We start from the raw sequence: 72,089 nt of genomic DNA on the forward strand, positions 1-72,089 counted from the left end.
GGCAGGCGCAGCCTAGCCGGCCAGAAGACTTGGGCCTTGTGAAACTGTATTTGTTCATATCCTTTGAGCAAGAAATGAAGGAGAGGGCTTGATGAGCCTACCCCGGGGTTACCCCTCCCCCTCGACAGTAGTCCCCGAAGCTGGAGAGGCTTGCCGTCTGCGGACGGTCGGCCTCACTGGCTTGATATTTTGTCTTTGCATTTCTGCTCCCATCCGCGTGAGGGGACGACGGCTCAGAAACCGGCTGGCTTCGAAGTGATGCATCGGCTTCGTCGTAGGTCGCTCAGAAGGCGCCACGTGCTAGGCCTGCCTGACGTAATGATGGTGATTATTGGTGACGGGACCGGGCTTGGGCCCGGGGTCCCGCCACGACGCCCCCTCGGCCTTTGTGCGAGAGATCCTCTGCGGATTTACTATGCGACGGTTGGGCTTAGGGAAGCGCTACCGTCCATAGTACACGGGGTTAGTGGGGGTTCCACCTGCACCGGATTCCCGCCCCACGATGCTTCGTGGGGTTTAAATGGGATGCGGGGGTTCCGAGGAGGCCATTCGTCGCCCATTCTCGCCCCGCATCGACGCTCTCTTCCTCCCTGAGCCCAGAGAGAAAAAGCCCGTCCTCTTCGTCTACATCGCCTTCGTCGCCGTTGAGCCACCAGCCCTTTCGAGCTCTAGCCGCCCGCAGCCATGGCCGACGGCTCCACCTCGAAAAAGTCCTCGTCGCAGGGAGCCTGGGTGGGCAGCGAGATCTGGGAAGGCCACATCGAGGTGCTCCACCATCACCGGCTGCTGCCCCCGGCCTCCCAGGTGCTGGTGCGAATCCCAGGCACAGAGACCGCTCCCAAACCTGCCGTGGGAGAGGTCGTTATCTTCAACGAGCACTTCTACCGGGGCTTCGGGCTCCCGGCGAGCGCCTTCTTCTCCGAGTGGCTCCACTTCTTCGGCCTGCAACAGCATCACCTGGCGCTGAATGACATATTGCAGCTGTCGGCCTTCGTGGTCTTGTGCGAGGGTTTCCTCAGGATCGAGCCCCGCGTCGATCTCTGGCGCAGCCTGTTCTTCTTCAAGTAGAAGTCCATCGCGATGGGGAAGGCCGAGGTAGAGAAGCTCGCTGGACCGCGCCCGATGATGCCGTGCGGAGCCGCACTGGTGCATCATCGCTCGAAGTCCGGCTTCCCCCAGTTGCCGTTGCAGGAGTCCATCAAGCAGTGGCAGAGGGGATTCTTCTACGTGAAGAACGCCGACCCTGCCCAGGACGCCCTCAACATGCCCCCGTTAAACATCGATCCGCTGAGAAGTTGAACTGGTCGGCGAAGACCCCCAAGCCGATTCCGGAGGTGGCGCAGATCGACGCCTACCTCGAGATTCTGGAGAAGGGCGGCCTCCTGGGCCGCGACTTGCTCACCACCATGGTGACCCGCAGGATCCTGCTGCTGTAGAGGCGGCCACATCTGGTCTGCTAGATGAGCGGCTAGCATGACCCCTGCAGGACGTCCACCAAGAGGTTGACCCCCGCCGTGGTAGTGCGAATGGTGAACCTTATTTCCACCACCCGCATGGATGATGGCGGAAGCTGGTCGTGGGGGATGACCCCCTTCAACAGGTCCCATCCGCCTCCGGTGGTAAGTGTTCTCTTTGTTCTTTGTCGTTTGTCTTGCGACTGGCCGTCTCGCTGAGCCGGCTGTCGAATCCTTTTTCGTAGATGTTCCAGAGGCTGCAGGCATCCCTCCGTCCGCCCGCTCCTGACATGGCCACGTCCGACGCATCGGAGATCGAGGACGAGGGAGTGATCGAGTCCCGCTCGGACTCCTCCGCGGGCTCGGAGAATGCATTGGAGTCGGAAGATACGGAGCCGTCGGGTGAGTATCCGCGGCCCTCCGTCGCAGATTGGACGGATGATGATGAGATTTCCTCATTCCCCTCTCATGCAACCTTCGAGGAAGACTCCGACGGAGTGGAGGAGGTCACCAGCCCGCCGTTAACGCACGGTCGACGTCAAAGGACCGGGGCGACCGCCGCTGACGAGGCGGCTGGGAGGAAGGGCAAGGGTGCCACAGCATCCAGGCCGGCTCCTAAGCGTCCGACGCCGGGTCCTCCAGCCGAAGCACGGGCAGGCGGTGCCAAGAAGCGTCGTGGTGCCGGTAGAAGGCAGGTGCCCATGGTCGCAGGGTAAGATTTCCTCCCCCTTTTCTTCATTTGTTTAGTAGGAAGCTTTGTTCCTTAAGAATGTCGCTCGATAGGGAGGCGGAGGATGTGGAGGAAGACACTGCCTCCGTAGCCGAGCGGGCCGGCTAGGCAGCAGCCGATGCTACCCAGCGGGAGCTTGAGGAGCAATCCAAGCTCCGGTGGGACGCGGCCGCGGGGGAGACGGCCGAGGGCCAGTCTCGCCCTAGCCGGGCCGAGAAGCCGGCGGAGAAGCGTACAAAGGCTAGACATGACCCCTCCGTGCATGCTCGCATGGAGGAGCCAGCTAGCGAGGCGGCTCTGAGGCACGCCCCGAGGGCTTAGAGGGCCCAGCCCTCCGAGTCGGACGCTTCTACACCGATGGACTTGAGACGATCCCCGACTCCCCCAGGGCTGAGGCGGCGCCCGACGCGCAGGAACTGATCCTGGACGTGCCAGACGCGGCCCCTGATGCGCCAAGGGTGACCATGGATGCGCCGGATGCGGCCCAGCCACCTCCCGTTGAGGAGGCAGCGCCGGCCGAGATATCGGCGGAGCCGGCCGCCGCGCCGGCTCCTGGAGCCGGCGCCATCATCGTTTCCCACCACGGTCCAGCTGCGCCGGGAGCTAGTGGCCGGGTCGAGATCCAGCCCATGAAGTCGTGGCGGGCGGCCAATTCGGCGCGGGCTCGACTGCTCGTCGGCACTGCGCAGCCGGTCCATGGTGGAGCAGTCGGCCCGCATGGTGGCCGGCGACTTGGAGCGCCCGGAGGCCCGCACAAGGGTAAGTGCTTCATCTTGGTCTTGAATTTTTTTCTCTTTCTTCTTTTTGCGTTAGCGGGGGCGCCACAGAGTACCCACTGGGTGTAGCTCCCAAGAATCAGGCCGGCCGAGCATCGGCCGGGCCGAATCTATTTTGTGCCTCCCTTCTTGTTCTGCTTCTTTAGTGGGGGCGTGCTAGCGCACCCACTGGGTGTAGCCCCCGAGAATCGGGCTGGTTATGACTTAACCAGGCCGAATCTTACTTTGGCTTCTTCTTTCCTTCTGCATGATATTTATGATGCCCAGGTGCAGGCTTACAACGAGCTATGGGCTCAGCACCAGGCGGCCGATGACCAGGTTGCCAGGCTCCAAGCTCGGCTGGGCGAAATCGTCGTGGAGCGGGACAGCCTGCGAGACGTAGGCGACCGGCTCCAGGAGCAACTGGCTCTTCTCCAGACGGAGAAGAAGGAGCTCGAGGCGGCCAGCCGGGTCGAGCTGGAGCAGCTGCATGGCACGCTGCAGGAGAAGGAAGCCTCCCATTCTGCCGACATGGAACGTCTCGCGTCGGCTCATCTCGAGGAGATGAGGCTCAAGGACGCCGCCTTGAGGGAGAAGGAGGAGGCCCTTGTCCAGAAGCAGACGCAGCTGGCCAAAGCCCTGGAATCTGCGGCGACCCTCCAGGAGGAAGTTGCCCGCCTTCCTCATGCGAGCAAGGTGCGGGAGCTCGAGGTCCTGGAGAGCGCACATGAGACCGATGGCGCCTTCCATCGTGAGTCTTTATTTTTTGTTTTGTCTTGAGCTTTCTTGGCCGTCTCCTCTTCTTACTCGTTTCTGCACTCCTTTTCCTGTCTCCCTACGACCCAGGGCACAGCCGACACGGTCGTCGATGTGAGCCGTGAGGAGCGCCGCACGACCAGGCAGGAGGTAGATGCTACCTCCGGCTGGAGCATGGAGGAGATCGGAGTGGGCCTTAGGGCCAGCCTGCACACCCTGGGCGAGTGTGTGGCTCGGCTCCAGGTCACAGGCTCATCGATGGTGGCGGCCCTGTGTCCGGATGGCGTGGAGCCGGCGTCGATGAGCCGGCTCGCCCGCTGGCTAGCAGCTGGCGAGGATCGCCTTGACGCCTGGCGCGCCTCGGTCGCGTGCGTTGGAGCCTACATGGCCCTGCGCTTGGCCAAGTCCTGAAACCAGGACTTGGGCAAGCTTGTCACTCAGCACGATGGCTCGGAGGCGGAGCTGCAGGCTATGGAGGAGGCGCTGCGCGTGAGGGCCAGTGGCATCGCTGAGTACGCCGATTGGGACGAGCTCGTTTTGGAGCAGGGTGAAGGCGGTGATGTGATCCCTGAAGATCTACACGTCTTTCAGCCCTATGACCCCGATGGCAGCTCCGACGAGACGGCCCACGGTGTGGATACTGCTGCCGCCTCCAGCGGTGCGGCGTACACTGACTCCAGTGCGGATGGAGCCGGGAGCCTTCGCGAAGGAGACGGCGCAACCGCCTCGGGAGCAGCCGGGGATGGTGAAGCCACCACTTTAGGAGCAGCAGCCGGGGCGACTGATGAGGCCGCAGCCCCGTAGCCGGTGTCCTATTTTTGTTGTCTGCAATTTTCTTGTTAGTCCAACAGTTCCACCTACTGGGGGTTGTAATGAACCTCGGTCGTGGGCCAATGCATTTTGAATGTATGTATTCAGCATTATATTTGCATTGCCATGTCCGGCGTACACTGTCTGTTCTTCTACAACATAAGGAAGGCGTCCGGGCGGCTAGCGAGCCCCCGAGCTTTTTAGAGCCAGCAAGGGGGGTCGCACAGTGAGCACTCTAGATATGAATTCTAAAAAGAAGCATGAGGCATGCTCTTTCTATTTCATTCATTGAGGATCCCTGAAGAGGGAGAAAGGTACATATGTGCATCCTCTTTCCATGTTTGATACTTGCTTTCTAGAAGTAGAACGGGCGAAGCAACGCCGCATTCCATGGAGGTTCCGTCTCCTGGCCGGAGTCGTCCCTCTTGCGCTTCCTTGGCTTTTGGGCATCGATCAAATAGTAAGCGCTGTTGTGCAACGCCCTACTGATGATGAAGGGTTGCTCCCATGGGGATGAGAGCTTGTGCTAGCCGGCAGTGCGCTGGATTCTTCTGAGGACCAAGTCTTCCTCTCTGAAAGAGAGAGGCTTGATCTTTTTGCTGTGGTAGTATCTCAGCTTCTGTTGATAGATGGCCGTCTGGCTCAAGGCCAGGTGCCTTGCTTCTTCGAGGAGATCCACACCATCTTCTCTTGCCTCCTTCGCCTCCGTTTCCGTGTATACGGTGACCCGAGGCAAGTCGAACTCGATATCCGTAGGAATAATAGCCTCGGACCCGTATACGAGGAAGAACGGAGTGAAGCCAGTCGACCGGTTGGGGATGGTGTGGAGGCTCCATAGTACAGCCGGCAGTTCTTCGATCCAGCAGTCGGCCGACCTGACAAGTGGTGCCACCAGTCTTGGCTTGATGCCGGCCAGGATCAGGCTGTTGGTCCTCTCCGCTTGGCCATTCAATTGGGGATGTGCCACTGATACCAAGTCGAGCCGGATGCCTACTTTGGAGCAGTAGAGCACCAGAGCGCCTTTGGCGAAGTTGGTGCCGTTGTCGGTGATGATGCTGTGGGGGACGACATATCGAATACAGATGTCCGTGATGAACTTGACAGCCATGGGGCCATCAAGCTTCTAGATAGGTCTGGCCTCGATCCACTTGGTGAATTTGTCGACGACTACCAAGAAATGGGTCATGCCACCACGAGCCGTCTTGAAGGGCCCTATCATGTCCAGTCCCCACACGGCGAACGCCCATGAGAGGGGGATGGTTTTGAGGGCCAAAGGCGGCATGTGGCTCTTTGCGCTGAAGAATTGGCACCCTTCGCATTTGTGGACCAGATCCACGACCTCCTCAAGGGTCGTGGGCCAGTAGAATCCGTGGCGGAACGCCTTGGCCACCAGGGTTCTAGAGGCGGCATGATGCCCGCACTCCCCCTGGTGAATGTCTCTGAGGATCTCATGTCCCTCTTCTGATTCGACGCAGCGTTGGAACACTCCAGTCACGCTGCGCCATACCAGCTCACGATTGATGATGGCGTAGACTGCAGACCTGCGCTGGATCTGCCTCGCCTCCGCCTCGTCTTGAGGAAGCTCGGCGTGAAGGAGGAAGGCCAGGATAGGTTGAGCCCATGATGGAGCCGACACAAGGGCTGGCTCCGCCTCGACCTGACTGTTAGGGGCTTCTGCAGCCCCCACGCTTGGTGGAGCAGTGGTCGTGGACTCGAGACGAGGTGTCTCTGGTGCTGCTGTGGCAGCTGGCTCGCCGTCTACCTCCATGACGTCCACCCACTGGGTGTCGAGACGACAGGATTCGAGGCAGGGCAGAGCCGTTGTTGTTGTTGTAGCCGATGCCGCTATTGGAGTTGGCATGGCCAACGTAGTCGGCACAGGAGTTGTAGCCGGCACAGCTGGTGGAGCCGACGGCGCTTGGACCATTGATTCAACCGGTGCCGCAATTGGAGTCGGCATGGCTAGCGCAGCCGGCACATGAGCTATAGCCGGCGTAGCTGGTGGAGCCGACGGCGCTTGCACCGTAGATTTAGCCGGCACGAAGATCGACACCGACTCTGGAGACGACCTGATAGACGGCTTATGGAGTTGCTCGAGGGAGACGCCGGCTGGGATAGCCTGTATCATGGAGCCAATTTTGGCCAGTGTATCAGCCGCCTCATTGTCTGCTCTGGGAACATGGTGGAACTCGCAGCCCTTGAAGGGGTCACTGAGCTGCTAGATGAGGAAGCGGTAGCTTGCCATGTTGGCGTCCCTGGCGTCCCATTCGCCAGAAACTTGCTGCACCATGAAGTCTGAGTCGCCAAAGCATATGAGCTACCGGATGCCAATCTCCTTGGCGAGCTGGAGGCCGTGAGCCAGTGCTTCGTACTCGGCGGCGTTGTTGGAGGCGGCGAAGTGGATCTGGAGAGCATACTTGAGTTGGTCTCCTTTCGGAGACGTCAAGACAATGTCGGCTCCCAGACCGGTCCGCATCTTTGAGCCGTCGAAGTGCATCCGCCAATGCGTAGAGTCTGGAGGTGGTGGCTCAAACTGGATTTCACCCCAGTCGACTAAGAAGTCGGCCACCACCTGAGATTTGATGGCAGTGCGAGGCTCGTAGCGAATATCATGGTCCGCCATGGCGATGGACCACTTGGTAATCCCGCCCGTTGCATCACGGTTGCCCATGATCTCTGAAAGTGGAGCAGTGCTCACCATAGTGATGGCATGCTCTTGGAAGTATCTCTTCAACTTCTTTGCAGCAAGGTAAACACCATAACACATTTTTTGGTAATGGGGATAGTTCTCCTTGGAGGCGGACAAGAGCTCGCTAAGGTAGTAGAAAGGGCGCTGCACTAACAGTACCTTGCCCTCCTCCTTGCGTTGAACTACTAGCACTACACTAACCATGCGAGTGGTCGCGACAATGTATATGAGTATGGGTTCCCTTTCAGACGGCGCTGCCAAGATTGGCAGGCTCGAGATGACCCGCTTGAGGTCGCGGAAGGCTTCGTCCGCCTGGTTGTTCCACTCGAATTTCGTCCTCTTTTTCATGGGCTGGTAGAGTGGAAGGGCCTTCTCGCCAAGCCGGCTGACGACCCGGCTAAGGGACGCCAGGCAGCCGGCGAACTTCTGGACGTCTAGGATTCGAGCCGGCCGCACCATCCACTCGATGGTGCCGATCTTCTTGGGGTTCGCCTCGATGCCATGAGAGGACACGAAGAACCCCAAGAGCTTGCCGCATGGAACCCCGAAGACGCACTTCTCCGGGTTGAGTCGGATCTTGTATTCGCGCAGGTTGGCAAACGTCTCCCGCGGGTCGTCGAGGAGGCTGAAGTGCTGCTTCGCCTTGACGACGATGTCATCGACATAGACATGGATGTTTCTTCCGATCTGTGGTAGTAGGCACTGCTGCATGCAGCGTTGGAACATCGCACCAGCGTTCTTCAGACCGAACGTCATGGTGGTGTAGCAGTAGGCCCCAAAGGGCGTGATGAGGAGGTCTTCAGGCGATCAGTTGGATTCAGCTTGATTTGATGGTAGTCTGAATAAGCATCCAGAAACGACAGCAGCTCGCAGCCTGCAGTGGAGTCGATCACTTGATCTATCCGAGGCAACGCAAAAGGGTCTTTCAGACAGGCCTTATTCAGGCTAGTGTAGTCGATACATATTCGCCAAGTGTTATTCTTTTTCAACACCAGGACTGGATTAGCTAACCAGTCCGGGTGGAAAACCTCCATGATGAAGCCGACTGCAAGGAGCCAGGTGATCTCTTCTCCAATTGTGCACCGCTTCCCCTCGGCAAAGCAGCGCAAAGCTTGTTTCACCGGCTTTGCATCCGGTCGCACGTGAAGTTTGTTCTCGGCGTACTTCCTCGGAACACCCGACATGTCTTTGGGAGACCATGCGAAGATGTCCCGATTCTCACGGAGGAAGTCGACGAGCTCGCCTTCCTCTTTGGGTCGGAGGCCAGCCCCGATGGTGACGCATTGCTTGGGGTTGGCAGGTTCGAGTGGGACCTGCTTGGTCTCTTTGGCCGGCTTGAAAGAACCCTCGCCGGCCGACTGGGACGGAGGAGAAGGAATCGCCGGCTGCTCGGTAGCCTGGGCCACGAGTTGGTTGATCTCCCGCTTCTCCTCAGCGATCACCAGGCCTTCAGCGAGGCCGCTCCTATCTTGGGCGCACTCGAGCGACTTCTTGTAGTCGCGAGCAATAGTGATGATGCCCTTTGGACCCGACATCTTCATCTTTAGGTAGGCATAGTGCGGAATAGCCATGAAGTTGGCCAGAGCCGGTCCGTCCAGCAGCGCGTGATACGGGCTGCTAAAGTCCACTACCTCGAACCATATGGACTCTCAGAGGATGTGAGCCTTGTCGCAGAAGAGGACGTCCAGCTGGATTTTGCCAATAGGCGAGCAGGACTGCCCAGGCACGATGCCATGGAAGACAATGCTGGTTGGGAGGACGTCCGTCTCCTTGAGCCCGAGCTTGAGGAGAGTTTCGAGGTAGAGGATGTTGATGCTGCTGCCGCCGTCGACCAGCACCCGGGAGAACCGGCAGGTGAGCCTCTTGGAGGCGAAGGTGGGGTCGAGGACAAGCGCGTATGAGCCCGGGCTGGGCATCACCGCAGGGTGGTCCACCCGGCTCCATGTGATTGGCCGGTCAGACCAATGCATGTACTGGGGAACCGAGAGAACCGTGGCATTCACCTCATACCATCTCTGGCGCAGGTTGTGCTTGTCGTCGCCTTCACTAGTGAAGACGACGAATGCTCCGTCTTGATGATGGTAGTCGTCATGGAGGCGGCCATTGTCGTGGAGGCGGCCATTGTCGCGAGGCGACGGCGGTGGAGCCGGAGCAGGACTAGGAGCCGGTGCATGAGGCGCGGCCTGCGCACCTGGGGGAGCCGGCAGGCCATCTCCTTGCGACAGCTGGCGTGCGAAGCTGCACTATCGAAGGGTGTGGTTAGACGGCTGCGCCCCAGAATGTATCTTGCAGGGGCGTCAAGCAGTTGCTCGAAGGACTGATTGGGTAGCCAGTTAGCGTTGTTCCTGTTGGAACGCTTCCGCGGAGGGCCGGCTTGAGGAGCCGACGTCTCGCCCTCCATGCTGGCTACCAACTTGCTGTTGGAACGCGAATCCATCTGATCCGCCTTGCGCTTGTTGTTGTTGTGGCCGCCTCGACCGTCTCCAGCCGGCTTGGGAGTAGCCGGCGTGGGGACAGCCTTGTCCGAGGCGGTCATCTTGACGCGCATCGCCGAGTCGGCCGTGGCGTACTTGTATGCCTTGGCCATGAGCACCGCCAGAGAGGTGGGCTCGGAGCACATGATCTTGTGCTTGAGGAGGGTGCCGTCTCGGCAACCGTCGATGAAGTACTGGATGGCTTGTACCTCATGCACCCCCTCACAGGAGTTGCGGAGCTCCGTCCATCGGGTGACGTAGTCGCGAAGGGGTTCGTCGGGCCTCTGGACGCACATGGCCAGCTCGCGGGGCCGGCCAGGGCGCTTGTAGGCGCGAGTGAAGTTGTGGACGAACGCCTCCTCGAAGTCCATCCAGGAGTTGACGCTACCGGCCGGAAGGCTCTTAAGCCAAGTCCGAGCCAACCGGCCAACATGAGTGGCACGTAGCGGACCACTACGCGCTTGTTGCCCCTGGCAATGCCGATGGCTGTGGTGTAGTCGATCAGCCAGTCCTCTGGCTTGGCAGTGCCATTGTACTTGGGCCTGTCCCGAGGCAAAGTGAAGCCTCGGGGGAATGGCTCCCCTCGGATCCGGGGGCCGAAGCAGGCCGGACCGATGGGACCGTCCTCCTCCAGGAGGGATGACTGGGCCAGGACGATCAGCCGCCTGCGAGCGTCCTGGTCACCCTGGGGAGTCCGAGCGCCGATCCGAGCAGGGAGAGGAGAGGCACCTCGCGAACCGGAGACATGGGTCCTGCCTGGGTGACGAACCTCACGCGCCGAATCGCTCTCGTCGCCTCCGAGATGCTTGCTCGAAGTGTGCTCGCTTTGGCGCTGGGAGCGACGGTCTTGACTTCCCTCGCCCCTCCGGCTGGAGGTGCACTGCGAGGAAGATCCCTCTGCATGGTGTTGACCGCTAGGGTTGCGGCGAGCTCCTGGATTGGGTCCCGGAGACTCTGACTGGGCCTGACCGGGGTCAATCCGACTTTGCTGCTTGTTGGCGGCATCAATGAGATCCTTGACCCGCTTCTCTTGGAAGGCGCGCTCCTCGCCCTCCAAGCTCGTCATCTCTTCCATGACCGCCTGCGCCGCCCGCAAGTTTGCCGCAGGGGTCTCGTATGTGGGCTGGTTGCCGCCTATAATCTCACGGATGAACCGGCCACAACCGCGGACCGATCCCAGCCGGCTAGGAGCCTCGGAAATCGGAGTGAGGCCCTATGCAGGGGTCTCGTAGTACTCACACTTCGTGGCCTCCATCCGACGCTTTGCCGAGGCGACGGCAATGCCCTCCTCCAAGATATGCTTGTGAGCCTCCTCCAGTGAGGCTCGGGCGTCGTTAGGATTCGCGGAGGCAGCGATGGGTGTCTTCAGGCCGACGATAGCGTCCTGAAGGGTATCAGCGGTGGTGGTAGTGGGCTCACCAGCGTCTGCTCACGCCTTACCGTGAGTCGCGCTGGTGCCAGTGCCGATAACCATCACCTCCACGATGTTGGAGACGACGTCGACATGGTATGGGGTGAAGAACCCCACCGACGACGGAGGGCCGTCGAAGACGAGTACATTGCTGGGGTACACATCGTGTGCAGGCGTCTCAGCGATAGGGAGCCTGCTAAAGTTGGCGCATAGTTCCTCCACGTCGAAATCCTCGCCGAAGTAGCGAAGGAAAGAGAGAAAAAGCTACGTCTCTTTGATCAGTTATCCTTTCCAAAATAAATACTAGCTAGGGTTTCCAATTTTGCTCCCAATGTATCCATAAATGAGACATTTGTTCAAGGAGGAACCCTTTCGGGAATGTAATTACCAAAAAATGGTCTATTTCCAAATTCTCTTAAGGGGATCAATGTGATAGATAGGGTACTCGCAAACACTCCACCTAGCCAATGTAATGCCTCTAGAACCTCTAGAACAAACCTACCATCAACAGGCGACAATCCGATAGGCAACAGAGAGAAAGTGGAAGAATAGCTACTTTTCTTACTTATGTTTCTGATCAATAGAAAAGAGTTGCAGTCCTCAAGTTCAAGGCCTTAGAGTTATAAGGGAATTACGTGGAACCTCTCTTTTCAATAAGCATTGTACCACTAACTATGCGCGTGACTATGGTTTATCAACTCTTACCTTTTGGTACGAGAACGGATGGTCGGAGGTTTAAGGATACACATGTAGTGCCAGACTTCTCTGATTTCACTGGTAGAGGGTCTGATTTTAGCTTATTAACGTACAAAGACTATGTTAAGATTAGTATAAAGAAGGGGTTTTTCTACAAGCTTCACGAGAGAAAGCCTGTCTTCTCGGACATCCTGTAATCAATTTGGATCAGGCAAAAAAATCATAGATAATGAAAGAAGAGTCAGCCCTTAGGGCACGAGTGGTTCCCCTATATGCAGGTCGCTACTTAATTTGACAAACTTTGTTTCAAGTGTTGTTGTGTCAAATCGGGATTGTGTGAAGTGTACTCAAGATCGAGGTTTTTCTTTAAAGCGGATTTCTCCCTTCAAAATATCATCCATCTAATTTGTTAAAGTATGGAATTTTCACCCAGAACTGCGGAACTCACGAGTCTATTAGAAAGTAGAATGACCAACTTTTACACGAATTTTCAGGTGGATGAGATCGGTCGAGTGGTCTCAGTTGGAGATGGGATTGCACGTGTTTATGGATTGAACAAGATTCAAGCAGGAGAAATGGTGGAATTTGCGAGCGGTGTGAAAGGAATCGCCTTAAATCTTGAGAATGAGAATGTAGGTATTATTGTCTTTGGTAGTGATACCGCTATTAAAGAAGGAGATCTTGTCAAGCGCACTGGATCTATTGTGGATGTTCCTGCGGGAAAGGCCATGTTAGGCCATGTGGTCGACGCCTTGGGAGTACCTATTGATGGAAAAGGGGCTCTAAGCGATCACGAACGAAGACGTGTCGAAGTGAAAGCCCCAGGGATTATTGAACGTAAATCTGTGCACGAACCCATGCGGTCAGAACAGGAATTGACACTCAAGAGCACGCGTTTTATGTTTGCATTCCTATTTGAGAGTGCCCCTCCCTCCTATTTGGTTGGAAGTTTCCTGCTCAAGTTGAGAAAGCAAGGGCTGAACGGACTGCTGCTCACTCTTGCGCTTCAACGGCAGTATTGGCTCCATCTTTCGCCCACCCAGGGGTTAGGGGTAAGGGTTATCTTTTGAAAGAATCTCTTGTATCAGCAGATACGAGAATCGGTCGTGCATATTATCATATATAAATGTGAATCGAGATGCATCTGGCTGAGAGTTTGGCTTTCTTTTGGCAAAAGCTGGATTGTTTTCAGCAAACTAGCAATCTGTGGAGATGGCTGATCTGTCCCACCTTGATTGATAGCGATATAGCCACTCTCATTTCAATGCGGCACATTGAAACCATCATTCCAATCTTCTATCATCCGTGCTAAATACCATGAAATTAAGTAGCTAAGGTCTAGTGGATCTATTTAAACAAGGATATGGTGATCCTTCTCTGTCGACTTTTCCACTATCAACCCACAAAACCCAACTCTGCCTTACGTAAAGGAAATTAGTACGATTCACTTCTGGATTTGAAATCACTGCTTATACCAGGTATTGGGCATACAAGAACATTCTATAGTATTAGTAAGAGGAGGAAGGGTCAAGTACCTTTGAACTCGGTGTGAGATATTGCATTATTCGAGCTGGATGCAGTCGCAGTAAAGAATCATCAACAAGGGCATTCTAGTGTGTTGTAGATTCTTATCAAAGACTTGTATCATTTGATGATGCCATGTGAATTAAGCAACAGGAGAAGGACCCAACGAAAGTTTCATAAAGGGATTAGAGCAGACTATCATGAGATAAAATATCTTCTTTCTAAAGAGATTCGATTCGGAACTCTTATATGTGCAAGGTCAATATGGAAATTTTTCAGAGGTTTTCCCTTGAAGGGAAAGCATTAAAGGAATCCCCTCACTATGCTGGAAACGGGGGAGTGTGGTTTTGCCAATCTGTGGGCGGATCTCTTTCTGATTTGAGGAGAAGTCCTGGTGGGTTTGGCTTCTTTCTATTCTTCAGCACCAGGAGGGAGAGGTTAACATGACTCGTGATACTATGCAAGAACCTGTGGGCGGTTTGCTAGTAGATAGCCAAGATGAGACAGTAGATGCATCTCAACCAATGGAGTGGCCGCCTATAAGGATCGATCCGCCGGTTATAGGGTCACAGGGACTGCGTTCCATGGTACCAAAAGCACGTTCTAGGTGATATTCTCGGCTCTATTATATATACCTCTCTTCCTTTGCATGCAGGAGTGCATCCCTCTCGGTCTCAGGGCTTGCTCAATCAACCAGAAAAGAAGGATGAGGAAAGTTGTTTTATTGACCATTGGTTTAAAAAATGCGTAGATGGTTTGCTATGATGAGGTCCCGGACCAGATACAAAGCTGCATAAAGTAGCTACTTCTTACTAGCCCGACTCGGCTCTGCGAGAAAACAGCTGCAGTCCTTGGTTTCCTAAACGGCGGCTACCGCCCAGAGATCATTAATAGAACTGTTATTGTTTTAATCCCAAAGGTGAGATCCCCGCAGGAAATATCTCAGTTCCGTACAGTACTAGATGAGGTAATTTCACAAACACAGAGTGCTTTTGTTGTATCCGACCGTTTAATAACGGATAACATTCTGTGGCTTATTAATGCATTCACACAATCAAAAATAAGAGGTCAGGGCCGGGGCTTTGCGCAGTAAAGCTGGATATGCATATAAACGTAGACACATTAGGAGAATTGGAACAGGAGAGCAAATTAACATATGGAACGACCCTTGGGTTCCAGGAAGTCCCAATAGTAAAATCACTACGGAAAGGGGAGGTACACTTCTCACAAAGGTAAATGAGTTGATTGACCCTGCTTCGGGTACTTGGGACTAGCAGCTAATCACGTCAATTTTCAATCCAATTGATGCAAGAAGGATCCTGTTAATACCTATGAACTATGATACCTTTGAGCACTTTATTGCTTGGCACTACTCCAATGAATGAACTTCCATTCGGACTATGCCGGGACCCCACTGGAGTGAGCACTATTAGAAACCTGCATATTTCTCGGGTCCTGTACACCCGTTAAAGGGAAATCAACATTTCTTGCCACTGTTTTTTCCTGAACCACAACCACGGAAGAAGGTTGAAGTAGTTATAGTGATTGCCTGCGGAGAGGGGAAGAGATGAATAAAATGCAACTATAAAAAGCTTTCCTCCTTGGCAGGCTCCCACCAGAGAGAGATCCAATTTAAGTTTTTCTAGAGCAAGCTGGAAGCGTAGACCCATACTTTGTACTCTCATTCTTTCGTTTTAGCTAGCCATAATGGTATTTTCTTTGAATGAACTGCCCTAGCAAAGTAAGTCTTTAACAATAGATAGGCATAAGCATTATTATTATTATATAATATAAGGAGTTCTTCGGTAACGATTAAGTACTTGATAACTTGATCAGAGTTTGCACTACTAGAGCTGCAGGCTTTACTATCCTTTCTGACATGTCTCTCCTGATATGAAGCATATGCATTGATTCTAAGCAATAGGATTTCTTCTAATCTTCTCGTTGCAAGAAATAGGCTTGATTCTCCTTGCTTGCTATAGGTTCTCTTTAACAACTACTTGATTCTTGCTTCAAAGCACTACTTGCTTAACAACTATACAATGTACTTGGTTATGATCTTATTTTAGGCATTGACTGGTTGTCAACTTTTGGTCAAATGACAGTTGACTTGGAGTAAAGGAATGCTGAAACTCAAGCATAAAGGCAAGCAAGTGATCTTACAAGTGCAAGATGTCACAATTGAACGGAAGGTGTGCCAGGGAACAGTTGACTTGCACAAGGAAAAGAAGAAAGGAAGCCAAGTCATCATAGCTCATCTTTTCACTTCACAAGGTGCTCCGCGTTGTTTGTTTCGAAAAGAGAGGGGCGATAGGTTTCTGGTTGCAAGGAGGAGTTTAAGCAAAGCAAGAGATGGGTGCTTAGAAACAAGGGCTGCTGGACAAAGTATTCACAGTTAAGCTCATAGGAAAGTGATGAGTACAAAACATGGAAAGGTCAGTATAGCTTGAACTACGTAGTAAGGTTTAGTACAAAGCATGATTAAGTCACGGTAACTAAGTACCGGTAACGTTTAATAGATAGAAGTAAGTAACAAGTACCGGTTTAGCACATATGGGTCACATAGCCATACCGATAGGATAATAGGCTTTTACGCAAGGTCAAGTATAGGCTAGAGAGAAAGACCGGTATATGCTTATGTCGAGAAGAAATGCATTGTTTGATTTCTGAAGCAAGTAAAGGCGCGCAGCAAAAGGCATGCATGTTTCATTTGTAGGTGCTGCCGGTCCAGGGCTCTTCGGCTGAGCTTACTAAATAAAAGAAAGCACAGCCTGGTTTATGGGAATCGTAAATAGACGAAGTGGTGTTTTTTCCTTTCCTTAAGGATCTATGCTTTTCATGGCTCTCTTTCTAACATGGATGACAGGTTTCAAACAAATAGTGGATCAGTTTCTTCATAGCCTTTTCTAAGTGCTTTTCGTTGCCTTCTTCTTATCTTTATGTACCCAGAAAAAAGAGAAGAATCTTCACCATTACCATCACCAGTATCACCTCCAATGGTTGGCGTCCCTCTAATTGTCATTTAGTAGTAGATAGGTTTGTTGAGGACATAATCTCCCGGCCTTATTCATGCATGATAAAGGTAGCCTTTCATAGTACAAAGCCTTTGTGTGCTTTTGTATTGAACTCTTTTCTACAACGTTGAAGGATTGCCTTACGGGATTAGCAATGGCTTAATAAAAGGATTCAAAAAGGGATTCTCTTAGGTCCCATACTAGATGACCACCCGGAATTGGATGTACTCGTACTAGAACATTTGGTGATTACCCACCGGGACTTCCTACTAAGTATTTGACACTTCCATCAAGAAGAAAACTATAAAGTACTCAATCAATGTGAATAGCAGGAATGGTACTTGCAAAAAAAACATATAGGACCAGAGAAATGGGAACGAGGCTGACCTATCCAGGTAGTGAAGTCTACCTATGCTAAAGAGCAAGTTCAATATTTGGTTCGAGTAGCCAGCCCATTTTCAGGAGTGGCTTATTATAGTATTCTGCAAAATCATACGAACAAAGAAAGCCTATTTTAGGTATCCACCATATCAAGGGAAAGGGAGATCAGGCTTGGCCTTCGCTTTGCTTATTCATCTTTCTTTCTTTGCTTTTGAATGACTTGATGGTTCTGGATAATAACAAGAAGAGTCAAGGTAGCAAAAGTTGCTATACTCTAGTAGCTGGCGGGGCTAGTGCTAGTGGTGAAGGAAATCAAATGGCAGAGAAGACACGGATTCAGACTTCTTTTTTTAAATAGCCCTTGGTGTTCGTAGATCGGTTTTGCCAGTTAGGGTTTGTGTGGTGGGTTTCGATGATCTCGGGTAGCTCCTCACTTGGATGAGGAGTGGGGAAAGAAGATTGCGGGAGAGATCGGTGAAGAAGTGGAACTAAAGGATACTATAACCAAAGCTTAAAATGGGGGGGGGGGATGAGGCTGATGTTGAGCCAGGTGATGAAGCAACTTCACCGTAGCAAGAAGCCTAGTGAGCGGCTGACATGGCGGAAGGTCATTCTATCTTTCCATGTGCCAACAAAGCATGCATACTTGATTGCCTCTTTTGGGCTCGTGAGAGACATTCATATTACTGCGTTCTGTGATCGTAGATTGTCAGGATTCATCATTGTATATCCGAGATCTGAAAGTGTGGCAAATGGATTTGAAGGCATGGAAAGAGGCCGGCCTCGTGCAAGACTTCTTTATTCTCCCGATTTCCCTCCTCCAGGTGGATTGACACGAAAGTCCAGTGATAACGTTGAAGTACTTTAAAGAGTCCCTTTCAGCCCCCAATTTATCATAGGAAGAAGAAGAGTAATCTAGTTTAGGGGTAAGTGCCCTTTTGTTGCCAATATCTATTGTCCTGTTGGGTCGATAGAGCTCGGAAAACTCCTCTTTTAGTGATGGATTCTAGTAGCCCTATGCCTAGATTGCACAAGAACTACTCCGTTTCTATATTGGAAAACACTGTGTTTGAGCTTTTGAAAAGAAATGAAGTTGTTACCTGATCCAAGCAGATAAGATGCTCACAGCCTGTCTTGAGCACCACGGAGATATTTCTTGATCCACATGAGAGTCAGCTCCCTACACCTACACCGGATTATGTCAATGAGAGCTTGCCAATAGAAATACTTCTGACTTAGAGGCACCGGAGTTGACCAACTCAAATTGCATTGACAGCGAACCCTTGGTAGATGATTCAGAGCAAGATCAGATTCTTGATGATTTTTCCCTTTGTTTGATCGAGCGATGCCGAATCTTTATAGCGCATTTCCACCTATCCATGCTTTATGACTTGTCGCCATGAAGCACATGCCTGCGAAACCTTCTTATTCTACAGAATAAATAATAAAGTACTTAGAATGAATGGACTAAAGATCCACTTTTCAAAAGGGACGGCTCCGCCTACATGTGAAGATCTTTCAAGCGAAAATAACGGGTAGCCATGAGAAATCTCGATCGGCAACTCTGATACCATGATATCATTGGTCGAAGAATTCCTTGCCTCGCGGGACACGTAAAGAGACCTACCCACCACCCTTGTCCGTGCGAACCTGACAAGAGATGCTGATGCCAGCTACACCGCGCTTTCTTTTTGATAGACCTACGTTCATCGAACGGTTCCACAGATGGTTTGGTTTTTTCCTGTGTATCGCCCTCGTGATAATGGTATACGCGGCCAAGGGTTAATAGGAACAGAGACAGCAGATAACGCATTCGGTCAAGATGGAGGAAGGGCATCCCTTTCGTCTTTGCCTCCCGACCTCTGGTCACATCAGCTTAGCAATTTTTATGGCTTGCTTCCATTCTTACAAAAATGATGTTGAATCGCGTAGTTGCCTTCTTGTAATTATGATTCTCGCCATCCTTCAACTCTGGATCCGCCATCCTTCAAAACAACAACTACCAAAACACGAACTCAATGGCTTAGAACCGTAAACCATATACCTTCTCGGTAAAACACATCTCAAACAGATTATTATCGAAATGAATGGATTTTATCGCCTTAAGTAAGAGAAAAGGTTTGTGCTTTCGCCAGAAATTGACTACCTACCCATTGATTGGATTTCTTCTTCTCCCAGATCCAATAGAAGTTTCCAATGAGTCATTGCCAACTGCTTTAGCAGGAATGATCGAAAGCAGCAGGGGTTTAGTGATCAAGCTCTCACTTTAAAGTCCCTGCCAGCAATACCAATCCCATGCTCTTCGATGGTTCTTACGCTCTGAAAAGAATCCTTCTAAGCTTTCCTCCTAAAAAGAACCTACGTTCCATTATAGACACAGAATCTATCGTTGACCTACCCAAAGTCTTCTTTTGGTTCCTAGAACCATGCAGGAAAATCACTTGAGCAGTGACAGGTCAACATCAATGGTTTTGAGATGCAAAAAATCAGTCAAACAACACTGGCAGATCGGCAATCCGATCGGGACCTTCGCACTTGACCATCGTAAAGGGATCGTTGTTGCTTGGTCGATCGATCCGTCCTTCCACCCCAAAGATGGTAATCCAGATCAGAGTTCTTTGGATGGCATGTAATGGATTTCATTATGAAAAGGGTCATTTATTTTATGTTGTAAACTTCATATCCAGAGAAATGGATCACTGGCTGAGGGACATATAGATTACTTCAGATCTCCACCTTCCTATGCTATGTATGCCAACCTTGATCTAATAAGTGGTCTTAATTAATATGCAAGATAGGATAATATTATACAAATGGTTGGTTTTGTTCAATACTTAGGTAGGGCTGACTATGCCACCTCAGCAGCTGGGACTGGAATTGCTTACAATGCATCTGGCCACTGACTGAATTTGAAGTAGGGCCAGTGTATAAAGACCGGCTTATCTCTCTTAAGACTCAGTCCACTTTCTACTAGAATCAGATTTTCGAGTTTGCAAGCAGGTGTGCTAGCTGTAACAAAAACTTACGGCTTAGGTGGATCTCTTTAGTCAGTCTATAACTCAGGCTTTTCTTTATAGAACTCCCACACAAGTAAGTAGCTAGCTAGCTGGTATTGCCAAAGCCAAAAACACTGCTGCATTCGAAAAGGCGAACAACGCGGACCCGACTTCTTCCTTTTATGCTGAAACTAGCCGCCGGGGGAAAAGAGCCCAGAAGGGTAAAAAAACAACTAGAAGCCATTGGGCTATTACTGCCACAGCGAGATATTGCGTGAAAGAGTTATCCCAAAAGAAGGTTCTTCTGAAACGAGTGCTCAAGCCAAGAAGCAAATGTATACTTGATTTTCTTCTTTTCATGCAAGCTAGTTTCTAAGTTTCCAGAATCTGGCAATACTACAGCTTGGGATGACCACCAAGATGATGCTTCCTCGAAGACCACGCTCGGGATGTTAAGCAAGGGTTGGTATTCGGGTCACAATTCCACCCTTTTCGCTCATTATCATGAGAAACGAATATATATCTACTAGCTTGCTTGCCTTATCACAAGCTATTGAGAATGGATCTAAGGGCATCCCTACCTACAATCCTTCCTTGGTGCCCCATTCCTATCTTCTTTTCCAGATCCTTTTTCTGTGCCAGGAACCAGATTTGAACTGGTGACACGAGGATTTTCAATCCTCTGCTCTACCAACTGAGCTATCCTGACTATTTATTGTGCATCATCCTAGTAGAGTACTTGTATCTATGTCAATTAAAGGGACTAAAAAATAAAAAAGTATTCTCAAATTGGACTTAGTAAATATCAGGATAATGATATGGATTGTGAATGACTTAATAATAAAGATTACTTGCCTATACTATAATATGTTCATTTGTATGAATGGGATAAGATCCCAAGAAGTCAGTTCGGATCTGTTTGTGAAAGAGTAGAATAAGAAAGATAGTGAATCTTGTTTGAACCATTAATGAAAAAATAGAGGTTGGTACAATAGTGAGGAAGTAAAATGGGCTTTTTATTGGGGATAGAGGGACTTGACTTGAACCCTCACGACTTAGAAAGTCGACGGATTTTCCTCTTACTAGAAATTTCATTGTGGTTGGTAACGTTGGTGAATTAACAGAAACGGAAAGAGAGGGATTCGAACCCTCGGTAAACAAAAGCCTACATAGCAGTTCCAATGCTACGCCCTGAACCACTCGGCCATCTCTCCTACATAATCTTATTATTGACCAGAAACTGAGTGAATAGCGAGTTTTCGTATCACTAAAGTACAGGTACAACCGATCACAGGTTCCATAGGGAGTTTGACTTCCTTTCCAATTTCATATTTCTCAACAACAACTTCTCTCATCCCCACGGATCTATTCAAAATTCTGCAATCGTCCCATGTTTCTATTTCGATTGTATGGCGTGGCGTATACACGTTATGCAAACAGAACGTATGGTTACTTTACTCTATTTTCTCATGGCTTGTTAAACCTTTCTTTTTTCTTTTTGGATCATAACCAAATAAAAACTTCTCGAGTTATCAGAATCCATAGTCAAATTCAGTCCTTGGTTATTCAAGTTAGATGAAATAGTAATAGTTTGGCTCACATTGGTATACTACGAAATCCAATCTGATTCAAATATTGAATATCTCTCCTTGTCGGGAAAATTTGAGCAGAAAAAATATCTATTATCGATTTTTTAGAATCGAATTATTCTGTTTTTTTGCTATTTCGTACTGTATAATTCCTTTGTTTATGGGATCATTTTCCCCGAGGGTTTCCAATCAATGGGGGCGTAGTATAGGTAGTTAGAGAGTGTTGGCTCCCCTAGCGTGAATTCTTTTTACCCATTCTTTGAGAGTGATAGGTTTGATTTTTCCGTACCGTAAAAGAAGAGCTCAGAAGAAAGACCTAATTATATAAAAACACGACCATTCAAGATAAAGATTAGAGGATCCGTAATAGGACTCTCATAGACTTGCCGGGAAATAGAAAATTTGGAATCGGCTTTTCTTTTGCGCTAAAAAAAACTTGAGGCCTTTTCTCTTATTATATGGCGTATCCATACTTTAATAACCTAGTGCCTGATCGATTGAAAGCAATATTTACTGTCAGATAGAGAGATGCTGATAGGAAAAAGGATGGTATTTACTTACTCTCAAGAATATATAGAAAGGGAAAAGCTTAATAGCCACTATTGATCCCCTGAACAGAGCACATGATTCGGGATCAGGTGCGATGTGAAGAGGTAGCCTAGCCTTTTATGAGAGTCAATTGGGAAGTGGAAAGGCAAAACCATTAGTTTAAGTTCCCGGCTTTAGTCCTGTGTGAAGTTCAGTCAACCATTTGAGTCAATTTTGAGTAAATAGTAAGACTTCGGATCGCACCATTCATAATGTTGCATCTCAATACTTGGCATCTTTTTCCCACTGCTGGCTCATAAATTCGCCTTGGTTTCACTGGAATTCATTTATTTCGTTCATTAATTCGTTCTAATAGCTACGCAGAGGTCTTTCCTTACGACTCCCGTGCTTAATACGAAAAGCGGTTCTTGTGTGAAAAGTGCCAACTGACTATCTCCTTATTTTCTGATTGTTCTTCCGATAGGAATATTCCCTTGATCAGCTAACCTGGCCCAAGCATAACAATAGTGCATTTCCCCTTGATGGTACGATTTACGTATCTTCTACCTCTGCTACTTCTGTTCAGGAAGGTTAGTTTAGGCACTCCATCCCTGAGGGCTGCATCAGCTTATCTTTCTAGAAATCCCAGATATAAGCTAGATCGGTATAAATAGGGCATTAAGCAGCAATAACAGAGATAGCATCCATGAGTTTTTTAATCGATCCTTTAGCATCCCTGACTCGGACAAGGTGTTTCCTTCCTTCGCAATACCCGGCCAGGGCAATGTAGCTATCCCAATAAGATATGAAAGCTGGGCCACACCTGAGCAAGGAACTAATATATAGAAGTAACAGTAAATGTGCAAGATTTGGACCACTGCCATTTCCTTAAACCATCAATCAACAAATTGAAATAGAGATATCGGTATCTTCCAATCTGCCACAAGGATCTAGTCGCCAGTATCTTTGCCTTCTTCCCAACTTATCCCAGCATTCCTTGTAAGCGTTGCTATCACTATTTCTCCCTCCGGTGGCCTTGAGGCGTCTCGATCAATCGGTATATCCGCCATAGGACACACCTCCTTCTCTCAACCATCCGAACAAGAAGATTTTAGCACTAACCCTCCTCCAGCTTTTTTTCCGACCGAAGTACCGCTTTTCTTTGCACTACTTTCGAACCGTATCAGGAACAAGAGCTTATGCGTTGCTTTCTTTTCAAGTACCCGCCCCTAGGGGTCATTACTTGATGAAGAGTGCTTCCCCTTTGAGCACCTTATCTTGGCCATCAATATAATTAATCCATCCTGCCTGTCTAGATATTGCTGTTAATACACAGGTTGATTGTATGACTATGGCATAGTGAGTTCTGGCTCCTAGCTGACATACTGAATACAACATCGAAGCGGGTCTATCTTATTCCGATGTAACGATTCCATTGAATATTGTGATAGCATCCTTGATTTCAGCTAGCTATTCTCAGTGATATGCTTGCTCGTCTTGGATTTCATTCCATGATAAGTATGTATTGGAAGTTGGAATGCCTAAAGTATTGGTGCATTAGGGTCCTCTTAAGCCTTGTTTCCTTCTTGATCTTACCTTTCCGTTCCTATCACTCGCTCTAGCCTCTCCTGGCCAGAGCTCCCTCTATCAACAACACCCTCACGCAATTGATTCCCTAGAAAAGTATGTCTCATATAAGGTATCCTGATCATAGTAATTGTATCATATCTCCTTCTCGTATTGATCTTACCATCCCTCGAGTCCAAGTCTCGGGATGGCGCTTATTAAGGTCCTGTTTCCCCTTGACAGGATCTTCCAGTTCTGGTGTCCCTGAAGAGCATTTCCTAGTATGTATTTACTAACCTTAAAAGATAGAAGCCGTATTTAGATAGATATCCTATAAATCTATTTATTTTCATTAGCTTGTAAATTCCTTGTGTGAAATAACTCAGAAATTCATTGTGCTAAACTTGTATCTATGCAGTACTGTTTAATGTGGAAGAAGTGTTTTTGTTACTAACAACATCGAAACCATGATACCAGTGCATAAGCATGAAAAAATCACTTTGTGATCAGATTGATCAAGGTTGTAGTCATTCGAATTTACTACTTCGTTAAATGATGGCTGTTTAAAGGTGTCTACCATAGTTTGTTTGGACAATGTCCTTAGTAATCAGGTATGTGACCTTCTTATAACCCATGACATCGGCATGATAGGTGTTAAATACATCCAGTGATGGTGGAGCTAAATCAACAGGTTTTATATATGGATCCCAAGGTATATACTTATACCAGACAGTACAAAATAACCCTGCATATACTAGAAAAGCAAAATAACCGTACACATACGACTTAGAATTCTCATCAGAAAATGGTATTACTACTTCAACCAACTTGTTTATGATTTCACGTTTGAAAAGGGATTTAAAACCAAGACCGCTATGTGAGAATCGCTGAATAACGTCAAAAGTATCCCTTAAGTAAATATTATCGATAAAAAACAAACCTAGCGAATCATTTATTTCTTTAAACTTATCAAATATATACATACATTTATATTGTCGCCAGCCTACCTGAGCGTGGAACAAATATTTTATATATACATATTCCATAACTAGAGTTCCATAATTGTGAAACGTGGTATATGGTCGTACGCTAACTCCTATTGGAAAGTCGTGTGGCTCTCTAACAAACATGGAAAACAAACCTATCCTCGGCATCCAACTGTTATAAAAGAATGGAAGCACAATTGTTGTTGGACCTATAAACCCTATTATTTTTGCAATAAAACCATTTAGACCTCTTTGATCTAAATTGGTAAATGTTTTTCTATTTTTCACAAATCTATCAATAGGTGAATTAAAGTAGGAAGTCCAACCAGTGTTGGAACTATCTCCGCCGTTTGAACTACCACCACCCCATATAAAATGGTGGATTATACCATGATCGTCGTGCTTAGGTGCACTAGTTTTCACATTTGGATTTGTTCCATCATTAGTGGAACTAGAACCATCATCAGGGTTAGGGGAAGTAGAAGTAGATGCATCATTACTGCCACTAGATGCATCATTGTTGATAGGTTCTTTAGCTCCTTCCTCATCCATTATATCTTTTTTCTTGGATTTCTTATTATTGTGGAGTTTTTTATCATCATATTTTTCCCCGTCTCTATTGTATAATGAATTAAGAAGATACTTAATGGACTGAAAGAATTTATTCATGATAACAGTATTTTCTATTACTCTCTTATTGGTGGATTTCCTCCTCTTAATTTCGAAATTTACCCAGCCTTTTGAGTACTAGGATCTCCCCCTTATCCTAGCAGATCGGTACCCAGACCATATCCTTGGGCAGCTCGGATGTATCTATCTTTTCGTTCAGATCACATCACCTCGAGCGCGGAATCTTATTAGTGGATCAGAAGACTATGGTGACCCGTAGATCTTCAGATGTTGATTTGCAGAGCACGGTCGGAATGCGGGGATTGCATTCTTCGAAAAGTATGATATCTTCTTTCCCTAGGGAGAAAGCAGAAACCAGAAACGAGTGGAGGTTCGATCTCTCACCCAAAGCAATTGGGGCTGGTGGAATCTTCCCCTATAGACTCCGAAAAATCATCGTGTACCTTTCCCCTATAGACTCCGAAAAAGCAGCGTGTACCTTTCCCTAAACTTCTCCCGTGCCTGCTATTCTCGTGTTCCGTGATTAGAAAAGACATGTTTCTTGTTTTCTTTGAGGTAATAAGCGAGCAGTATCCCGCTTTGCCTATCTTGATGTGGAATCTATCGTTGAGCACCCATGAATGCAGGTAGAAGGTGTTTTTTCTTAACTCTTTCCAGGCCTCAGCTTGATGGGACTTCGTCAGCTCTTGTCGTTCAACTTCCTCTCTCCTCTCTCATCTTGTCTCTCCGTAGACGGCGTTAAAAAGTAAACAGAGTTAAAGCAAAGTAGGTTCGATCCTTGTGTTCTATTATATGAAGTAGAAGAAGAAAGAGCCGGGGGATGGTCTTGGCACCCATGGGTTAATGGTGAAAGCGCTCAAGGAAATAGGGAATGGAATATACAAATCGATCAGAAGTGCTATGCTTTATGTAATCAGGTTGAAGGCTAACATCTCCCGAGTAGGCCGAGCTAGGATAAGAATTCCAATCAAAAAAGAAGTACGAATTGGGCCCAAAATCACTACTTTACTACCTATGTCACGTGTCGCGCCACCTAGTACGATAGACTTTTTTTCAGGAAAAGAGCAGGTTTTGCCCCAACTTGGACCCAGGGAAACCAAAGAAGAGCTAGTTTCACCCTGTTTAGTTAGCGGTGGATGAGCTGATTTCTTTTCACTCCTGTTTCAGAGATACAAGACAAAAGTGAAGTGTAGAACGCAATGTTTGAGCTCCAGGATTTTACGATTCTTCCGATTGACTTCTCTTCTCTGCTCCTAGCTCCGAATGCCAGTATGTAGAGAAGTGATGGAAAGGGTTGTGCTCTTTCAGTTGAGAAACTTCCAACCAAAATAGGAATGTTAGAACAGAATATTTAGATACAGGTCCCTTATGAATACTGTACTGAGTAAGATTCATTGAAGAAATGCTTCTCTGAAGCAATAAGTTTGTGGCACAAGCATAGTCTTCTGCTAACCTAGCCTTTCCCATCTTTCTATTAAAACTAATGTAGCTAACGTGAACTAAATGCAAGCTCTTGTTCGAGGAAGTAGAAATTGTTAGTTGTTGCTAGCTTGAACTGAGTTGTTCCTGTTGGTGCTAGGGTTGCCAAGGGAGTTGTAGAGAGATGCTGCTAATGCAGCTATTTCTGATGTCCGGACGATGCAGCGGAAGTGAAAAGAAAAAGATATGATGCTTAGACATTTCAGATAGGGATGATGGATTTCTAGATATAGGGTTTATCTGAATGTCTGGCCAAATGCTTACTTTTGTTATGCTTATCCTGCAAAGCTAGATCTATGGTTCGGTTGCTTTGAATGTATGTTCCACCTCTGACCCGGCCCTTACCTCTTTCTTGAATCGGTTTTTCGCGGGGGCATCGAATTATTTTACAAAAGAAACGCCAGTTTCAAAAGGAATGGCACCAAAAGGTGTCAGATGATGATTGAACTGAACTATCTGAATCTGAAACCGCCGACCTGACTCGTGCTTTTTTGGACTCCGATTTTGCAGGATCCTGTGAGGCATCGAATTCTTTGGCAAGTCTCTTCTTGCTAGTGTTGTACACGTTTTATTCCTTCGCCCGACATGCTTTCGTGATAAAAGAATCATAGCAACATGGCGTGAGGTTCCATAGGTTGATGAGCCTGATCAGTCGTGTAAGATATTTACTACAGCCGTCTTAGATGGCCCCAAGTATCCTCTTCGGCTTGATCTTTCCTTTGCTCCGATCGCCAACTTGCACTTCCTTATTCCACTATTGCGATATCTTTGTCCTGGACAAAGACCAAGAGCTGGTGTAGGTGAAAGAATAGCTTATGGGGCTGGAGTCAAAGGAGCTTTCATAGACATAGAAATCATAATAGAAAGAGCAGGCCTGCGAACACCGAGTGCCCTTTGTAAGTTGCGAGCCTGCCTTACCGCCCCCCTATCTTTTTTGAATTGGAAAGACGGGGATGAATTAGAAAGAAAGAGATCAGGTTATTTATGATCGGAGAAAAGAAAGGGGCGTGGTTGATGTGTCATTGGGGAACCCGTAGGAAGGGGAGACGACCGGCCTCATTCACATATGAAATCGCCAACATGAACACAAACGAAATCGTCTGAATTTCGTATAGAAAGAAAAGGAACCACTTCTATTCTCTTAAGTATATGAAAAATAGCTTTTTGGTCCCTTTCGTCCAGAGGTTAGGACATCACCTTTTCATGTCGAAGACACGGGTTCGATTCCCGTAAGGGATAGGTACTTATTCCCGGCCGGCAGTATCAAGAACCCGGATAGTTAGTAGGAAACTCCAATCTGCAAGCGGAACAACGAGTTTAGAAGGCACGTTCTTGAAAGAGCAGGCTGACTATGAAACTCATATAAGGCTCGCGATCGGGTGCATTGTTGACTCGGGGGCGGTTCCATAGGCGGCTACTCTAAGACGGATCAAGTTGGGCTATATATTATGGCAAGTTGACCCTAATTTCCAATTTCGTAGATAGAACAGTTCTAGTAGAAGGTTAACCCGGCCTTCCTAAGAGTACTAGGTTAAAGGGGAGACCTCTAAAGCTTAGAAAGAACTATCCTATCCCTTTAGGAATCCAAAAGCGCTGTATCTGTGGATCACTGACGGCTATACCCAATGAGCAAAGTAGAAAGAGCCTAGGAAAATTCATCTTCTCCCTATTCAGTCAGCAGTTGTCCATCGACTAGTCTTACTTACTGCACTGCCCGGCGAAAAGGGATTTCTCAGTGATAGACCCACGAGAGCGTGTGTGCCAGTGACAAAAGAAGTGCGAGACGATCTGGGAAGTGAGGGATGCCCTTCCTGGGTATCACGAGCGGCGAGGCAGGTATGGTTGGAGGAAAAGCAAGGCAACAGGGTGCTAGGTTTAAGCAAGTATTGTCCGTCCGATCATTGGAATCGGCTTAGCTGAAAAAGGCAGATCTGATTGAACTAGTAGGAAGAACACCCTTCTAAGGTGAAGGTATTCCATTTCTAAGAAGGAAGTTCTATATATTCGAACTAGAGAGAATCTCTAAAATGGAAATCGAAAAGGAACCCCTTGTCCGTCCAGGTACTCACCCCGCCGGAACTCGCAATCAAACATAGGGTTGGCAAACTAGGAAGGCACAGAAAAGAAGGCAGTTGCGAAGGCGAGCAAGGTATTTTTGAATTTCCTCAAATTGATGAATCAATGAAGTAGTTCAATTGAAGTAAATGTGCCTACGAAAGAAGAGAAGGCTAATACGAATAGAAACACTTTTTCAAGCAGGGGTAAACGGATCTAGTTAGGAAGCCGGAGATGGAAGAGAGGGTGTCGTGTCGGATCTTCAATCGGGGCAAACAACGGATGCTCGGGATAAAGCTGGACTTCGATTGGTTCTTGATGGATATGAGCTTTCCTTGAATAAGTAGCAAAATATGCTTCCTAAAACAGCATGCGCAATGGTGGGCCGAGTACATAGCATAGCATATATCAAGTATCCATCGCCTTCCGAATAAGGAATGGAAGCCGACTTAATAAAACTACATCTTGCTGATGTAGGTGTAGACATGTATTCTAAAAGGAGTGACAATATTGGGTGTAAGGATTCTTCTATGCAAACATTGACCACTCGTATGGTAGCCTCACAACCATCTACAAGGGAGACTTCCACCTCAACCTGAAGTTCACCCACGTGGAGCCTTTACTAGTCGGAGTGGTAAGACTACAACCGATCCTATTCCCCAATGCCAGCGTTGTATGTACCACCTGCCTTCTACCCTAGCCAGCCCAATACCTTCTCCGCAGGGACCTCAACAGTCCACTACTTCTGCTGCACAGCCTAGTTCTTCCACACCGGCAGCTATTGCTCCTAATGATCCATCATGACTCTGCTCCACCTGTCAACCCGAAGCTGCCATTTCCAGAACGGTTTGTGAAGTCAACTGAAGACAAGCAGATTGGAAAGTTTCTGGATATGATGACAGATATGCAGATTACCACCCCCATGATGCTGTACCTGGTCGTTCAAATCTTACCTCCATCTCGGTACAATGAGAAGGAGTTTAATATGGTCAGTGCAGTGAGATTCGTGGAACTAATCATGCCTTTACGCCTATGGTCGTAGAAGTAGTGACTTTGAAAGATTATGCGGATTGGGTATCCAATCAATTAATCCTCCAAACCAACTAAACCGGGGAAGCTGAAGCGGAAATGCAATTCTCGGCTGAGGGAAGGGGGCAGCTCCAGGAAGGCTTCGCTCGCTCGCTCAAAAAGCTCTAACGCTCGTTTACGAGTGGAGTGCATAAGCCCTTATTGAAGTAGGGTGAGGCCTTACTACACGAGCTCGTAAGTCAAGCACGGAACAAGCCTTGTCTACGAAGCTTCGCTTCATCATCTTGCTTGCTTCTGGCGAAGCTTAACGCACTATAACATAGGCATGCATGATGGTATGGTAGGAAGACTCCTTTTAAGGCCGACCACTACATAGGAGCGATAGGAAGCCAAGCCGTCAAAAGGAAAGGCGAGCAGCCCTTATTGCAATAGCAAACGGCCTACTTATAGCCCCATTTATACCCTTTCTCGGGGACTTCAACGGGCCTTACAAGCTCAATAAATTGCAATTCTTCACCTTTTCCTCGGACAGTGGGAATGCATTTTCTTACTTGATTGACATTGACAGATATGTGTACCACACCGAACAAGCAATATGTCATATGCTTGATGTACCAGCCAAGCCAGCTCTTTTTTACTCAGTTCCCTTATCCTTAGCGCAAAAGTAAAAAGAAAATGAAAGAGAGTTTGTATTTGCAAATGAAAATGAATATGGATCTAAATAAATTAGATAATCAATCAATAAATAAGAATTGGAATAATAGAAAAAATATCCTTCGCCCCTTATCTCTTCATCATCGTCGGTTCCGTCACTTGTGGTATTCGTTTAGAATCTTGTTGACCCTACTCGCTTACTCCTATTTTCCTTATTTCTTTTTCGACATAATTAATTAGAACTTTCTTGAAAGAATGGGGTTCTCTGTGGGGGGGCGCACCCTCTCTTCCTTTTTGAGAAAGATGGGCTTTTTTTCAATAAGTTCTATTGCTTTGACACATTTAGTATATAACATAATATATATAAGAAAAAAGTACTAAAGGCGAAGGGCATTCTGTTGTACAGGTACTTTGGTATAGTTACAAAGGTAACCTGTAGGTGACTGTTGAATCGACAGTAGTTACGAAAGGGGGAAATAGCTCAGTTGGTTAGAGTGCTGGTCTGTCACGCCAGAAGTCGCGGGTTCGAACCCCGTTTTCCCCGCCCGATCTTTCTTTCTTCCTGAGGTCATACCTCTGCCACTTTACCTTGAGTTTCACTAAGGCATATAACCCCATTCGGGTAAGAGGAGCAAGCAGTGGGGAACATCTATTTATATGCGTGTTAGCATCAACAACATCTTTTTTCAAGTCAATTACATCGATCCTCGGTGCTAGGTACTCAGGTAAGTCAATCCTGAGGATAGAACTAGAGCAAGTAAGCTCATCGCACTATCAAGTCAGTCAGGAATTAGCGTATAGAAACGTATGCGCAGGCGCAACAAAGCGCTCATCCCTTGTTCTTTCGCTTGGAAGCTCAATCCCCTCACTTCTTGTTTCGCCTCTACGCTCGTGCTTTCAGCAAGTTCGTACCAGTCGTCAGTCAAGGAGGGAGCTCCAACCTCCGCGCCTAGCCGCCGCCTAAACGCTGGTTCTATCCGGCCAAGCAAGCAAGGGGAACCCCGGTGGGAAGAGGGAAAGAAAGATCAAGGGGAGAAGAGGGGTAGAGGAATTGGTTGACTCATCAGGCTCATGATCTGAAGACAGCAGGTTCGAATCATATCCCTGCCTCTGCACAAGTCTATCCTTCGTTGCACACCTAATGGAAAGCACTGGCTAGATTTCCGATGAAGGAAGCCGTCTACTAACCGGAATACTACAGCAGAGGAAAAAACTAGGGACTTCGAAAACGAGGATAGTTTGCCAGGTAGGGATACCATTGTTCGAATTGAAAAAAGATACCTTTCCTCAGAGAGATAGGATTCGATTAGGGATACCGATAAGGAAGGGGTCTGGTGCTCAGGGGAGTACTAGCTCCTGCGTTAGCCTCAATCGAACCATTCGCCATTCCTAGTACTTTTTTTAGGAGCCGGTGCCGAAACAGAGGTGGGAGCCCTAGAAGATCCAATGAACTATTCCCTTAACAAAGCAATCGAAGGAAGGGACAAGATCAAAATTAATTTGATCACAGACTTGGGGCTTTGTTGACACGGGGTTCGTCGGCCCGGCTTTCACTTGGAAAAATAGGAGATTGAGTTCCACATTAGTGCAAGCCAGATTAGACCGTGCTCTTGTGTCCCCTTCTTGGGATTCTCTTTTTCAATCGTAAAGACTCTTTACCTTGCTTTTGGAACAGGTTCCCCCTCTCCTGTTTACCGGTGATATTTTGATCCTCTTGAGTTGAAAGAGCAGCAAGGGTAAATGCTTCTACAAGGTCATCAACTCCTCGGGCAACAACGTCACCTGCTTTTTTAGGTTGCTTCAGATATAGATGGGTAAGGTCTTTCAAAGGCTTTTGGGGATGAAAAGGTTGGCTTCAATAGTCTATCTTGCCTTTCTATTCTCCAGTGTAGGGTGACAGCAGCATTTTCATTTTCTCTTTCCTAGATCCATTAGGAACTCGTCGTAAATAGCGGCACGTTAGAACATTATCTACATGTTTCCTTTTCTTGCTTCATGGCACATGCCTATTGTAAAACATACCTACCGGGAGAAAAATACCAGTTTGTGAACATGCCATTCCCTTTCTTCGTGCACTCATTTACTACATAGTCAGGAACCTTCTTTTGACTTGACCAGCTTACTTTACTAGTAGAGTAGTAGGCCTTTGCTTCTGAACGACCTTACAAAATGGATCAACTAGAAATGAATCGGTGTCATAAACGAATTTCGCTAACCGTAGTAGTAAATAGCGTGACACCAAGCAATCGATCAAAGCCAACTCAAGTTGTATGGAAGGTGGACGGTCGAATTACCCGACTGAAATGAAGAAAGCAATCCGCATAGCCGGAGTTCAGTTGGATAGTTCAGGCTACGGAAGAAGACATGATGCCATTTCTCTTATCGATACAGGAAAATGAGCTATTAGTAGAAACTACCTGGAATTGCCGTGAACCATCCGAGAGTAACCGCGCACCCGAGGTGTTCAAAGCCCCTTAGCAATGGGAACAGAATAGCGGAAATTCCGTATGTTGATCACCAATGTTGCATGTCTTTCCTTAAGCTGGAGTACTTTGAGTTAGAAGGCCTACTTTATTCGTCCTTTTAAAGCCTACTTATTCGTCTAGCTATTTCCAATTCTAATAAATAACCCGATCATATCATATCTTGGAAAACCCTAAGACTACCCAAGGCTCTACCCTACAGTGTTACCTATAGTATATACTTGTGTATACGTTGCCTTCTGGCTCAGAAGGTAGCAACCAGATCGAGATTCCTCATTTCATCCCGAAGGAAAGCTCGGTGGAATCACCTATTTCTACCCTTGTTGGTTGCCCTTCCAATCAGAAAAAGAACAAAAAAAGCGAGAAAACGTATGCACAGGTTTCCTGTGCAACGGCTTTCGAGTATAATAAATTAGGGAAAATGATGATTCCGTCCAGCTAAAGATCATTCGCTCTTACCTCGTTTTGAGGGGGAACTACCCGGAACCGCTGATCGATACCATCCACCTCTTGCATTTTAAGCATATAGGCGCATGGAAAGGACGGGATATGTCATACAAAGAAGTTTGAATCAAATCATAGTCCTTGATTCGCCGTATCGTCTTGTGCACACAACAATGGTGGCTAGTGTAAGTAGGGATGACGGATCTGACGTGAGTCTACCGATCCTAAAATGGTGAACCAGATTGTTTTTTTTTTGAGGAATCTTTAAAACAGTGACTTTTCTCTATGCTAACCAGGGGCGGTAGTCCCACGTATTTATCTGTTAGAGTTTCGGTCATGATGTTCAAAGCTGTGAAAACCTCCACTCTATGATCAACAGTAGTATTAGGACTAAAATGGATGCTTGATTTACCGTCGCTTACCAGCTGGCCAGATGAGGCGCAGTAAGAATCAAGACAGTTCTTCAGACAGGCTGCATTACTTGCATTAGCCTTCATCAAAATGAGGGAGTCGTGAGCAAACAAGAGGTGTGACACCGAGGGGGCGTCCCGACACACCTTCACTCCCGAAAGATTATAGTTCTCCTCAGCATGAAGTAACAAGCTTGAGAGCCCCTATGCACATAAAGGAAAAAGTACGGACTGAGGGGGTCTCCTTGGCGAAGCCCTTTTGAGGGTACAAAACTATCAGTTTCATGGTCATTAAACCGAGCAAGGTACTTTACAGATGATACACATTCCATCATCAAAGAAACCCATCTTGGTGCAAACCCCATCTTAAGCATTATTTCTTTCAGGAAGCACCATTAATCTCTGGTAATATTCCCGGTTGACAACATTTTGTTAATCACCCTATATATAACGTTACATAGGCTTGTCTTTATTGCGTTACCTTTTCTGCATTCTCCACTTTTGGTATCAGCACGATCACTATGTCATTCCAGCCCTCAGATATGTTTTGTGTTCATGGCCTGGAGTACTTCAGTCACTAAGTCATTCTCAAGCATGAAGCCCGTCTCGTCCCGGGGCTCTCAAATCCCCAATATTGAACAGTGATTTCTTTATTTCGTCTGCTGTGAATGGAGCTAGGAGACTCTCATTCATCTGCTGCGTGACCCTCACCCGCACCTTGTTAATCACATCCGGGTCTCGACCTAGGACCTCGGAGGTAAACAGATGAGAGAAATAGCCCTAAATATGTGCACCGAGTAAGTCATTACCTTCTATTCGATCTCTAGTATCGCTCATCAAGTACTTGATCAGATTCCTCTTTTTTCTTGCAATTGCAAAGTGGTGGAAAAAATTTGTATTTCGGTCACCATGTCGTAGCCAATTGGCTCCGCCCCGCTGGAGCCATGCTACTTCTTCTTGTTCAGACAGGTTCTCGAGCAGCAGTCAAATTGACTTCCCCTGCTTGAGCGTAATGCCCGCCCCTGGTGTGGCAGAAAAAGCCTCGTTTTCTATTCCTTTTAAAGCTGCTGATGCGAGCTACCGAACAAAAAAGATTAGTACAAGAGGCCACAACTAGCACTAGCTTTTGTGATTGCTTCTTTCTACCTTTCTCACTCCGGTAATTGCTCCTTCTCCAAAATATCACTACAGACAAGATGAGCTAATAGAAAAAGTTAGGGCAACAGATGATAGCGACTCGCCAGACTCGAACTGGCATAGGCGGATCGGATCAAACGAAATTAACCTTTCTTCCATCAACAGCAATCGCTTTGATTTCGCAGTTCAAGAGGATGGCGGGGGCAACCTCTCTACATCTGCGGGCCGGTAGGCCATTCAACTAACTCTTCAAATGAAGAACTGATTACTCCACATCTATGAACCTATCATTCCCCACCCTTGCCCATTATTTCTTTTTGTATCACGCTAGGACTTTGCCTCTTTTTTTGAGGCAAAATATGGAAGTAGAATCTCCTCTCTTTTAGAGGTGTCTTCCAAATCCAATTTAAGATCCATGAGGTCTTTTAGAGAGCCGCTGCTATTTCCATTAAATTCTAGGATCTCGTCGATCCTATGCGCAAAAGCAAGGTGTGAGCCCGCGACCCCTCGATCGCTCTCAGAGTCAATCGGCCCAAACCGGGTTATGAGCTCAACGAAAAAGAAAGGATTTTTGGAAATTGCCTGCAAAACCGCCTTGCGAGCGTTAGCGTCAGCGTCAGCGCCATTTCCCGATGGATATTTTTGTTGGGGAACGTCGCATGGGAAACAAAAATTTTCCTACGCGGACGAAGACCTATCATGGTGATGTCCATCTACGAGAGGGGATGAGTGATCTACGTACCCTTGTAGATCGTACAGCAGAAGCGTTAGTGAACGCGGTTGATGTAGTGGAACGTCCTCACGTCCCTCGATCCGCCCCGCGAACAATCCCGCGATCAGTCCCACGATCTAGTACAGAACGGACGGCACCTCCGCGTTCAGCACACGTACAGCTCGACGATGATCTCGGCCTTCTTGATCCAGCAAGAGAGACGTAGAGTTAGAAGAGTTCTCCGGCTGCGTGACGGTGCTCCGGAGGTTGGTGATGACCTTGTGTTTTTTCCTTCTCAAACCTTATGGGCCTTAGTGGGAACTTATTCCAGCCCACTAGGGGCTGGTTTATCTCTTCCCATAGCCCATGAGACCCCTTGGGGCGTGACACCCCTCCCGATGGTCCCCGGCACCCCTCCCGGCACTCCCGGTACACTACCGATGAGCCCGAAACTTTTCCGGTAATGCACGAAAACCTTCCGGTAACCAAATGAGGTCATCCTATATATCAATCTTCGTTTACGGACCATTCCGGAAACCCTCGTGGCGTCCGTGATCTCATCCGGGACTCCGAACAACATTCGGTAACCAACCATATAACTCAAATACGCATAAAACAACGTCGAACCTTAAGTGTGCAGACCCTGCGGGTTCGAGAACTATGTAGACATGACCCGAGAGACTCCTCGGTCAATATCCAATAGCGGGGACCTGGATGCCCATATTAGATCCTACATATTCTACGAAGATCTTATCGTTTGAACCTCAGTGCCAAGGATTCATATAATCCCGTATGTCATTCCCTTTGTCCTTCGGTATGTTACTTGCCCGAGATTCGATCGTCAGTATCCGCATACCTATTTCAATCTCGTTTACCGTCAATTCTCTTTACTCGTTCCGTAATACAAGATCTTGCAACTTACACTAAGTCACATTGCTTGCAAGGCTTGTGTGTGATGTTGTATTACCGAGTGGGCCCCGAGATACCTCTCCGTCACACGGAGTGACAAATCCAAGTGTCGATCCATACTAACTCAACGAACACCTTTGGAGATACCTGTAGAGCATCTTTATAGTCACCCAGTTACGTTGCGACGTTTGATACACACAAAGCATTCCTCCGGTGTCCGTGAGTTATATGATCTCATGGTCATAGGAACAAATACTTGACACGCAGAAAACAGTAGCAACAAAATGACACGATCAACATGCTACGTCTATTAGTTTGGGTCTAGTCCATCACATGATTCTCCTAATGATGTGATCCCGTTATCAAGTGACAACACTTGCCTATGGCCAGGAAACCTTGACCATCTTTGATCAACGAGCTAGTCAACTAGAGGCTTACTAGGGACAATGTTTTGTCTATGTATCCACACAAGTATTGTGTTTCCAATCAATACAATTATAGCATGGATAATAAACGATTATCATGAACTAAGAAATATAATAATAACTAATTTATTATTGCCTCTAGGGCATATTTCCAACAGTCTCCCACTTGCACTAGAGTCAATAATCTAGTTCACATCACCATGTGATTCCAACGAATCCAACACCCATATAGTTATGGGGTCTGATCACGTCTTGCTCGTGAGAGAGGTTTTAGTCAACGGTTCTGAAACTTTCAGATTCGTGCATTATTTACAAATCTTTATGTCATCTCATAGATGCTGCTACTACGTGCTATTCGGAAATGGTCCAAATATCTACTCTACTATACGAATCTGTTTCACTACTCATAGTTATCCGGATTAGTGTCAAAGCTTGCATTGACGTAACCCTTTACGACAAACTCTTTAACCACCTCCATAATCGAGAAAAATTCCTTAGTCCATTAGTTACTAAGGATAAATTTCGACCGCTGCTAGTGATTCAATCATGGATCACTCTCTGTACCTCTCAACATACTTTGAGTCAAGGCACACTTCAGGTGCGGTACACAGCATGGCATACTTTAGATTCTACGGCTAAGGCATAGAAGACGACCTTCGTCTATTCTCTTTATTCTGCCGTGGTCGGGTTTTGAGTCTTACTCAAATTCACACCTCACAATGCAACCAAGAACTCCTTCTTTGCTGGTCTAGTTTGAACTCTTTCAAAAACTTGTCAAGGCATGCATCTTGTTGAAACTTCTATTAAGCGCTTTCGATCTATCTCCATAGATCTTTGATGCTCAACGTTCAAGTAGCGTAATCCAGGTACTCCTTTGAAAACTTCTTTCAAACATCCTTGTACGCTTTACAGAAATTCTACATTACTTCTGATCCACAATATGTCAACCACATATACCTATCAGAAATTTTATAGTGCTCCCACTCACTTCTTTGGAAATACACGTTTCTCATAAACCTTGTACAACCCCAAAATTCTTTGATCATCTCATCAAAGTGTATATTCCAACTCCGAGATGCTTGCACCAGTCCATTGAAGGATCGCTGGAGCTTGCATACTTGCTAGTATCTTTAGGATCGACAAAACCTCCTGGTTGTATCACATACAATGTTTGCTCAAGGAAACCGTCGAGGAAACAATGTTTTGTCTTCCTATGTGCAATATTTCACAAATAATGCAACAACTACGAACATAATTCCAAGAGACTTTTAGTATCGCTATGAGTGAGAAAGTCTCATCATAGTCAACTGTTTGATCTTCTCGGAAACATCTTTGCGACAAGTCGAGCTTTTCTTAATAGTGACTTATCACCATCATCGTCTGTCTTCCTTTTAAAGATCCATCTTTACTCAATAGTCTTACTCCCATCAAGTAGTTCTTCCAAAGTCTACATTTTGTTTTCATACATGGATCCTCTCTCGGATTTCATGGCTTCCAGCCATTTGTCGGAATCCGGGCCCACCATTGCTTTCTCCATAACTCGTAGGTTCACTGTTGTTCAACAACATGACCTCCAAGACAGGGTTACCATACCACTCTATAGTAGTACGCGACCTTGTCGACCTACGAGGTTTTTAGTAACTTGATCCGAAGCTCAATGATCACCATCATCAGCTTCCACTTCAATTGGTGTAGGTGCCACAGGAACAACTTCCTGCGCCCTGCTACACACTGGTTGAAGTGATGGTTCAATAACCTCATCAAGTTCTACTACCCTCCCACTCAATTCTTTCGAGAGAAACCTTTCCTCGAGAAAGGATCCGTTTCTAGAAACAAACACTTTGCTTTCGGATCTGAGATAGGAGATGTACCCAACTGTTTTGGATATCCTATGAAGATGCATTTATCCGCCTTGGGTTCGAGCTTATCAGACTGAAACTTTTTCACAGAAGTGTCGAAGCCCCAAACTTTCAAGAAACGACAGTTTAGATTTCTCTAAACCTCAGTCTATACCGTGTCATCTCAACGGAAATACGCGGTGCCCTATTTAAAGTGAATGTGGTTGTCTTTAATGCATAACCCATAAACGATAGTGGTAATTCGATAAGAGACATCATAGTATGCACCATACCAAATAGTGTGTGGCTATGACGTCTAGACACATCATCACACTATGATGTTCCAGGTGGCATAAACTGCAAAACAATTTCCACATTGTCTTAACTGCGTACCAAAACTCGTAACTCAGATATTCATTTCTATGATCATATCGTAGACAGTTTATCCTCTTGTTACGACGAACTTCACTCCGAAACAGAATTGAACTTTTCAATATTTCAGACTTGTGATTCATTAAGTAAATACTCTAGTATCTACTCAAATCGTCATTGAAGTAAGAACATAATGATAACCACTGCGTGTCTTAGCACCCATTGGACTGCATACATCAAAATGTATCACTTCCAACAAGTTACTATCTTATTTCATCTCAATGAAAATAAGGCCTTGCTCATGTGGTATGATTTGCATGTCACTAGTGATTCAAAATCAAGTGAGTATAAAGATCCATCAGCATGGAGCTTCCTCATGCAATTTATACTAACATGACTCAAGCGGCAGTGCCACAAGTAAGTGGTACTATCATCATTACCTTGTATCTTTTGGCACCAATATTATGAACATGTGTAACACTACGATCGAGATTCAGTAAACCATTGAAGGTGATTATTCAAGAAAATAGAGTAACCATTATTCTCTTTAAATGAATAATCGTATTGCAATAAACACGATCCAATCATGTTCATGCTTAACGCAAGCACCAAATAACAATTATTTAGGTTTAACACCAATCCCGATGGTAGAGGGAGCGTGCGATGTTCGATCATATCAACCTTGGAAACACTTCCAACATGTATCGTCACCTCGCCTTTAGCTAGTCTCCGTTTATGTCGTAGCTTTCATTTCGTGTTACTAATCACTTAGCAACCGAACCGGTATCCAATACCCTCATGCTACTAGGAGTACTAGTAAAGTACACATCAACATCATGTATATTAAATATACTTCTTTCGACTTTTGCCAGCCTTCTTATCTACCAAGTATCTAGAGTTGCTCCGCCTCAGTGATTGTTTCCCTCATTACAGAAGCACTTAGTCTCAGGTTTGGGTTTAATCTTGGGTCTCTTCATTAGTGCAGCAACTGTTTTGCCGTTTCACGAAGTATCCCTTCTAGCCCTTGCCTTTCTTGAAACTTAGTGGTTTTACAAGCCATCAACTATTGATGCTCCTTCTTGATTTCTACTTTCGCAGTGTCAAACATCGCGAATCGCTCAAGGATCATTGTATCTATCCTTGATATGTTATATTTCATCACGAAGCTCTCACAGCTTGGTGGCAGTGACTTTGGAGAACCATCACTATCTCATCTGGAAGATTAACTCCCACTTGATTCAAGCGATTGTCGTACTCAGACAATCCGAGCACACGCTCAACGATTGAGCTTTTCTCCTTTACTTTGTGGAAAAAGAATCTTGTCGGAGGTTTCGTACCTCTTAACAAGGGCACAAGCATGAAATGACAATTTCATCTCTTTAGAACATCACTTATGTTCCGTGACGTTTCAAAACGTCTTCGGCGCCTTGCTTCTAAGCCATTAAGTATTTTGCACTGAACTATCGTGTAGTCATCAAAAACGTGTATGTCGGATGTTCACAACATCTACAGACGACGCTCGAGGTGCAGCACACCGAGTGGTGCATTAAGGACATAAGCCTTCTACGCAGCAACGAGGACAATCCTCGGTTTTACAGACTCGGTCTGCAAAGTTTTCTACTATCAACTTTCAACTAAATTTTCTCTAGGAACATATAAAAACAGTAGAGCTATAGCGCAAGCTACATCGTAATTCGCAAAGACCATTAGACTATGTTCATGACAATTAGTTCAATTAATCATATTACTAAAGAACTCCCACTCAAAAAGTACATCTCTCTAGTCATTTGAGTGGTACATGATCCAAATCCACTATCTCAAGTCCGATTATCACGTGAGTCGAGAATAGTTTCAGTGGTAAGCATCTCTATGCTAATCATATCAACTATACGATTCATGCTTGACCTTTCGGTCTCATGTGTTCCGAGGCCATGTCTGCACATGCTAGGCTCGTCAAGCTTAACCCGAGTGTTCCGCGTGCGCAACTGTTTTGCACCCGTTGTATGTGAACGTTGAGTCTATCACACCCGATCATCACGTAGTGTCTCGAAACGACGAACTGTAGCAACGGTGCACAGTCGGGGAGAACACAATTTCTTCTTGAAATTTTAGTGAGAGATCACCTCATAATGCTACCGTCGTTCTAAGCAAAATAAGGTGCATAAAAGGATTAACATCACATGCAATTTATAAGTGACATGATATGGCCATCATCACGTGCTTCTTGATCTCCATCACCAAAGCACCGGCACGATCTTCTTGTCACCGGCGTCACACCATGATCTCCATCAACGTGTCGCCATCGGGGTTGTCGTGCTACTCATGCTATTACTACTAAAGCTACGTCCTAGCAAAATAGTAAACGCATCTGCAAGCACAAACGTTAGTTATAAAGACAACCCTATGGCTCCTGCCGGTTGCCGTACCATCGACGTGCAAGTCGATATTATCTATTACAACATGATCATATCATACATCCAATATATCACATCACATCGTTGGCCATATCACATCACAAGCATACCGTGCAAAAACAAGTTAGACGTCCTCTAATTTTGTTGTTGCATGTTTTACGTGGTGACCATGGGTATCTAGTAGGATCGCATCTTACTTACGCAAACACCACAACGGAGATATATGAGTTGCTATTTAACCTCATCCAAGGACCTCCTCGGTCAAATCCGATTCAACTAACGTTGGAGAAACCGACACTTGCCAGTCATCTTTGAGCAACGGGGTTACTCGTAGCGATGAAACCAGTCTCTCGTAAGCGTACGAGTAATGTCGGTCCAAGCCGCTTCAATCCAACAATACCGCGGAATCAAGAAAAGACTAAGGAGGGCAGCAAAACGCACATCACCGCCCACAAAAACTTTTGTGTTCTACTCGAGAAGACATCTACGCATGAACCTAGCTCATGATGCCAGTGTTGGGAAACGTCGCATGGGAAACAAAAATTTTCCTACGCGCACGAAGACCTATCATGGTGATGTCCATCTACGAGAGGGGATGAGTGATCTACGTACCCTTGTAGATCGTACAGCAGAATCGTTAGTGAACGCGGTTGATGTAGTGGAACGTCCTCACGTCCCTCGATCCGCCCCGCGAACAATCCCGCGATCAGTCCCACGATCTAGTACCGAACGGACGGCACCTCCGCGTTCAGCACACGTACAGCTCGACGATGATCTTGGCCTTCTGGATCCAGCAAGAGAGACGGATAGGTAGAAGAGTTCTCCGGCAGCGTGACGGCGCTCCGGAGGTTGGTGATGACCTTGTCTCAGCAGGGCTCCGCCCGAGCTCCGCAGAAACGCGATCTAGAGGAAAAACCGTAGAGGTATGTGGTCGGGCTGCCGTGGAAAAGTCGTCTCAAATCAGCCCTAAAACCTCCGTATATATAGGTGGGAGGGAGGGGAGGAGGCAGCCTCAAAACCTAAAGGTTTGGCCGAAATTGGAGGTGGAGGAGTCCTACTCCAATCTTACTTGGAGTAGGATTCCACCTTCCCACTTGGAAACTCTTTCCACCTTGTGTTTTTTCCTTCTCAAACCTTATGGGCCTTAGTGGGAACTTATTCCAGCCCACTAGGGGCTGGTTTATCTCTTCCCATAGCCCATGAGACCCCTTGGGGCGTGACACCCCTCCCGATGGTCCCCGGCACCCCTCCCGGCACTCCCGGTACACTACCGATGAGCCCGAAACTTTTCCGGTAACGCACGAAAACCTTCCGGTAACCAAATGAGGTCATCCTATATATCAACCTTCGTTTCCGGACCATTCCGGAAATCCTCGTGGCGTCCGTGATCTCATCCGGGACTCCGAACAACATTCGGTAACCAACCATATAACTCAAATACGCATAAAACAACGTCGAACCTTAAGTGTGCAGACCCTGCGGGTTCGAGAACTATGTAGACATGACCCGAGAGACTCCTCGGTCAATATCCAATAGCGGGACCTGGATGCCCATATTGGATCCTACATATTCTACGAAGATCTTATCGTTTGAACCTTAGTGCCAAGGATTCATATAATCCCGTATGTCATTCCCTTTGTCCTTCGGTATGTTACTTGCCCGAGATTCGATCGTCAGTATCCGCATACCTATTTCAATCTCGTTTACCGGCAAGTCTCTTTACTCGTTCCGTAATACAAGATCCTGCAACTTACACTAAGTCACATTGCTTGCAAGGCTTGTGTGTGATGTTGTATTACCGAGTGGGCCCCGAGATACCTCTCCGTCACACGGAGTGACAAATCCCAGTGTCGATCCATACTAACTCAACGAACACCTTTGGAGATACCTGTAGAGCATCTTTATAGTCACCCAGTTACGTTGCGACGTTTGATACACACAACGCATTCCTCCGGTGTCCGTGAGTTATATGATCTCATGGTCATAGGAACAAATACTTGACACGCAGAAAACAGTAGCAACAAAATGACATGATCAACATGCTACGTCTATTAGTTTGGGTCTAGTCCATCACATGATTCTCCTAATGATGTGATCCCGTTATCAAGTGACAACACTTGCCTATGGCCAGGAAACCTTGACCATCTTTGATCAACGAGCTAGTCAACTAGAGGCTTACTAGGGACAATGTTTTGTCTATGTATCCACACAAGTATTGTGTTTCCAATCAATACAATTATAGCATGGATAATAAACGATTATCATGAACTAAGAAATATAATAATAACTAATTTATTATTGCCTCTAGGGCATATTTCCAACAATTTTTTGCGCATCTCCAATAGCGCCTTGGCCCTATTTTCTTCTTCGTCTATTAGGGAAGAAGAAGAGGTTGAGTAGTAGGCGGATCTCATCCCTGCGGACTTCCCCGTACTCAAAGTGACTCTGAGAGATTGTGTTTCTCTACTAATCGCATTCTATTCAAGAATCACTGTTTTCATGATCGAATGACGAAATAGATATACGAACTGTATAGGATCATTCGCTGGGATGGGATAAGTGATTCTTTTATAGGATTCCCATGGGATCGTAGAATCAACTAAGGATGGAATAGGTATTTGTGATCGATCAGCTTCCAGTATGACCGAAGACTTTCTATGTGCATTCAGAATAACCACACAATCAGGTTGTTGGTTCAACCCAAAATTGATCTTCTTCTTTCTTGAACGGAATTTTTTTTATTTGCAAAAGAATTGGTCAAAAACGCCCCGATCTTTTATTGAGAATCATCGAAACAATGAGAATTCACATTTCTTAAATAGCTTCTTAAATAGCTCGCCATTTCTTCCGTTATCTCAGAAATAAATAAATGATTGGTCTTTAAAAAGAAGGAACGGCCTTTTTGACGAATGGGAGATCCTATAAAATGAAGAGCGTTTCGTAAACAAATCAGTGTCTTGTCTGAATCGAGAATAGCAACTCCATTTCTTGAACCACGGATATAGACTTTGAAATGGTGATCAGCTACCCAACGGCCGAGATGTGCATTCGTACAATGTAATTTAGTACAGACTATCAAAAGCATTGTCATTTTGCGATTTGAGTTCCGGAGATACAGGTGGTAAGTGATGGGTAATGCGGGGGAACTTTAAGACGATATAGGATACCTAATATGGGAGTGGTTTAAGTGAGAGAAAAGCTCCCTTACCAAACCAACTGAGCTATTTGCCATGTTTTTGACAAATGACCTAACTTTGATGTGATGTGCCCGGCTAGCCCGGATCATTCTTAGAGCAGTCGAGGTTACCAGAATTTACGGCCTTCCATACAAGAACTGGCACTATTATAACTCGCTATGGGCCTCCTGCCTTCTCGAAAGAAACTGGCTTTTGAAGAAATTACTCTATTTTACGCATTTAGTTGAAGCGGATTCAAAGAGCTCTATCGAGCAAGGAAGGAGTATACTATACTGTAGCTGGATAAGCTAGATACCAAAACTTTGATAAAGATTGAGGCAACCCATTTGAGGAAGAACCGGACGGACCACTGTGGAGATGGCTAGAACAATCCTCAATGAGGCACTGCGCATGGTATCTTGCTTGGCTACCCTGGACACTCGTCTGGATATCCTTCCATGACAATTATGACCTTTAAAGGTATCCGGATAGTTACCAAATTCACCTGAACTTTCAGAGTTGGAACTGATTGGACATAGTAGTAGGTACCAAAACTCCACAGCAACATTACATTAACCAATATGTGGGCAGATCCTTCTGTCCAATTGAGAGTGCATTGGATATAGCAGAAGCTAGACAAGTGAACTCGCTTTGAACCAACTAAATGCAATTGTACGGGAATCAACTTCTCATTTATTGCCTTTTCAGTTGATGATCCACTTGGATATGCTCTTGTGGAGGACGTAATGATTATTCGTTCGCCGGAACCAGAAGTAAAAATTGTTGTGGATAGGGATCGTGTAAAAACATCTTTTGAGGAATGGGCCAGACCCGACCATTTCTCAAGAACACTAGCTAAGGGCCCTGATACTACCACTTGGATCTGGAACCTACATGCCGATGCTCACGATTTCGATAGTCATGCTGGTGATTTGGAGGAGATTTCTAGAAAAGTCTTTAGTGCTCATTTCGGGCAACTTTCCATTATCTTTCTTTGGTTGAGTTGCATGTACTTTCATGGTGCCCGTTTTTCCAATTATGAAGCATGGCTAAGTGATCCTACTGACATTGGACCCAGTGCTCAGGTAGTTCGGCCTATAGTAGCGCAAGAAATATTGAATGGTGAAGTAGGTGGGGGTTTCCGAGGAATCCAAATAACCTAAGGTTTTTTTAAGCTTTCGCGAGCATCTAGAATAACTAGTGAATTACAACTCTATTGTACTGCAATTGGTGCATTGATTTTTGCAGCGTTAATGCTTTTTGCTTGTTGGTTCCATTATCACAAAGCCGCTCCACAGTAGTAAAGTCTCATATTTTGTATTGGTTGAGGTGACAATAGTCACATTGAACCCTCGAATTTGCTCGAAGATCTCGAAACGATCTTCCAGTTCCGGGGAGAATTCGCAAAACTCCGTTTCCATAAAGAATTTGATGGATTTTTCCCGTATTTCAACCGGAGAATCTAACATAGACATTACTGTCAAGATTCTTACCAAAAAATGGTACATTCCATGCCCTCGGAGAACGCTTTGTCGTGCAAAGTCACTAACATATCCAGTGTCTTCTTCGGACCCCAAGAATGGATTGGATCGAAACGACTTTCCTGCTTGAAAATAGCGGCCCCTTTGTGTCTGTATGAATCTGTGACCGCACAAAATCTCCATAACCAATTTTCCAAATTGGATTCTAAAATCAGAGGCAGCTTTTGGTACTAATCTTATTTCAAACAATCCAGGAACTTCCATAACATTGGCGTGATTCAGTTTGAGCAACAGATCCTGACGTAATACATCTTCGTAATGAAAATGGAGTGGAAACATCATGGATTTTCCGCTTTTTTTGAGAATGAGCACTATGAACTATCCGCTTCAAAAAGGATAGTTGATCGAACCGAAACCAACGTCAAGTACGAGTTATTAAGCACCGAATCAAAAAATGTACTTCCTTTACGCTTGACGTAGGATTTACCTATTAATATGAAGTTCACTCTTCTGCTGACTTGAGTCTAGAAGGGAAGCGACTGATTTCCAATTCTTCTTTGCTAGCGCTTGACTCCTCTGGAATTCCATTAACAAGCTTAAAAGAAAGCCTTTTATTTGGTTTTTGAGATACTAGTTATTTATAGGTTAAGTTCGATATTTCACTCCGTGGGCCGGCTAATTAATTCAAGTAATTCCTGGAGGGGAATCAATCGAAGAGATTGCCTGCCCATGTTACAATTCCTTACTCAAAAGGACTAGAGTGCTAAGCTGCCTTCCTGGCACCACCACTATAATGAATGGCTCAAACAAATAGGAGATGAGAATATAATTGATCCTTTCTAGAATAGAATATAAAGAGAAGCTTGTTCTGCCCATCTATCTAGAGAATGAAAAGGAACTAATGCCACTGATAGGAAATACATAGACCGTACGCCCACTTACCACTCTACCACTTCAATTCAATGACGGACTTCACCGATACCGGTACCAAACCTAGCTTGAGAGAGATCGATCACAGGCATGTGGTGAACGATACCGAGAGAAAGAGCACTGAAATGAACTATATCGAGCACAAGTCTCACTCTACAAGTCAAGTTCGATGAGCTCTTAGCGGACGTGTCCCTACTATCTACTAAGTGTGTGCTAGGGAAAGAAAGCAAGCTGAGCAGTTCTCACTCTGCCTGGTGACCAAGAAAGCTTAAAGAATACCGTAAAGTGATCACTGAAACCTCATACCGATTCGCCACGTGAAAGCGGGGTTAAGGTAAGGCAGGAAAGACTGGCGCCGAAAGATATATATGTTTTGAAGAGAGAGATCCGCAGGCAAAAATATTGAAGGAAGGACTGGCTGAAGGAAGGAACAGACCGTAGCAAAAGCCGAAGAAGATGCGAATCAGGAAGAGGGAGACGAGTTCCAGTTGTTAGAAAGACCAGTGCCCGGAAAAGGAAGTCGGAAGGGGATCCGGATGTTCAGTGCTTAAAGAAAAAAGATAGGTGTTGCTCTGTTGTTTGCTTTGAGGTTTCCCCTAGTTGGGGAGACCGAGAAGAAAACCAGTAGAAGGCGATCCGAATTCTAGTGTTAAAAGAGATAGGTAGTAGTGAGGCGTCGGTACGTCAGCTGGAGAAGAATGCTTGCTTTTCGTATCACTGGTGTAGTGATTGACACGGTCTTCGCATATTGAACAACCTAAGAGTGGAAACACCTTAATCGCTTCTCCAAGCTTATCTATATATATTTATCGATGGAAGCGGAAGGAAAGGCTTAAAGAAGGTGACAAGAAGAGAAACTTATTAGTTCGTCGTAGCCAACTTATCATTCCAATGAGAGGTCGAAGTACGATAGAAGTTATTGATACCGATTTAGGCGAGCAGCATAGCCTGGCAGAGCCAGAGGAAGAAGTCCGTCTTGTTAGCGAGTTAGCGAGTAGTTTCCTTTAGATGATTTCCGCGAGCATACTAGCTTTTCACGAACGCAGAGGAGAAAGAAAACCAACAACCAATAGGGTGAGGCAACTAACTACCAATCCTTTTATTGAATAGCCGCGGCGTGGGTAAACATAAAGAAGCCACAGAAGAAATCAAGCCAAAGGCTTCTCACTTTCTAAAGTAGTAAAAAGTGGATCCCCGCTTCGAGGCACTTGGCGTAGATCTTTGAAAATCGTCAATCGGGTGAGCCAGCTAATATTGAGGGAGGCCAGGTCTACATACGTAATATCAAGTTGCTCTAGTAGCGTGTCTTTCGTACGGAAAGATGTGTGTTTTTATCCAAGCAAGGGAATAGAATAGGTAACAACCCCCCCTCACATCAAGCCTGTACGCTAGCTACCAACATATACTATGGAGTCCATGGCTACCTCCGCGGATGGAAGACCGTAGATTTTTCACTTTCGCTGAAGAGTTCGACTCTGACTGAAAGGACTTGACACATTGCCAAGGCGATTTTACTAGCCAGCTGTGGGATGGAGATCTGCGGTAAACGAGCGATAGCCTCTAAAGAGTGCCGAAATAGGATTGGTTCCTTTTTCTAAAGATTCGAGACTGGTGAACGTATTGCATAATTTAAAGAAGCCCTTTTCATTAGAGGGAGGGAGCCCTTCCTACCTTTCTTTATTTAAGTGCTAGTGTCAAATGAGACAGTTGCCCGCCTTGGAGGGGTTGTAGCGAAAGCTCCGAAGTCCACTTCTTTACCAACTTGAATTCATAAGGAGACCAAACTCTATTCATGCTCAAGTGAACCACGGGTGATGATATTCCGCTGTTCTGAAATCAAATGGGAAACGGATGGCGCTTGAGTTTTTTTTATCTCAGCATGAGAAACTATTCCTCCTATCTTTTGCTACTGGCAGCTTTAGGTTACTGTGAGCTCTTGACTTCCTCTGGGTTATTGTGTTCTATCGAATCTTACCTTTTCTCAAGAGTTGAAAAAGTTGCCAGTTTTGAAAGGAAGGGATATGATACTTCAACTCACGGGTATAGAATACATGATATGGGCCTTCCACATGTATCTTTCCCGTATGCTAACTTGTCGTCATCCGCCTTGTGTTTAAAACCTAACTGTTCTGATGATCGAGTTGGATTGCTGTCTTCCTCAATGCGCCGTTGAGGGAGTGAAAGGGAACGTAGTTCAATAAAAAGGCTAATCTGGTTGAGTTGAAAGGCTAAGATCTTAGAACGATCATCTTAGGTTACTGGGTCGTAGACCCAGCTATTGAGCAATGGTTGAGGTAATATGGCTTAAGACTTCTGCTTTCCCTGCAGTATTTTCTTAGAATCCAAAAATGTCATCCATGTTTTACTTCTTTCTTACCCTAATGCACATTTCTCACCTACTCTTATAGACTAGGGGTCTCTGGCCCTGCTCAGTCGTATTTTGTGAGACAGTTCAGGGGAGGATTGCTTGCTCAGCTATCTATCTCTTGCACAAAAGCATTCAGTGAAATCAACCTACTGTTTGTTATGCCGTATGGGGTTGTTATACCACCGAGAGACAATCTGTTGCCAGAATAATGTGACCAAAAAAACCTTCATCCCGAGCAATGGCCATTGCCCGGCGCACTGCCAAGGCTTCAGCTAATTCTGGTCCCGCGACCTCACTCAGTAAGATGCTTGCTGCATGTAGCCAAGCGGGTTCCTCTGTGGTCCCTGATCACGACACCGATTCCCATGCGTCGAGTAGAAATAAACAGCGCTGCATCAACATTCATGTAGACCGTACCTTCCGGCGGTGGAGCCCAACGAGAAGCTGAGTGCAAGGATTCACACCTGTGAGAACGATCCGGGGAAGAACGCGCAAGAACAGGAGCCCTCTTTAAAAACTCCTTCAACTCTGTCGTTTACCACTCCAAGACCATAGCAAAAGGCTTGACCTCTAACGTTTCTTGAATCGTTGTATGCACGAGCTTTCGGTAGTGATAAAGATGCCATAGAAGAAGCTAAGTATCACTAGGCGGGCGAAGGAGCCTTGCTTTGATGGTTTACGAATCTTGAATCCAATCATCAAATATTTTATCTTCATCGGCCAGACCCCCCCCCCAATCATGCAATCTGAAGTCCTGTCTCCCCAGCTTCTTTACTTGAATACTTCGGAAACTACTTCGTTAACTCAGTTCGAAAGGTTGGTTCGATTCTTGCTCTTGCTCTGGTTTCAGTAGTAAGCCCGAGACTTGTGAACTAGCAACATCTGATCCCACCCCGAACTACTTGACCATACGTCAAGACTAAGAATTTGGAATAATAGGTGAGTGATTCATACACAGTATCCCTTTTCTTTTATCCTAGGTCAAAGCCTGTGAGCAGTCAAGTGGGCGCCGAAAGGAAACTAACATAGCTGATTTCTTTGTTCGATACCCATGTTTTATTTCCTTTTTGCGAGATCTTAAAATGTTGAATAGATTGTTCGAGAAACTTGAATTCAAAATCGATATGCTAGAGTGGTTGACTTAAGGGATTGCCATGAAAGAATCACTGTCTCAACGACGATCCTGCCAGCTCGTTTATGCACCACAGGGGGCGACAATCGAGAACCTTTTGTCGATTCATTATGTGCCTTTCTTTCGGGTACCATCTATCGTTGTCAGTATCCAATGGACCCTTTTTCGTAACGCTTGCCTGGATGGAAGTTCCTGATATTGCATGCTTTTGGCTAATAAGGGACCATCCTCTTTTCTGGTTTAGGCTTTCGGGAAGGCGCTATAGAAGACAACTCCGTTGATTGAATGTCAAAGCCTTCGGCCCTTCTTCTTTCTCAACTTGAAAGCTCTTGCTTAAACCGATTGTTTTTCCTCCATCTCTCTGAAAGTTTCAGTAATCATTTCTTTTTCATTCCAATTCGATTCATGTCCTTTTTTATTGCAAGGATCGAATGTTTTCCTTTTCAGATTGAGCAATCTCCAATCACCTTAACCAAAGTAGGATAGGCCAGTGGGCAGACCAGCTATAGAGAATTGTTTCAAAAAGAAAAGAAGATGACTTGAGCCAGGAATCGAAAGATAAATAAATCGGGAACTTCAGTATTGCAGGTTGAGGACAGTGGTTAGAGAGAGTCAGGGAGTTACTGGGAAGGGCACATACTTCTAGGGGAAGGGTTAAGCCAGAGGCAGAGGCAGCAAGTCTAATTCCTTAAAAAACTAATAATACCTTGCTCGAGAAAGGATAAGACATGGCTATCGCTTCGACAACTTTTCCGGAGGAAAAGGCGCCGCCCATAAGATGTGCCTAGAGATAACAATCATTTAAGAATCTCGTATAAGTGATCAACTACTTTTGCCTCTGAAAAGGTAGACAATCAGGAGGAAATGCACTCTTGATTTCCCTTTGGGAATAAATACTAATCTTGTTTTTCTTGTTCCTTACAGGAGAGAGAGTTATGTTTTCTTTTCTTCTTTAAGGTAAGGGTGAAAGTTGATATGATTATAGAGAATCAGTCCCTCACGACTGGGGGGCTATTCACAATCATTCTTATCTTTCCATTACCGAGGTAGACAATCTCTTCTTGTTCCTTAAATGATAAGGATCTCGAGAATGCTTTTAAGTCAAGTAACTATCTTAAGCCAAAGGCCAATATATCAAAGTGCTTACAACCTGGTAATCGTTTACTTCTTCTCTTTTGTTGAGGAAATAGTGCACTGCCTTGGAGAGGTAGTGTGCTATTGACGATCTTAAAGTATTGGAGAGTTATATCACCGACAGGGAGCTAATTTCACTTGCTGTTACTTTGCAGAGGAGAAAAGAATCTTTTGTTCTTTGTAGTTCTTTTCTGAGATAGAGCTAGAGTTTTTTATGCAGCTGCTATTCATTTGAATCGGGATTTCAAATTAACATATAGAAAGGAAGTGCATGGCTTGGTCTAGTCCCGTCCGGATTCGATCCTCGAGCGGCCAGCAGTTTTTCAATCCGCTCTTGGCCGTCGAACCTTGTGTTGACCCGAAAAGATTAATCATCTCCCCCTCCATAAAAAGGAAGCAATTTTGTTAGCTATTCCTTTCATTAAACGAAACAGTGACTCATCTTCTTCTCTTTTCTTTTTTGATCGTGGTAGCTGTTCGATCACCTTTTCAGGGAGTACGGAGGTTAGAAAATCATAGATCTTATCTATAGATCGGAGATTTCCGCATATAGAAGGGCGAATAGCGGAGATAATTGTAATTCAAAACACATTTTAGCAATTTGGAATATGAAGGACCACAAAGCAGCGCGCCAAAGCAAACTACGTAAGCTATAATTACTAAAAGGTGAGTAAAAGTAGCTCTTTTTTTTCTTCCCTTTTTTTCTAATTGTTGCCTTTTTTTTTCTTTTCCACAATTCTTAATGTATCATCTATGGACGGAGCCTTTCCGTAGAAAAGAATCCTTTTGGGATTTACATTTAAAAAGTTTTCCAAAACGGGCTGCCATCCTTTCTTAAAAGAAAGATTAACATGAAATTGTGCTAAGGAACACTTTAAATCTCTCTCAAACGTGTGTTTCAACGCGTGATTTGAAAAAATCCCCATGGTGAATTCTCCTCCATCCGTCTCCAAAATAAGAAGGATTTCATATGTCAAGCACTTATCAAATTTTTTTTTGATGTCCTCTGATTTCCACCTTTTATCCCGACTTTTGCACAAAGATTAATACTAATAAATCAACTTACAGTTGTCGCGGCGAGCGCCGTCCCGCTAGATGTACAAAAAGACTTGGTAAATTTAGGACTTTGAGAATCGAGCATTTTTTCCCTTCTTATTTTTACTATATGAGATCCGCACTTTGACACCTGAAATTCCGTTACGAGTAGATACTTCCGCACAAGCATAATTGATCTTATGGTTAAATACATTACAAGATGTTTTTCCATACTTTCCGCATTCAGTTCTAGCTATTTCTGCACCCGTTTACCACTTTGTTCTCAACTATTCCGATTCCAGCAACCGCCTTCTCGTCGCCTGCCTTTTTCTCTCCCCTCTTAGAAAACCAAAACTAACAAGTAAGCGGTTTTTGAGACCGTTCACTTCTTGACTGATTTTGGTTTCTTCGAGAAAAGGTGGTTCCCAATCCCTACATTTGCCTTCTCCTTCTGTTCTGAGACCTTTGGTCGTCCCCCCAAACATTCCTTTCCCTAACTTAAGACTCGAAGAGCCCGCATGTGGACGGGTTAGACAAATGCTTTTTTTAGCGGGATCATAACATCCTCTAGTTTGTTTCAACAGTGGAAACACGCATGTTCTTCAACCCTATGTTGGGCGTGAGTAGGACACACCTACCCACTCGAGCCAGAGTATTGTCTTCCCTTAGTAGCTTTTCATTTGCCATCGACTGATCACCAATCGTGCGTAACAGTGATTAAAATACAGGGCTTGGCTAGGATGACGTATCTGTGGTAATCGACCCCCATACGGATTTAGGATTCCGAGGGTCGCCTCTTCCCGTGCATTGTTGGTTCCAGATTTTGTTGGGGCTCGAACAGATTTCTGAGTGATGGCTAACTTCTGAAACTTTTCTTCAATCAAGACCAACCTATCTTGAAGTATCGATTTCCGCAAATGTAGCGAATTGAGATTCCGAGCAGGTGATCTCGATTGCCGTAATATGTCATTTCTGGATCCTTTGTTTTTGCTGACATGTGATCAACTAGTATTTTCAGCTAGTGGATATATGAAACAGACATCACTATGCGATTATGAAATAAGAATGCTTCAGTTCAGTCAAGAAATAAATATAAAAGTTTCCGACCTTTGGGAGGAATTCCACTAAATAGCAAGGCAGTATTTCCTATCTTCCAGTAAAGGGTTTGGAAGAAAGCAGATCAAACAAGAGAATCGATCAATTCCATTGTGTTTCTTAGGCTAATCAATCTGTTATTTTCACAAAAAGTAGGTAATCACACATTCAAGAAAAGTATGGAATCTTGAATCCAGTCAACATAAGCCTATCTACTCTCGTGGCAAAGTAACATCGGCCGGTTGGTTTCCAGATCCAACTCGGAAAGATAGGAATGTAAGGACCATTTTTGAAATAAAGCCGGGCCATTTGAAAATCAAAATAGAAAAATAAATCTAGCTACTCTCTTCTCTCTCTCCTTCAAAAAAATAAAGATAAGGCAATTGGTGTTGAATAAACAAAACCACACCGAACCAGTCAGGAGTTTTCAGAGATTATGCCGAGCGTCACATGACACCATTTCATTGTATGCAACACAAGAAACCGATCAAGAAAGACGAAGCAGACATGCATAAGTTCAAGAGCGAGGTCAGACAAGCATGTATCAGAACAGCAACATGATCAAGGCTGCAACTGCTGCTGCGAGGACTAACGTCACAAGGGAAATCCGGCAGGAATTGAAGGCCACCGATCCCGACCGATCGCGCGACGCGGACGTCGAAAGCTCCTCCATAGTCGACGGGGGCACTTCACTTGTCCTGGGACGGCAGCAGCACGGACATGCACAACTGATTTCAATTAGTACACATGAAGTATGATCAACGATTCCGCAAAGATATTAATTCCAGTGTAGTGTTCAAATGATCGAATGGATGAGATGATCAACGATTGCTTAGATTAAAAAACTAGAAGGTACAGTTACAACTTAACAGATAAGTGCACTCAGAGTTGGAGAAGACTATATATATAGCATCCGCATCACGAGGACACTCGATACTATAATTAGTAGGCAGTTACAAGTTAATAGAACATATGCTGCGAGTAGAAGAATTGAATCAATAATCAGTTTTATCATACAGTCAAGTTTGAATCTGTATTCCTATAGCCCTATAGCACCATATAACAAGAAATGGAGAGAACACCGCAAGTGAAAATAAAAAAGTTCCGTTTTTTTGTGGGCAGATGAGCAGGGATCATATGGTGCGAAAGCCGAAATGGCCAAGAGTCTCTGAATGGCATTAGTGGCCGCAGATTCACCGAATTACTAAACAAGCAGAAAAACGTTTACCTGGAGACATTTTAGGCGTGGGAGGTGAGTCAGGTGTGAAATGCATCTCAGGAAGCGACTTGAGCCCTGTTTCAAATGGGGGAAACAAATAAATGAAAAAATAAAATTGGTACATTCAAAAGAACTGCTCAACTAATCAGTAATAATGACTAACCATAGCAAAAATGCACAGTAATAATATCCCTAATATAGAGTAGCATCCAGATCTCGCCGGTAATCCGCATCTACCACCAACCATCACCAATGTAGCTTCACAAGGACTCACAAGAACAAGGATAGGAGCGCATAAACTTATTTTGTAACTTGTTCGGTGATCAAGAACACGCGCATAGGGAGCACAAGAATCGATCGAAGCATATACTCGCCATCAAGAAGGGACAAGTTTACCCCCCCATCCCTACTCCCCAACCAACCCACCGAACTAACTCCATACGTTCATCATCATACATTGCGTACCGTGCATTTTTCCTCTTCCTTCCATACTGTGCATGAGGCCTTTGGCTACTCAATTTATTTTCTTTTGCTGCTTCTCTATTCTACATAGACCCGACAATCTCCCTCCGAGAAAAGCATACTTTTTGAGTACTCTAAAGAAATATAGCCCATTGGGCCGGCTTTAGGATTATGCTTACTCCTACTCTGGAGAAAACCAGAGGAGTCCGACTACCATTTCTTCGTATGAAGTACGTACTTGTTCTTCACCGTGCAAGCTCTACAGGTTTCAGAATCCGAGGCCTTCAAGTTCAACCGTAGACATAGAAGCAAACCGGTAATTAAGCATCGATCGAATGAGAAGTAGGTTTTAGAGCTTGGTATGCCCGTGCGAAGGAAGAGGAGTGAACGACTGAGGAAGACCGTATCCTGGTAGTGCGGAGACCGGTGTTGCTGATCAAAAATGTACTTACTGTATTAGTATTTATGCAGCCCCTGTCCATCTGGTCATAGATTGGAGCAAAAAAAATGAGCAATGCATCACAAGGCGGAAAAACCTATTTGAAAAATCCAATCCATCCGAGATTCTCCAACATCTCAGCTGGTCGTTCCAACTGCAAGCTTGGAAGGAGATCCTCCGCGGTATGTATGTTTTTCACACATAAACTTACTTACTTTGTTATGCTTTTCCACTGGTTACTTTTTTTAACACATTTTTATTAACATGCCATATGTTTCATCTTATGTTCTAGACGGAACAGAATGCAAAATAAGGTATGCCATCTTGCAGACATATCTCGAATGTCTAATTATTTTTGATCGATGTATAATGTGGACATACATGTATTAAACCACTACTCTAACTGCAATAATAAGGTTTTTGCTGCCTGTTGTGACCACATCCGCGCAACCAATCGGTGATGCCGCTGGCACGATCGCAGCAAACTATGCTTGACGAGCGTCGTTTTTACTTATTTGTTAGCTATATTCTTCATTTGTTTTTAGTTTATGTTGTGATGGAACGCTAAATTATCTATCCTTGATTGTGATTGACATGTACTGACATTATGTTTGTCTCATACCTCCTATATCTTCGCCTCGTACATTTCTTATATTGACTGCAAATTGAAATCTGCGTTACCTACTTGCTTGCGATGACAACAAGCAAAGATTTGCTTATATAGTAAATTGTTCATATACTTATTTATAATCAACACTTTTCTACAAGCATTAACTTTATGCAAATAACTGAACGCCAAATGGAACATTTATTGGCCATAGATAAACACGTGGGCTCAGTTGGTGAGGACTCAAGAGGCCAAGGATGAAAGGTAGCCATGTTGACAACGTGATCGGGAAAGGCGCGAGGCTTGCGAGTATTATCCCGTGTGCGAGTAATCGTAGGATGAGTGGATTAAGTTGATGAAATGGGGGTTGATGCTGTCGGATCAGTGGAAGTAGAAGGTGCTGGAGTTAGTGGATCAGGACCAGGGGTCAAGGGCTGCTGTACTGGGTCCGCGGGTTGAGCAGGTAGGCTGGAACCTGAGGAGGTATAGGTAGGCTTACTGAATTGGTAATCGATCGGGCAATTCGTTAAACGATATATGTATTATGAGTACCTCTTCTGAACCATACCGCTCTTCTGGTAAACGGTCTGAATCAGTCAAAAATGAGTCCCTTCTTCAAATCCATTGGTCACATCTGCCCTGCTGTCTCAATCGGTCGAACTATATTGGTCAACTACAGGAAACTGGCTTGGTAAAGGTCAACGGTCCTGTTCAAGCATTGGCGCATAACGGGAGGCTAGCTCAGTAGATTAGTTCTTTAGTTTAGGAGTGAATGCTTTGCTTTCTTTTCTTTGACCTACTCGTTCATGAATTCCATCAAAATAGTAAATAGAAAGAATTTCAAATCACCAATCATACATAATATGCAATTTTTGTGAACGAAAGAGATATCCGATTTGAGAGTCAGGACCTTAAAGCTGATTATGGTGAACCCGGTGATAAGACTGGGAAAGCTTCTTTGCTCTAGGTAGAGGCAGCTGTGCTTTTCATTTTCTTTGATCTTTCCGCGACGGCCTCCGCTTTCCTCGAGGGAATACGACGAGAACTCATCTCCAGCATTCAGGTGTTCCTATCATCTCTATTTCCTCCCGACATTTCCTTCTCTAGTCAGGGAAGCCATAATCAGTCAGTAAGAAGTATATCTATAGGGAGTTTCTAATAAGAGAACTGGATGTGCGAAACTTGTGTCAAGAGGGGTGTAGAAAGGAGAAAAAGCATAGTTCAAACTAGCCTCATCACAAAAAAGCCCATGATCAAATGTCTTCTTTGAGGTGGCACAAAGACGAAAGTAATTAGTTCAACAAGGCCGATGATAGAAGGGCTGGGCCTAATTAATTGTTCTGGTATAGAGATGAATGAGAGGATGGAGATAGCGCATTGAATGGTTTGAGGAAGTAGTTAAACAATGATAAAATTTTGCACAGATAATGCGGGATGAAAGTTCGATATGTTCCTAAAAATATGCGAATTTGAAAGGTAGGAATTTTTATGGTGACCTATGAAATATGAACTAGAAAATGCCAACCTCGAGAGGAGTAGGCGATCTCACTGCGTAATGCGAAAGTGCCCATCTGGTCGAAGTAAGAAATAGCATTAGATACTGGTCAAACAGCAGACCCGAGCATATGGAGGACAAGTGGAAAGTGGATTCCAGGTTTGAGAGGTTTCTCCGTCTGCCTCGGCTCCAAGGCGGCTACCAAGCTCGTAAGCAAGCGGTCTGTTAATGATACTTAATGAAAAAGAGATCGGCTCTTGGATGATATATTTGGTTAAAATAACACATTTCTTAGGTTAGAAACGATTCAATCGACTACTTACTGAAATGAAATAAGAACCCTCTTTGGGAGAAGTTCTCATTGTTATTAGAATGACAAGCACGAAAGTAGTGATCTTCTAGGTCTGGCTCATAAATAGGCCTTGGCTCCACGGCAAGTCCTTCTTAAGCATGTGATGGAGCTCAAAAACGGCGTTAGGCCGTGAGGGCAACTGTTGACCATTTGGTCTATTGATAGGACAGTCACTACCGAAACCCCTTTCTATGTCCTTACGAAGATGGAATACGATCTTAAACATAGACGAGTTGCTAACCGAAGGCAAAAACCAGGGATTTTTGGAGTATGTACCTCGATTTCCAACGGGAAATTCATATCTAATAGAGGACTAGATCGATGCCTTAATGCGAGGGCAGGGTATCTACTAGCTTTCTTGGCTTATCACAAGCTATTGAGAACGGATCTAAGGGCATCCCTACCTACAATCCTTCCTTGGTGCCCGACTCCTGTCTTCTTTTCCAGATCCCTAGCTAAGGTTGGTACAATCCCTCTATAAGTATTTGTTAGTGGCTTCGCCCTTTGTAAGATAAGTGGGTCAATTGGTCCAAAGCGGAAGAGAAACCAGTATCTATTGATGGCGAGCCCGGATAATTGAAACAAGCAAGATACCATCTCTTCTTTAACTGAATTAAACAGAGCAAACCTCAATCGATGCGGCCAAAGAGCAAGTGGACTGAACTGCTCTCCCTTACTATGAATAAAACGGAGAGTTGAACCGAACACTTGAAGCTCTAATTACCAGTATCTTTGGATACGGAGGCCGAGGAAGAGTTCCTCCAATCTATTTAAACACACTATAATTGGGGGTCCAGATTCCAAGTTGGAACCCACGTTATCCCTTGTTTAAGGGGAATAGATGAGATCCATGGCATATACCTCATAACTAACAGAGGCACACCCGGTTTAATGACACCTTTCACAATATCATTAACCCGAACCTCGTCCTCAGCACTTAGAGGCGTGATAATTGACGCGAACGTCCTCTTATACTTAATATCTTTTTATCCAGCTATTATGATGCTCGCTTCACTTTGGTTGGATTCCTCTCGAAGAAGGAAATTGTGCTTCTTCAGTTCTACATTCAAATTATTGTGAGTAGATGGATACCAGGCCTTTTCTGAGAAACTTGGTTTCGGGAACTTTGTGGGATCCTTGGTAGAGCCATTTCGAGTGGAGGGTAATCGGTTTATGACAAAGACTGTGCTTTCAAACACGACACCCAGGGGAATGGAGGCTTTGTACATAGTTGCAAGACGTTGCTCTACAATGTGCCGGTGTTGACGCTCTGCAAGGCAAGGCAACGGCTGAGGCAGAGCCACCAGGCCTTACTGCTCCTTATCTCATTTCTTTGGGAAGTCAAACCTAATTCACACGGAACTCTTGGTACATTTCTTTTTCACTCTCGCCCCGGCGAGAGCACACAATGCAGATCCATGCATGGGAGCTAGTTCAATAGGCCTCTCGGTGAAATCGCCTACTTTACTTTTTATATGAAATTCGTTGTACATAGATCTTCCATTTATTGGGAATTCGTTCGACGACCGTCTGATTCTAATTCACTTCCATCCTTTAGCCATGTCTCTTGATCGATACCATCCACGTGTCTTTTATTCTTTAGAAAAAGAAAATGCATTGCGACTTCCTCTTTTCTGATTTGCATTCAAGTAGATAAGAGAAGCTTGTGGGGATCGTCAAGAACAAACTTAGACCAGTTCATATTTGTGCCTGCACAACTGAAGAGGTCAAGAGCAATAGGCCCATACGGATGCGCTCACCTTGGCCCACGGCTGGCCCTTGAAAAGGATACAAAAATCTGAGATAGAGTGGAATTCTTTTCGCTATTGCATTCCCTGTAGATCGGTTCAGCCCATTTCTTGTAGCATACATTCGAAGATAAACCATTTATCCAATGTGCAGCTGTACGCTGAGAAGGAAGGGGCAGCAGACCCGACTGTTGCTCGTACTCGGTTTTCTATGGAAGGTCCCGAGTCAGCTAAAAAACTAGAAAATCAACAACGATCGATCTCAGGGATCAGCCCATCTGATGTTTTATTTGATTGGGATTGCGGTTTCGCTGGGCTTACTTTCTTGATGAGGTTTAAGGTATAGCAAGTAAGGCGATGCCTCCTCCGTGATTGCAGAAATTTTTGACTTCAGAAAAGGTTCAACAAGAACTATAGCAATAAAGGAGCTTCTCCAGTTCCACAGGTCAAGGTACAATGGTAGAACTTGTCTCCTTGAATGGCTACTTTGGGAAGACAGACCTCTCCCTCGCTTATCGCATGGCTGTCTTTCCCTCTACGAATGCCCCAAATCAGGTCGATTTTTAAAAACATTCCCTCCGGCTATAGGCCAAAACCACGCTCAAGTGCTTCTATAAGTTATTTATTACTCGAAAGTCGGTTCCTTTTTTAACGATAAAGCCGCCTCTACTATGCTCGCCATCAACTGATACTGGTTTAGCTTCAGCGGAAGGATGGGGAATCAGGAGAACATGGGGGGAGGAAGTAGCTACGCCTAACTCAAGATCTAGGAAATGCTTAGTAAGGTATCCCCGGTATTTACTAATTCTTGTTGTCCCTATATATCTGTAATGATCGCTCTGGCTCTGGGCCGTATGATCTTTGGGATGCAGAATAGGGGATCGCTTGTAAAATGGACCAGCTCCGTATCTACGAATCTTCTCCGTTCTTATTTTGACCTGTTGTATTATTTCCTAGGAGGAATACAATGCTCTTCCGTTCTTGCCAATGACAAACAGGAAGTCAGGTTGAAAATGTCATTCCGTGTTGGTAACTTAATTTGGGTCTGGGAGGCCGAAGCTACCGATCAAGCTCCATTTTATAGATTTTATAGCTCAGCCCTCTTTCTAACAATTCATCATTGATTTCCCCGATATTTGCCTCGGAAAGGGGAAACAAGATATCGATTGTATTTACCCGCACCATCATCACTTTTGAAAGAGAAAATAAGTGTTCAACTGACCCAAATTCCGATCGAAAAAACAAAAACTTATGGATTGAATGATTTCGACAAGCGAAATCGACTCGGAACCAAGGGGAACAAGACGAGATTCCATGTTCACTTATCGATTCCAAAATAAATCAAATTGGTGAACTTTATAACGATATTACTCCTCTTCCTTACGGCTCCCCTGTGCCTAGTGATTTCTCGTGCTCGATTCATCCCGTTCTAGTATATCTACTCGGCTATCCTTAGAAAAGTCAAAAGATAAGGAGCTCAACCTGTGGAAATCCTACTACCATCGGCTGTCACATTCGTTCCCACTTACCGCAGGGATGGATCAAGTAACTGGTGATTTTTTTCAAGGTCAGATGCTTTTTGGGTTATTTTCTCAAAAAATCTTCATTTTGATCGAAAAAACCCGAGGTTAGGCGAATGCGCGGGTACTCTTGATCTGGCTGCTCCATCTAAATTCCTTCATCCAACTCCCCATTTAGGAAAGCCGTCTGCCCATCTGATGAACGAGAAGACCGTGCGAGGCAGCCCGTGATAGTAGTACTCGAATAGTAGTAAATCTAGCCACAGGTGAGTAAGTATCAAAGAAATGCCTACTTTTGCTGCTAGGCAGATGGAGGACTTTTGGGCCTGGCATTACAAGAAATCGGGACAGTTCTCTGTCCGTTCTGCTTACCGGATGTTGATAAAAACAAAGCAGCGATGGGGTACCCGCGGATCCACTATGCATTAGACCACTCGGGTAGTGTTGCCATAGGCGACACGCAGAGCCCGCACTGTCAAATGGGAGAGCGCCAACGGCCTTTGGACGATGTCAGGAATGGGGAACCTTGAAGGATCAGGAAGAGAAACATCTGAGCCACCGTCAGACTCATCACCGTCGGAGCCAGCGTTGTCAGGCGCCTGAGTAGCATGGGGTCAGTCCATCATCGCCCGCAGCTTCACTTCACTTCAGTTCAGCTCAGCATACTAGGGAGACCACGGGGAATGTGAGAGTACTGACATATGACACAATCGCGACAAAGCCTTGTGCTGCAACAACTGTGGCTAGGGATAAGAGTTCCTCGGCTGCTACTTCCAATAACTAAGATCGCGTAAAAGTATTAGTTAGCGGGTCTTGGTTGAATAGTGGATCTTGGTTGAGAAACTCATAGATAGAGATTGATTTGTTTGCTCTCCGCTTAGTGGTTTCTTACTCGGTCTCCTCATCTGAATAGATGGTCGCATGCTTCAACTAGAAGCCAAACCATAGTAGAACGGGGGCTCAAAAGGAAACTTCAGAGCTGGAATATATAATCTCCAGTAGTACACTTAGCCCTTCAGCCTTATTTCAACTTGAACATGAATTTGTAGCACATTATGGCGTTATTATATTAACATAAGCATTGAAAACTAACGGCTAGCCCATACATGCAAACACAAGAAATTAAACCAAACAAAGACACTTAGCATAGGAGTAGATCGGAATCAAACTAAAACAAAGAACACCTGACATGAAAACAAATGTCTCCAGACACTTATTGAATTTAAACCAACCTTAGAAAACTAAAAAGAGTCTACGGACTCTTCTGTTCTAGCGAGATGCTAGACGAATAGAGAGCACTTGCTGCTCCACCCGTAGCGCTTCCTGCCTCTCCTCCAAACCCTCTATGCGCTCTCTGGTAGCGCGAATGCGCGCTTATTTCTTTGCAGGATCCATTGTTCTAACACTTCTCAACTGGTTGTTTAGCACTCTATGGTGCCCTTCAATCTCATATTTCAGTTGCTCCGTTTTGGTAGCAATTGCAGAAAGCCTGTTTGCGGTTGCAGCATCCATAGCAATGCGTGCTAATACTCAATTTCTTTGTGATGAAGTGAAGATATCTATATACCATTTATAGAGTGGTAGAGTAATATCGCCATGCAGTACGAATTATATGGCTGCATGCAGCCTTTATGAACAAACAAACTTTGCAGAGCCGTTTCACCTAATCGATTCCGTCGGTGGATCATCCACGTCACGAATTGAATGGCAGGCACAATTCTTACTAGTTCTCCGCCCTACTTTTTTCAGTTGAAGACTATCAGGCCTGGAAATGGAAACATTGGACCCGGGAGACGGTTTGATGTCTCGTACATAGCCAGCCCAGGGTGCTTCCCATAAGGGTCACTGTATGTAGGTTTTAAGCTCTAAGGTCCCCACTCATCACAATCGTTGGCCCTCATCCCGCATTGGAGCATAGCGTTAGTATCTTTCGGTGTATCAACAACATAGGCACCTGATCTATTTGAACTGTAAACCACAAGGGAAGTTTTCACATAAGCTGCCTTTATCCCGTTAAAAGGTGGGTACCTTTCCCTAAATCCTTCTCCCGTGCATGCTATTCTCCTGTTCCCCCGAAGGGCGGTATCAATACGGTAACCCGAAAGCGCGTTATCAAAGTGGTCTCTTCTCAAAAGCTTATCTGCCAGATGAAAAAAAGTTCGTAGTAACAGGTGGGGGTTGAGCTCCTAGTTTGACTGTTGGTGCCAGACTAGAATGGAAGAATGCCCATAATACTGAAATGAAGAAGAATACCTCACTAATAAGAAATGGAGCAGCACCCATTGTGCTTCCTTTCTTTTACTAGAGAGAGTAGTCCAAGCCTCTAAATATCTTGAGGGCTTTGTGTTGGATCTGATGGTTGAGCCTTTGTTCTTTGCGAGCCTTGCCTTTCTCTTTTTTGCTCTGCTGTGGAGTTCTTTGATGGTCTATCTTCGCACCTGGCGCTTCTGGCACTTTCTTCCTTCCACCTTCCTCTTGTACTCGACTCTTCCCCGATCACTCCCCGACAAAGGCTTGCTCGTCTTCGTCATAGTCCAAACTCTTTCTCGTGTGACTGTGGTGCTTTCTTGAGCGATGACTTGGGAGGGTTCCGGTCACCCCTACCCGGGCAGACAACCTCCCTCATTCACATCAGAAATGGCAAAGATTCCATTTTGAAAAGTAAATCTCTTTTTGTATAGAGGGACGTAAAATAGCAAAAGTACGGTTCGGAGTCTTTTTTTTCTTGATTATTTGAAATCCAAATCGAAATGCCTCAACTTGATAAATTGACTTATTTCTCACAATTATTTTGGTTATATCTTCTCCTCTTTACTTTTTGTATTCTCTTATTTAATAATAATAATGGAATACTTGGAATTAGTAGAATTCTCAAACTACGGAACCAACTGCTTTCGCGCCGGGGGGGGGGGGGGGGCGAGATCCGGAGCAAGGACCCTAAGAATCTGGAAGATATCTCGAGAAAAGGTTTTAGCATCGGTCTCTCATATATGTACTCCAGTTTATCCGAAGTATCCCAATGGTGTAAGATCGTCGACTATTTGGGAAAAAGGAGGAAAATCACTCTGATCTATGATTTTTCCAAAATAAGTGGCTCACGAGCAATGGAGAGACAGATTCTCTATTTGATCTCGAAGTCCTCATATAACACTTCTTCCAATTGGATCACTTGTGGGAAAAACGTAATGCTCACACATGTTCCACACGGGGAAGGAAGCATAATATTATGAAAATGAATGGAATACTTGCAATCTGGGTAATCCAGATTGTAATACGCACTTTTATGGGATACATACTACCTTGGGGTCAGATGAGCTTTTGGGGAGCAACGGTAATTACAAGCTTAGCTAGCGGCATACCAATAGTAGGAGATACCATAGTGACTTGGCTTTGGGGTGGTTTCTCCGTGGACAATGCCACCTTAAATCGTTTTTAGTCTCCATCGTTTACTCCCTTTGAGCTAAACCTCCCCGATCTAAACCTCCCCCTCCCGGGAGCTGAAGAGCGGAGGCAGAGGCAGGAGCCTTTAGAAGATAATAATTCTGGATTATACCAGCATCTCTTTTGGTTCTTCGGTCATCCACAGGTGTATATTCAGTACGGTGAAGCATTGAAGGAATCGAATGGAAAAAGAGCTTAAAATAATGGATTTTTTAAGCTCCGTAAGTACTAACAAGATGCGCAGGGCATCAGAGGCTTACTCAAATGGAACATATGAATCCAACCTTGCTTGACTCTCTTTTTCATACTTGTCCTCGGGATCAGTGGTAGATTCGTAACGTTATTACTCATGGGTAGCAGATGATGGATCCATTTCTGTTGAAGCAGTGGAGTGAAGAGGAGGGTTGGGTCCCGCCTCACAACGAGCCCGGGTAGATAGATAGGTAGATAGTAGATAGTAGTCCGGATAGTGATAAAATCTGAAATAATCTTCTTCTTGATTGAAAGAAAGCCTGTGCCGGAAATAGAGAGAGTTCTGCTCTTGGTTGACATAGATCGCTCTACTCTCGAATTGACATTCATAGAGTTGAAAACATACTCCTCACAAATGATCATAATTCACTACTAATGAGCGAGTAACTACTAACGTTACGAGCAAAAAGACGAATCTACTTGGTTCATATCATATGTTCTGCTCCGTTGACAGGTTCATATATGTACCTGATGTTCATGGAAACAACAGGATGATAATCCGTTGATGGGAAACTCACTTTGCTATGCTAGGAAACTGACTAATGAAACTAACAAGTTCAAGTGCTCTAGTCAAGTACTAAGCTCCAGTGGGAAGCGCTAGTCGAGATAGAAAGAATAGACAGGAGGATTGCTAGGTTGGTCCGCATAGGTGCATATCTGTAGGTTTCAGCACGGGATTCTAGATCATTGGTACCCGATGTTCAGTTCATGGGAATGGGAATGTAGGAAACTCTCTCTTCCGTCCGGAACATATAGATAGATTGATTGTTGTAGCAGCAAGTCAACTAGATCCAGTGAGGAATGAGAACCTTTCCGGGGGAAAGGGGGGGCGAAGCTACTAGCTACTATTACTATTGGCTATGGATGTCCTAACATGAACGGAGTCTATACGAGCAGAGGAAAGCGAAGCGTATTGGTTGGTTCGGATTTCAGAGTGCACTGGTTCTATTCTAACTAGACTCGCATCATAAGTTTGCCTGCTTTCAAATCCCGCGAAAGTACTACTGACAGCTCCTATATGAGGTTCATGCCACGAAGATTATCATATCTACATGAAAGGAAAATTCATGGAAAGGAAAATGAATGTGATGCACACTAGAAAAGATACCAAGCAAGAGGATGTGCGCAACGTCGCGCTTGAAAGTCTTGTCTATGATATCAAACCCTAGTTCCGTGAGAAGGAAGACTCGCTTCGGTCGAGTGATGGATGGACTAGTGCCGTAAGGATGAGTGATGCTAGAGGGAAGTAGATCAATAGGTGCCGCTTGCTTACTACAGTGACAAGGAAATCAAACAAAGTAGTGGCCAAGCCAGTCTCCAGAATGGGTGAGTCAAGTAAACTTGCCAGTATGCCGGGAAGCCGGTAATGCGAGGGTATCTCCAGTCGAAAAGGATGCCGGATCCAACTAATACGGCTACGCTTGAGGAAGAAGAGTGCTCCTACTCCTACTTCAGCTTCTAAGAATAGGACCGGTGCTAACTCCACCTTCCGGACTGCCCTTCATCGGCACGAAAGTAAGATTGGACATGATAGACGGAAGCAGAATCGAGGTAGTATCAGTTTCCTGGTTTCGAGGAAGGAAATGTCCGCGGGGCTCTCTTATCTTCTTAAAGGATGAGTGTGTATACAACCAACCTATAATACGTATTTTCGAGGTTCCTATGCTATGGTATCCAGGTTCCCGTCAGGGAAGGGGAGGTTCCTATGCTATGGTATCCAGGTTCCCGTCAGGGAAGGGATAGGGTGCCGTGTTTTCCACAGAACAGTCTGGTGGAATCCAGTGGTATATAGAAGCTGTGTGCCCTTCTCTTTCTCCTGCAGCAATATGAACTCAAAGGGATCATTTCCTACCCGGGACAGCTTCATAACTCCTACCTTTACTCTTGATTTGCGCAAGAGTGCTCGTCAGTGATCTCCATTCACAAAAGTGGAAAGGAATGTTCCATTGCCACGAACAATATGGGCTTTCTCATGGATTCCCCTTTTTCTTCTACACATTATACTAATATAATTGGATTGGGAATTCGCAGGAATGGGTATTGAGAGGAGGATCACCTTGGCCAAAACAGCTCTTGTCAGCGACAACTCTATGATTTGCCAATTCCAATCGATTTACATATCAGCAAGCAGGGATGAGCACATCTGGAAACCTTGACTTCCTGTGGATGCGGACCAATATATGCATAAACCTTCGTTGGCTGGGTTCTCGTTTCTCATCCAGAGTGTTGAGACTATCTTTCAAGGAAGCTTCCCAGCATGACCTTTCCCTGAATTGGCGTATAATGAGGTGAGTATCCGGGTATCATGACAACTCCAGTCAAGCACTGGGCAATACCGGCACTTAGATGGATTAGATGACTTTTGAAGATCAGCCTTTACCCGCTGGCACTGGCCACTTACAGAACCTATACATTTCCAAATAGGAGATGAGAGAGCCCTTGATCCAGCGCATGACTCTCACGAATGAGAAGCTCAATAGCCATCTATCTAGAGAAGGAACTAATGCCACTGATAAGAAATCCATAGACCGTACGCCCACTTACCACTCTACCACTTAAATTCCATGATGGACTTCACCGATACCTAGAAAGAGAGAGATCGATCACAGGCATGTGGCGTCTATTTCCGAGAGAAAGAGGACTGGAATTCACCTTTACCCCTTCTATCACAGGTCTCACTCTAGAAGTCAAGTTCGATGAGCTCTTAACAGAGGTATGCCTACTTAAGTATAAGTGTGTGTGCTATGGAATAGTGCCGAGAATAGGTGTCTTTCACATTGAGTGCGCCGGGAATATGTGTCTTCTTAGAGGTGCCGTGACTGTCGGGTGCCGGGCCTATCCTCTATTTACGAGAATTTAGGAGCATGAAATAATATAGCTAGTGATTATCCAGATCTAGATGAGTAACCTTGGGAAGGTCTCCGCTTTCTCTTTATGTGGGCCTATTCTATCACACATGACTATAATGTGACGAGCAGACTTGAACTGGCAAGCAAGCAAATACTTCTCTTCTTAGTATAAGGGAGGCAGGTCATAGAGTTGGGAGCTAAGGGCGTATGGTCGAGAATGAATGGGTCGAGTTGAATGCCTTGCCATTTCCATATTGATCTTCGTGTGTCACATGGATTTTCTCATTGAATTCATAGCCGGCGGATGCGAGACACACCTGTTTCCCAAGATGCCTCAGCAATATATCAGATATGGGCTTCCTTTTTCTTTGCTATTGCTATGGGAATTCATACTTTGATTAGCTTAGAACCGACTCTTCTATTCCGTATAATCCTTGCTATATAGGCTTTTATGCTCAGTCATTTCATTCATTCTATCGAGGGTGCGGAAGTCCTGCAAATAGCGGATCAACTCTCTTCGAAGGATAGATCCGATGAGTATGTGAATTGGATCGTGGATCGTAGTCAAACAAGTCTTTATGCCAATGGGAAAACGGAATTGTCCGTAAGAAAGGACCAAAAAATGCACATTGAGAATTCGGAGATTTCCTGAATTTCGAATCATTGTGTCCACTTTGGGAAAGAGAAATTCGCAAACAGGTACTGATCCATTTGGTTAGCTGGATAGGAGCCACACACGATCATCCTATGAAATATTCTAGAAATAACTGGAGCACCATACAAGATTTTATGCAGAGTCCGCCAAAGTCAAAAGACAGTAGGAAACCCCGCAAATCAAAAGGTCTCACTAGAGATTCCCACAAACAAAAGAGAGATTAGGAACACCGCTCCTTTGCGAACTTGGATGGCATTTTCAGCAATCTGTTTTGTGGATGATATCCTTCCATACCAGGAGGATCTGCTGGAGAATCAAGGGTCCATTCCAATAGACATAGTGCAAGAGAAGAGAATTGGGTGACTTGAATATGCAGCAATTTTCCCGGCTATGGATAGGCAGGCATTCCTTTCTATGGGCCACCCGCTGCTCCTAATCAAGAAATTGCTTTAGGGAAAGAGTCATGTGTGACCAGATTGGAAACCGAATTCCATTCCTGATGAGAAACTATTAGATATTCCTCCTATTCCGGAAGGTTTTCTAGCCACCTGCTTAGAGATTTGACGGACTACCAATCCAAATAGCAGTCAAGAAAGAATCCATGTTGAAGTCAAGATAGATGGAATGGACTAGGGCGCAAGGAAAAAGATCCAGAACGAGACCGGTCATTCATTCCCTCTTTCTCTGGCCAAGCTATTCAACTGTCGACTATTCTCACTCCCATGCCCCTGCTAGACTCAACTCACACATATCGACTCCACTGGAGAACCTGGGACCGGCACACTCAGTTGAGATGAAGTCTGTTGACTGCCGTTGATTTTCTATGTGCTCAGGTGCTTCAAGGGCGCAACTACCTGAATAGAGATTGTCTAAGGGCAAAGGTTCCTCCTCAGGCTTCGATCACATGGAGGAGGGTGTTTGTGCTGCAAGGGAAACTCTTTTGGCGGGTCTGATCTGGCGCATTGGAGATGGTTTAAGCACAACAAGTTTGGGTGGACTACTGGATCCCAAGGTTCGAAGAGAGAGAAATTCCCTAATCGGCCTTACTCGATTATGAGGGATCTACGAAAAGCTGATGGGAAGTCATGGGATGAGCAAGTAGTGCGGAATGTGTGTCTTCGTTGTGATGCCGACGATATCCTTAAGATAGATTCTTCAACCGCGGGGGAAGCTCCAAGGAATTAAGTAAGCCAACTTCATCCGGTATTGAGGAGTACGTCCCCCAATTTCCCACGCCTCTTCGTTCTCCCCATTTATCCCCATTTAACTAAGTTATGAGTTCGCAAAAAAGAAATCCTCTTCTAGATCGGGTTGGAGTCGAGTTGCCAACTAAAGGCCGAGTCAAAATAACCTACTGGGTTGAAGCTACTGGTATAAGACCCGACCTGGCATCTCTACTTGGACTATCCTTTACGTTACCCGCTTTAAAGTGCCAGTCTTCTCATCTCGATAACCAATCCAGGTAAGATTAGATCCATGCTTATACGAACTCAAGAAAGTAGCCCTTGCCCTGAACCAGAATCAAAGCAAACTCAATCCTCACAACTTAAAGGAGAAACTAGGAAATAGAGCTAGATAGGCTCTATACACGCTCGAAAAATCATAGTAAAATATAGAAGTGATGAATGCTGTGAATATTCCTTTCTTCTCCATAAAATTAAGTCTATCAACCAGTCCTTTTTTGAACTGATTTCTATAGCCCTGCTTCCCTCCCGCAATCGGAGTGAAACTACCATAAAAGGTTTGTCTTGAAAAGAAATAGTGCCACTGGCAGCCACTATATGAGTGAGATAGACTTGATTCTTTCTCTGGCTGTAGAATTAACATAGAACTAGTTTTTCTTCCCAAGGCCCAATTCTTAATGATTGAGGAAATGCACGCTCACATAATGGGAAAATCATGTATAATCCTTACGAGAAATCTCCTACTTTCCTCTCTACAGGGAAGTGCGCCAGTTCGAGAAATATTGTTGATAGAATGAATGCTCTTACGCGCTAATGAATGATGACTTATTTAAAGAATTTCTTGATATCTTGCAGAATGGTTTTCATGCTAATCAGAATGAATTTCTACTTATGCGCTAAGAGAGACTCTGGTGGAATCAAAGCAGTCTCTTGGGAAAATCAAATGGATGGATCTCTTTGTCAGCTTCTTGTTTGAGAAAAAGAGTAGTGACTCGCTGGATAGAGATTTCTAGGAAAAAGAGTTGCGAACGAAATCCTACACTCCCTGTAGGTAGGGCTGGGCGACAAAGGGTCCCCTCTGAAGCCTATAAGTTAGTAAGCAGGCCAAATATTCCACCGGGGTCTTTCTTAGCAAACTCATTGATGGCAGTACCTAACTAAAGAAGAATAGCGCTCTTTCTTTCTTTCAATTACGTTTCTTGAATGGTTCTGCACTTAGATCAGTCAGTACACACGAAACCCTTTAATCAAGTGAGTGCCACTTTAACTCAGCTCTTTCCTAGTGATCTTGATTATCCCTAGAAGCATCTCTTATTTTCATATAGAAATTAAATGGTTTAGTGGAAAAGAGGGAGATCCGGACTCACTTCTACCAATCGAAGATTTTCGTATTGTAATTAAACGGAAATGATAGCAAGAAAAAATACTAAAAATGCAGAAGTTAGGCTTCTTCCGGTTCTAGAGTAGTGGCTTCAAGCTATAGTCTTAGTTTGACTACAGAAAAAATAGAAAAATGCTCCCCGTGGACTCTACGCGGGACTTTTTTTATCAAACTTACATAATTTGAATTTCTCTGACATTCCATGTTGTTAATTATGTCTCGTATGGAACTTGTTTGTTACAAATTTTTTGGGAAGTTATTTTTGGGTTTAAATTTAAATCAAATTCATCCGGATATCTTTTTCTTCCTCATTCTTATTTCGGTTTTCGTATCATGGATGTTGGTTCGCGCTTTATGTCCGCGTTGCCCGGTCTGGGATGCGCACGTCTTTTACGGCTTTTGTTGTAGCGCGGTGCTGGGGTCTAACATTACTCGTGCGGAATGCTCACCGGGTAACGACCCCGCGCAAAATGAGGATCCGTCGGGGTCAGGGGCAGGGGCTACACCACTGGAGGATAGCTTTTGGGATGCGCTTCTCCAAGGGGGTGCCAATAGGCGTGAGAAACAAGTCGCGTCGACAAGTCAAACCCCCGGGAGCTTGACGGAAGGTGGGGAGCCAGCAAGGGCTCAAGCCTCTACTAATCTAATGCTTTTAGGCGATGACGACCTGTCCCGCGCCGTAGCTCCGTATCTCCCGCAGGGAGGTCAGGCTCGTGTAAATCTGCCCGATGGACGACCGCTTATAGTGGGGGAAGAAGAACGGCTAGCCCTAGTCCTTATTTAC

The 72,089-nt window shown here is 45.5% G+C and overlaps 2 protein-coding genes, 2 non-coding genes and 1 pseudogene across 4 annotated transcripts; 2 read left to right on the forward strand and 3 right to left on the reverse strand.

Annotated features, from left to right (window-relative positions):
• Positions 1–20,817: 20,817 nt before the first annotated feature.
• TRNAS-GGA lies at positions 20,818–20,904 on the reverse strand. The gene has a single exon. It is a non-coding gene; the product is annotated as a tRNA-Ser (tRNA).
• Positions 20,905–30,676: 9,772 nt separating this feature from the next.
• TRNAD-GUC lies at positions 30,677–30,750 on the forward strand. Its single transcript has one exon. It is a non-coding gene; the product is annotated as a tRNA-Asp (tRNA).
• A 4,257-nt stretch (positions 30,751–35,007) lies between these two features.
• On the reverse strand, positions 35,008–44,659 carry LOC123446649 (annotated as a pseudogene).
• Positions 44,660–45,776: 1,117 nt separating this feature from the next.
• Positions 45,777–46,358, reverse strand: LOC123450627 (60S ribosomal protein L5, mitochondrial-like). Its single transcript, XM_045127784.1, has one exon. The coding sequence runs from the start codon at positions 46,347–46,349 to the stop codon at positions 45,777–45,779; it is 573 nt and encodes a 190-aa protein (XP_044983719.1). The 5' UTR covers positions 46,350–46,358.
• Positions 46,359–64,293: 17,935 nt separating this feature from the next.
• Positions 64,294–64,773, forward strand: LOC123446650 (putative ATP synthase protein YMF19). The gene has a single exon (XM_045123216.1). It carries the CDS (start codon positions 64,294–64,296, stop codon positions 64,771–64,773), a length of 480 nt encoding a protein of 159 aa, XP_044979151.1.
• Positions 64,774–72,089: the final 7,316 nt, after the last annotated feature.

The sequence above is a fragment of the Hordeum vulgare genome, chromosome 4H (genome assembly GCF_904849725.1).
Source record: "Hordeum vulgare subsp. vulgare chromosome 4H, MorexV3_pseudomolecules_assembly, whole genome shotgun sequence".
Classification (NCBI taxonomy): domain Eukaryota; kingdom Viridiplantae; phylum Streptophyta; class Magnoliopsida; order Poales; family Poaceae; genus Hordeum; species Hordeum vulgare.

Coding starts and splice junctions, on each gene's coding strand:
- LOC123446650 (XM_045123216.1), top strand. CDS start 64,294: ATGCCTCAACTTGATAAATTGACTTATTTCTCACAATTATTTTGGTTA.
- LOC123450627 (XM_045127784.1), bottom strand. CDS start 46,349: ATGATGTTTCCACTCCATTTTCATTACGAAGATGTATTACGTCAGGAT.